Source organism: Arvicanthis niloticus, chromosome 6 (genome assembly GCF_011762505.2).
Source record: "Arvicanthis niloticus isolate mArvNil1 chromosome 6, mArvNil1.pat.X, whole genome shotgun sequence".
Taxonomy (NCBI): Eukaryota; Metazoa; Chordata; class Mammalia; order Rodentia; family Muridae; genus Arvicanthis; species Arvicanthis niloticus.
The window spans coordinates 38,447,902-38,518,928 of record NC_047663.1 but is presented as its reverse complement, the minus strand read 5'-3'; the positions used below and the strand labels follow the sequence as shown (position 1 = coordinate 38,518,928).

Genomic DNA, 71,027 nt, shown 5'->3' with positions numbered 1-71,027 from the left:
GGAAATGGAGTTACTGTCAAGTGTGAGCTGCCTAGTGTGGGTGCTAAGAATCAAACCTGGGTTCCCTGTAAGAGCGGCAGTGCTCTTAACCACTGAGCCATCTCTCCAGCCCTGAGCATAAATGACAAGTGTATTTGTTCAGTTCTCTAAAAACTAGTTAAAAAATGCCACAGCTTTCATCATATCCTCAATGGCCAGATTAACCAACCCAGAATCTGTGAAGTTTCTCAGTGTCTTATCTTGTTTGTCTTCTGTTTGTCTTTTGGCTTCTTCCCTGCTTTTCAGCATATGTTTTGGATAGGATAGATACTAAACCAACAGTGAGTTAGTCTTAATCATTTCTTATGACATATTGACTAGGTACCTGGGCTCCCTGGAGTTAAAAAGTTGGATCTATTATTTATTTTCTATTTATTTTTTAAAAATAAAACATTGTATATTTATGGTGTATGGTGAAATTCTGAAATATTTACAACAGACAGATGAACACACTTATCTCCACACATAGCCTTCACTTTATATTTATGTGGTATGAGCATCTGAAATCTCTCAGCAAATTTCCGGTGTCAGGCATGGTGTGACTAACTGCAGTCCCCATGCTATGTTTTAGATCTGCAAACTTGTTTGTTCACCCTGGATTGCTGCAGCCTTGTGTACCCTTTGGCCACTGACTCTGTCCATGCCCCCACCTCCCTGCCCTCACAATGGCAGATGGACCCCTTGCTTCTTAAGACTGCATGCATTCATGAGGCCATGCAACATCATTTCTCCCAAGTCTGCTTCTATTGCTGATTAGTGATTTCAGGCAACTTGCTTATTTCCTTCGGTCCTAAGTCACTTCCTCTGTAGATTGAGAAACTGCACAGACTCTGAGTTGGTTAATCTAGCCATTGAAGAGATGATGAAGCTGTGAAATCTTCTGACTAGTTTTTAGAGAGCTGACCAGCACATTTGTCATTTTGTGTATAGGGAGTTCACAAACCTGGCAGCTTTGGTGCGCTTCTGAGTCCTCGCCAGCTCGTCAACCCCCACACCTGTGCTGCGTGTTCCCATAAGCCTCTCGGATAGGCTCACATCCTTCCAGTCACATGCTACCCTGTCTCGTCCTGGCTTAGTCTTTTGTTTTCTTTTCCTTCTTTGATTGACTCTTTTCCTAAGCTGAGCTGGCTCCCAGCCCAGTCAATCTGACGTTATGAAGCCAGTTGTAGCCAAAGAAACCGAAACCCCACTTCACACGGATTCCAGTGCTTTAGTCAGACATGGGGTTTCCCCATGACTGTGTGGGTCAGCTTTTTCTCTTGGCCACTCCTATCATAGTGTCTGAAGTAGGGAAAATCCATAATCTCTAGGTATCTGGGCTCCCAGGAAAAGCCAGCAGTAAAGCCATTTCCTTCCATGGCTTTAGCTTTCTCCATATGCAAATTGGTATATGCTTCTTGATTGGATCCCTTTCCCCTTTCTTACATCTAGGACAGCAAGTAGCTGGCTCACACCATCTGCTCGCAGAGGGCCCTGTTGGACAAGGTGTTCCAGCAGTGACAGCATTGCAGTCATCACCCATGTCTCTGATACCTGCTTTCATAATAGTTCACAACCACATTCAGACCAGAGGCTTGCAGCCTGGCCTCCGCCAGCTCTTCTCACCTTCACCACACAGGACAGTGGCTCGGCACACCCACCCTCTTGCTTTCTGCAGCTGGAGACCGCATGTGGTGTGTTTGTGATGGGAACCTGTGCTTGGGTCACAAGGGAGCCCCCACAAGGTGGTATCAAGTGAGAGGCCTGGGGAAGCTCGTGACCTATAAGTGTTTGCTGACAGATAATTTTAGGCCCCTCTTCTATGAGAGGAATGCATTTTTGTTTTCTTCTTCACGTTGGTTTGAGGATTCCTTTTTGTTTTTATTTTTTTTTTGTTTGTTTGTTGTTTCATTTCATATCCCTCATGAAATTCTTTCTCCTTTATTCTCTAGGAAAGCTTATTGCCAGAGCGTGGCCCCTCAGTTCTGCAGTCCCTCCCACCTCCAGAAGGAAGTCTGATGGAGCAAGGAAGACCTGAATTTGAAATCAGTCAGCACTTGTTGTCTCTGAGCCTTTGGACAGATTGTCACATCTACTCCCTGGTTTCTCTCTTGGAAACTGGGCTGGGAACGCCCGGCTCTAGGATACCAGGATGAGCAAATGGAGGCAATCAGAAAATGGCCTATTTCTGGCTCTAAGTAGATACTTAGAAACCAGCCCCCAAGTATCCAAGCTCCCTTACTGTTCTCTCCTTCCCAATAAAGAGTTCACCTCCGGAGGCACAGAGTGAGAAGTGGCAAAGTGGACAGTGATATTCCATCAGCTCCCAGTGTCAGACCCTTGAGAGGTCATTCTACCTAGGAAGAAACCCATTCTGACTCAAACTAGCCCCGAGTACGCTGCCAACTACCCTTCTTCCTTCCTGGCTCCTCCACAGGACAGTGCACAGACAGGCTTAAAAAGGAAGTGATAAAAGTCTCTGGATTCTGTCCCTCTTGATCTGGCCCCAGAAAGTCCCTTGGTTCCTTACTACTTTCTTCCATTCTCAGAGATGGAGGTCCCCAGTCCCTTGTTTTCTATGCTGCTTCCCCTTCCTCCACTGCCCACCCCTCAGCAAAGCCTGCAGAGCCTTCTACCCTCAGAACCTCCCTAGGTCTGTAGTGTTAGGAATGCCAGAGTGGGTAGGGAAGTCCCCCTGGGGAATTTTGTTAGGTTGGCGTTTGGAAATTCTGCACTTCAGTCATTCTTCTTAAAGTCAGCTTTTGGATGTCAAGAGAGCAAGGGACCCAGATGTAGCAGGCATAGATTCTAGTCCAGTGGGGTGCTAAACCTAGCTGTGAGAAGCTGTGAGATTTTTGGCAAACCTCTTGTGAGTTTCAGTTCCTTCAACAAGGAAGTAGAGGTGTAATAGTACCGCCTTGAGGCCCCTTCCTTCTCATTTAAAAGGTAAAATAGTAGGTGATTTTAAGTACATTGAAGGGATTTGGAACTGGAAGCTCATCACCCCTAACCTCAGCTCATAGCACTGCTCCTGTGGGTAAGGCTGAAAGGGTCTTTCTCCCCTTTCATCTTCCTGGGGCCCAGGACTCACTCTACCACTTGGCTCATGAGCTCCTTCCTTCGGCCGTTGCATGTTCCTCCATTTACCCACTGTTCTACCCAGTCACTCAGCTCTTCCCAGCCTCTGCCTGTTCATCCTTCAGCTACCCATCCCCACACCTCCTGTCTGTTAACATGCATTGTTCATAAACGGACAAAGCACACTTGTTGACTCAGTATATGGTGTATTGGGGGTGATGCACAGTGGTTCTCAGAAAGGTCAGAACATAGGAGAAGCTGGCTTAGCACAGGGGCAGGGGGCAGGGTGCCGTTGTTTAACTGGACACACTCTGTTCTTGTAACACTAAGGACTTCCAAGTTTAGGAGAGGAGGTATGACCTACTGATTTTGTCATTTGCTTGTGGGGAGAAGGCATCTGATATGTAGGACCACTGAGAACAAATGCCCTGGGAGGTGGGGTGCTTCTAGGAAAGGGTGTCAGGGTGACACTGAGACCGCAGCATGGGGGCTGTGTAGAAAAACAAAACAGATAAACTAACCAATGCCACACCTACTCACCACCTTGTAGCCATCCACTTACATCCATCTGTTCATCTGTTTCCTCCGGCAAACAGTATGTCTTCACTGAGTGCCCATCATGTTCTAAAACACAAGCTAAGCACTGAGATAGAATAAGTTACTTTCTGTTGCTCTGATAGATACCACAACTGAAGTGAGTTGGGTAGGAGGTAGTTTATTTCATCTTGCATCTTACTTTTTACATGAAGGGAATTTAGGGCAGGAACCAAAACCAAGACCATGGAGGAATGCTACTTACTGGCCTGCTTTCCACATGGCTTCTTCAGGTTTTATTTGATTTGATTTTCTTAAGACAACTCAGGACAACTTACCCCTAGGCCTCCAGTGAGGAAGGTCTAAGAATCTTCTCATAAGGGATTCATCAACAGAGCTAAGACAAGAGGACACAGGGAAAGAAATGTACACACATGTATCTGTGCACTTGGAGGGCTGTCTAAAATGCACACTACTAGAGACAAAGCCACTTCTTTCTAGGTATGGGACAGTAAGAGATGAATGAGCATTTTGTACCACCAGAAGGTGGCTTATCATAGGGAAGCAAAGAAAGAAGCTAAGATTTGGCACACAGTGGACAAAGGATACCTTACTTTCCTCATCCAGAAAATGGGAAGAAAGAACCTCAGGATCTCTTCCTTTCCTGCCTATGGTACTGATGTGGAGGTAAAACGAGTTAATGTGGAGTCACTTTCCAAGTGCCAAAAGAAGAACTTGAGTTGCCATAGTTACCTGCATCCCTCAAGCAGCCTGAGTTGCTGACTTTTCCCACACAATCACTGCCCAACACCCACCAGTGACACTGGAGAGGATTTGCGAAGCATTCCTGATCCTTTGGTAGGTAGCACAGTACTATCCACCTCAGAAAAGTGGATGAGCGAGGCCCCAAGGGCCTCAGCTGGGCGGGGAATGGCAGCTGGGTAAGGATGTAGGGGTGGGGCTGGGTTTGGTTTCTCGTGAATTAGAATGTTCTCAGTGGTTTGAATTCTGAACCTTGTGGGTATCTCCAAGTATTTCAACTCATGTTAGGAAGAAGCTGGGTTCTTCAAGCTGTAGCCAAGTCAGCACAGGAGCTGACACTGACAGGTGAAGTAGCTGTGAATGAATTCACCAAGACAGGAAGAGGCAAAAGTAGAGTTTTTAGACACGGTGCAATAGACCCGGCAGCGGTACTGGCACAGAGGAATTCCAAGAGACTATTTTTATTTTAATTAAAAATTTCAGTCTCATAGTGTAGTCCTGGCTGCCCTGGGACTTGTTCTCTAAACAAAGCTAGTCTCAAACTCACAGAGATCCATTTGTCTCTGCTTCCTGAGTGTTGGGATTAAAGACATTCACATCCATCTCTATGCATGGCTGCTTTTATGATGGTGGGGATGGGGTTGGGGGTTGAGGTGGTTCTATGAGAGCAGTTAGGTAGTGTTACAGTGTCCAGGAATAATTGTAGCGGGAGCCTACCACAATTAATGGTTAACCACAGCCTTGTCCTATGTCTGAAATGGCTCAGCGTCACCAAATGACATTCACACTAGAGCAGCTCTCCACAGCAGTCTGTCTCAGGACAGCATGGAGGACACTGAGGTCAGGAGGGGAAGCATAGATTCTATAGAATTAACCTTGGACTTGCAGGATTCCAGACCAGGACCTTGAGTAAGGTAGCTTACCTCTCTGAACTCCAGTTCTCTCATCTGTGGAATGGGCAGCTAGATTGTTGAGATCAGACTATTGATGGCTCTGGATCATCACATACACACAGTATTGGGAAGGAAGGGAGAGAGGGAAAGAGAGAGAATCACCTATCAGAAAAATCCATCCGTGATGGGTTTCTGGACTAAGTGCAAGCCTGCATGGCTCTACAAAGTTAATCTCATTCAACTAACCGTCTCTTTTTTCCATAGGAAAAGCATTCCCCTGGCTGTATTCTTTGGTGGTGAGCTGTACTGTGCTACAACATCTGTAGATTTTGGCACAAGATGCTAAAAGTTTGGAAAGAGCATGTTGTATTGATAAGTGCTAGGAAGCCTACGTGTGGGGATCTATCTCGTAGCTGTATTCACACATCTACAACTTACTTTTTATAACATGGTTTGTGTTAAGGAAGAGTGTAGGGAATTTAATCGTCTATCATGAAGGACAGATGAAATCTGGCACTCACCTATGGTGGTATGACAGATCCCTTATACATCTGTCGAGGGGAAGATAGCTCAATGGTAAAGCACCTGCCATGTAGATCTGAGGGCTTGAGCTCAGTTCCAAGAACTGTGTGTGATGGCATGTGCTTGTGCATGTGCTGGGGAGCCAAACATGGGTAGATTCCTAGGGCTTACTGACCACTCAGCCTGGCCTAGTCGGCAAGCTCCAGGCTGATGAAAAGACCTCAGAAACAAGGTGAACAGTATCTGGGGAAAGACATCTAGGTTGATTTTTTAGCCTCTACAGACATTTGAGCACACATGTACTCCCTCACACCTCACCCCACACACAAGTGAGAAGTCAGAAGGGAGGGAGAGAGAGGCAAAGAGAATCACCTATCATTGTAAATGCATGGACTCCCTTTTGTAGCTGCCTAAAAATCTACTAAAGGTTACCTTCCTGACAGGAAGGTAAAGGACGGAGCATGGATCATAGGTAGGAGATCCCCTTCCCTTACATGTCATTTTGTACCTTTTAGAATTTATATCATTTGAAACTTGTGTGCAAACCTGTAAATCCAGCACTCAGGCTGGGTGGGAGGATCATGAGTTGAAGGCCAGCTTGAGCCACACACTGAAAAATCTGTCTCCAAAAACCTTAATAAAAAAGAAAACACCCTGGGCTGGAGAGATGGCTCAGCGGTTAAGAGCACTGACTGCTCTTCCAGAGGTCCTGAGTTCGATTCCCAGCAACCACATGGTGGTTCACAACCATCTGTTAATAGGATCTGATGCCCTCTTCTGGCACAAAGGTGTTCATGCAGATAGAGTACTCATAAATAAATAAATAAATAAATAAATAAATAAATAATTAAATAAATAAATCTTAAAAAAAGAGAACACTCTCTCTGTGTTTCAAGCTCCCTAAACAAGCAAGCAAGCAAACAAACAAACACCCTTCATCCCATGTGAGTGTTTGAATGTTGGATCAGTTTTAAGAAGTTAAAGAAATTGCTTTCACACAAAGCTTCACTCAGGCCTCAGAGCTCACTGAATCCCCTGAACTGTGTGACCTGGGTGCTCTCAGTAAAGGCTCTCTGAGGTGTCCTGACTGAATCACGGTTCCTCCCTGCTCCAGCTCTCTCACTTCAGCCTTCACTGCATCAGAGAAGTGGGCTTTTAGATCCATACTTAGAATATAACAACCTAGCTCTGGGCCTTCCGCTCAAAGAGCAAGACTCAGTGAGGGAGAGTTTTGCACAGGGAAGACAGTCCCCAGGGTTGCACGAACCTTGGTTCTGATTCTGGCCTCTTTCTGAAGCTTCAAAAACTCAAGGAAGTGCCAAGTTCCTGCTAGACAGTCCCTCATCTGTAAAAGGGAACGCTTCTTCCTTGGAGCCTGGGAAGAGAAATGGTCGTTTGATATGATGCCTGGCACATAGTAGGTGTTTAATAAACAAAGGCACTTGTGTTCTGTAGCATCTGTAATGCCAGAGGGGGAATTCCCATGGAGTTTCAGTCCCAAACCCAAAGAGAGACCCTGCTGTTCTCAGCCGAGATTCTCTGAAGTGGTGTGGCACTCAGTGGCTCCTTCTCAACTCAGCCCCTTGCCCCAGACCTCACCTACTCTCCCCTGTACCAGGTAACACATTGTATGAGCGTTTCTCTTACAATCCTCACAGTTAATAGTAGGAGGTATTATCTTCCCCATGTCACAAGGGAGATAGCCAGGCTTAGAGAAATGACATGGCACAGCAACCCAGTATTAGTTTCTGTTTCCAGACTGCCCTACTGTAAACTGGGCAGGGACAGGGCTGCTTGGGACAGAAAATGGCAGGAAGAACCAAAAGCTAGAAGAGGGGAAGAAGGCACAGAGAGACCTGGCTCACTAAGGATTATCACAGGAATGTTTCTGACATTGCAAGGTGTCCAGAGACAAGACTCAGCCAGACCTGGGAGTCTGGGAACTTGGCTGGCTGGAGGGGAAAGGCCTCCTTTCTCTGAGGCTGACAGAAACTATAGAACAGTGAGACACAGAAGAGTCAGGTGAGCATCTGGTCAGTCCTGTCCCAGCAGCCTCAGTAGGAAGAGCAGCAGGCCAGGGGAAGCCACAGTGAGAACACCTCAGCTGGCACCTGCAGTCCTTGTGGGCCTCTCCATGGTCACAGGGTAACAACAACAATGACAACAAATGACAATTAGGCAAGAAAGCACAATCTCAGAGATCCACAGGAAAAGATACACATTATAAGAACTACAAGGGCTGGGGCTAAAGAGCTGACTCAGCAGTTCAGAGCACTTGTTGGTCTTGCAAAGGAACTGAGTTCGATTCCCAGCACCTACATTATGGCTGAACCATCAGTAACTCCAGGAGATTGATTCAGTGTCTTTTCCTGACCTCCACGAGCCTCAGGCACACACATGATGCATAGGCACACATTGAGGCAAAACACTCATACCCATGTAAAAAAGTAAATCTTAAAAAAGAAAGAAAAACACAAAGGCTCCAGAAGTGCATAGTCATAGCAAGAATCTAAGTGCACACTTACACAGACAGGAAATGAATATTTACTCCCAGAACTTAATTGGATGTATATTTCCCCTGGTATTTTGAGGGCCTGGTGGGACATCCATGTTGGCCTTTCTGCAGTGTGTCCAGGTATATGGGGCTCGTAGGATTGTCTGTGTCCACAGGTTCTTGTTGGACCATTCTACCCATGATAAACATGATTGTGAGTCTGTCTCCTGGCTTTCTGATAGTCTGGGTTTCCCTTGAGAAATTCCATGGCTCATCAGTCTTGGTGAGCCCTGCAGCCCTTCCTATCTGGACCTCCCTGTCAGTTGGAATATGCATGCAACACCTGTACCCACGGCAGATACCAGGATCTCATCTTGGTTTGAAGGGAGTCTGCTTTCTTTAATAATTCTGACAAAGTCATTGTATGTTTCCTCTTTGGTCCTTCCTAACAGGGTACTTAGTCTTTTAGGCTCAGCTGTGCTCTCTGCCTGCCTCATGGACCCAGAGTGTCCTTGAGTAACAGAAGAGATAAGAATAGGGAAATATAATTTCCTATCAGAGAATAAAATGGAAGAAGTCTGACTTCTAGTACGTCCTTTCCCACAGTCATTCCCACAAACAATGTGTCTGTGTTTATCTGCCTATGGGCTGGGTGACCTGAGCTAGTCCCTGACAGGGAGCATCCCACTACCCCACTGCTCCCTAAGACCGTCACCACTGAAAAGATGCTGTGTTCCAGAGCCTAACAGAGCCCTCAGAGCCTGTACATCAGCCTTTTTGTGCCTACACAGCACCCTCCTCCTAACAGGCAGGACCAGATTCCTCAAGGAAGACATACAGACACCGCCATCTTTACTTGGTCTTGTGCTATGAGTTCACGAGTGCAACTGTGTCATATACAGAAGACAGAACTTCACACTGCCGTGCCCCCTCCTTCAGCTCTTACATTCCTTCCACCTTCCTCTTCCATGAGGCTCTCAGAGCCTTGCCAGGGATTGATAGAGATGTTGCATTTAGGGCTGAGCACTCTCCAGCCATGTATTCTCAGCTGTTTGACCAATTACGAGTCTGCATTAACTATTCTTGTTCACTGCCATAAAAGCTTCTACGCCCAAGGTTGAGTTGTGCTAGTCTGAATGAAAACGGTCTGCATAGGCTCATAGTGGTACTAGGAGGTGTGGCCTTGTTGGAGTATGTCACTGGGGGGTGGGCTTTGAGGTTTCAGAGGCTCAATCCAGGCCCAGTGTCATTCTTTCTTCCTGATGCCTGACAATCCAGATGGAGAACTCTCAGCTACCTCTCCAGCACCATGTCTGCCTGCACACTGCCATGCTTTCCACCATGACAAAAATGGACTAAACCTCTGAACTGTAAGCCAACCCTAATTAACTCTTTTCCTTTATAAGAGTTGCTGTGGTCATGGTGTCTCTTCACAGCAACAAAACCATAAGATAGCTGCACTATTCTATAGGTATGAACATGTAGAAGATAGCTACACTATTCTATAGGTATGAACATGTAGAAGATAGCTGCACTATTCTATAGGTATAAACATGTAGAAGATAGCTACACTATTCTATAGGTATGACCATGTAGAAGATAGCTACACTATTCTATAGGTATGAACATGTAGAAGATAGCTGCACTATTCTATAGGTATAAACATTTAGAAGGCAGTTTGACAACAGGAGCATTCACCAAAACAACTGTCATAGAGTTCCTACTACAGTCATGATCTCACTAGCTGTAGGCTTTAGAAAAAAAAACTTTTAGATTTCTTTTTATTCTATGTATATCCGTGTTTTGCTTGCGTGTCTGTGTACCACAATCATGTATGATACCCAAGCAGGTCTGAAAGGTCAGAGCATCCCCCAGAATTGCATGGCTGTATGTTGTCATGTGGGTGCTAGGAATCAAACCTAGGTCCTCTTCAAAAACAAGTATTACTTAACCACTGACCATCTCTCCAGCCCTGCCATAGGAGTTTGACTGGGTTGACAGTCTTAGGCATGAATTCCCTTCTGTGGAGCAAGCCTCAGATCCAACCAGAAAGCTGTGGTTGCACCTATAGCACCATGCCACCATTGCACCAATGGGCACATCTTGCCTGGCATGGTCACTGTTGTAGCACTCAGTGTTCAGTGCTGGGTAAGACTGTTGTGGTCTTTCCCCCTGCAGTGGATAAAAATGCATTATACCCTAGCACTATGAATGGTAGCCAGCAGGAAGGAAGTTTCCAGGTTAGCTCCTTGTTGATTTCCTTATGTCCCACAACCAGACTTTATAGTGTTTTTGGCAATAGGGTCTTGCCATATAGTTAGCGTGGACAGCCAAGAGCATTCCCCGGATTGTCCTAATGTCCATAGGACCTCCCTGATCTCATTCCTGACACTGAGATTTTTACTTAATAACTTTCGTCTCCTGGAGAAAGCATTAGTGTTGCTTTTTCCCCTCTGAACCTCTCTTACAATCTACCATTCATCAGTGTTTTTTCTGTATGTTGCCTAATTTGAAAAAGTCCCTAAAGATGGACTTACTTCATGCAAAGGTTGGTGAAAGGGACAAAAACTCAGGTTAAGTTTTTCTTTCTAACTCAGCCTACCCCAGTAAGATTGAGTTTCTTTTTATGTCCCTGTGTAGGGTGAACATGGGGCAGGACACATTTCCCTCCACTACTCTACCCTACTTTTTCCAAAACACTAGCAGCCAATGTACTGGCACAGATCTCATTTCCCTGAATAGTTGGAGGGGACATTACTAACCAGAATGAAACAGCAGATGGATATCCTCGGTCTTTGGTGTCTTCTGGTGTGCCCATCACTTGGGATTTCTTTCTGACCATCACTCTCCTGTATTGCTCCTCTCTGGTCTTTTGCCCCATCTTCCTTGCTCGTAACTTCTTGCCCACATCACACACATGAGAGTTTCGTTTCTTCCCCACACCCAACACATGCATTAGGATTCCTTTTCTCCCACTTACTGTTTATTTAACAACAAACACGGATCTTCTCTTTGAGAGCTAGGATTGCTGAGGTTCCTCTTCATCTTACTCACAGCCTTCAGATGAGGCAGGTCAGTACCAGGTCAGAACCCGGGTCCGTAACAAGTGACTTTTCATAATAAGTTAAAATGCAGCCAGCCCTTTCTTCCCAGGGAGTTCCTCGAAAACCACAGAAGTGTACCAAGATCTAGTGCCACACTCCAGTCCCAGGGGATCTGACACCCACTTCTGACACCTCTACAGGCACTTGGCATGCACATGGTACACAGACATACATCCAGAAGAAAAGTTACAGGCGGTGGAGAGCCATGGAGGGCGGTGCTAGAGCAGAACTTGGATCCTCTGGGAAAGCAGTGTTTTCTCTTCAACACTGAGCCATCTCTCCACTTCTCCTCTAAGTCTGACTCTCTCCTTTGATATTTGTACTGTGTTTATCAAGTAAATATTCCATTGTTCCAGGCAGAGATTCTGTTCTTCTCCCTCTTACAAGAAACATTTTAGAGAATTATTTGTTTATTTACTTACATGCTCTTGTGTGTGTGTGTGTTTGTGTATGCTTGAGCACACGAGTGTGCACATGTCTATGCAGAGGCCAGGAAAGGGTGTTAAATGTCCTTCTGTGTCACTCTCCTCCATTCCCCTTACTTTTTCTTTGTTTTGTTTTGTTTTGTTTTGTTTTGTTTTGTTTTGTTTTGTTTTGTTGAGGCAGGGTTTCTCTATGTACCACTCTCTGTCCTGGAGCTTGCTATGGAAACCAGGTTAGCCTTGCACTCACAGAAATACTTCTACCTCTGCCTTCCAAGGGCTGAGGTTAAAAGAGTATGCCACCACACCCAGCTTCACCTACACTTTTGAGGCAGGTTTGAGGGTGACATCTAGGGATTGAGGAACAAGGCCAAGCCATTGTTCAGACAAATGGTAATTTGATAACACTTAGATAACCAATCTAATAGTTAATGAGACTAATTTGGAATCACCCGGAGATGGAGGAGTCACAGTCCTATGTATGTGGATTTCCAGGGTTATCTGAGCAAGACCCATTCTGAATGCAGCAGAGCCATCCATGAGATGAAAGGAGAAAAAAGAAAGTCCCCAGAGTAGTTCTGAATCTAGGATTTGTACTTCAGCTGGGCTAGAAGCCCCACAAACTGCCACCCCCACCCACAGTCTCTGCCTCTCTTGGAGCTGAGCTTATAGGTGTTTGTGGGATATATACAGCTTGTTACATGGGTGCTGGGATTCAAACTGGTCCTCATGATGGTGAAAAAGGTGATTTTAGCTACTGACCCATCTCTCCATCCCAAAGACATTCCTGACACTGACCTTTGGAATCCTGAGCCCCAGGCATTGACTTTCTGGTCTGCCTGGTGTCAAGTAGCTTTTGTCCTGAAATTCTTGGGGAACTACTTGTATTTAATTTCTAGTCGCTGTGACAGAAACAACTCAAGGCAGGAAAGTTTTATTTCTGTCTCATGGTTTGAGAGGTTTAGTTTGTGGTCCTATGGCCCCATATACCTGGGCAGAGTGTGGCAGCAGGGACATGTGACAGAGGAGCTGTTCACTTCATGGGAAACCAGAGAACAGAAAAAGGGAGTGCCCATGCCCTAAGGACACTTTCTCCCCTCAACCAATGGTCATCCCATGGGACAGTGCTGCTGCATTCAGAATATGTCCTCCTCCCTCAGTGGACTCTCTGGAAATGTGTGTGTGTGCGCGCGTGCATACACACACACACACACACACACACACACACACACACACACGGGAGGGCAAGAAGAAAAAGAAGAAGAAAAGAAGAAGAGGAGGAGGAGGAGGAGGAAGAGAAGAAGGAGGAAGAGGAGAAGGTGGAAATGTGCATGTTTAATCTCCCAGGTGATTCCAAATCCAATCTTGTCAACAATTAAGATTAACCATCATGGGCTGGGGAGATGGCTCAGCGATTAAGAGCACTGACTGCTCTTCCAGAGGTCCTGAGTTCAATTCTTAGCAACCACATAGTGGCTCACAACCATTTGTAATGAAATCTGATGCCCTCTTCTGGTGTGTCTGAAGGCAGCTACAGTGTACTTATATACATAAAATAAATCTTTACAAAAATAAGATTAACCATTATGCATGAGCAGTGGCTTGGCCTTGTCAATCCCTGGACATCGTCATCTGGCCACCAGATCAGTTTACCTTTGGTTATTGAAGCTGGGCTAGTCTAGTGTCAGTCTAACTCTAGGGAGAGAGAGAGGGAGAGAGAGAGAGAGAGAGAGAGAGAGAGAGAGAGAGAGAGAGAGAGAGAGAGAGAAACAGAGAGAAACAGAGAGAGAGAAACAGAGAGAGAAACAGAGAGACAGAGAGAGAAACAGAGAGAGACAGAGAGAGACAGAGACAGAGACAGAGACAGAGAGAGAGAATGAATTTGACTGTAACTACATGAGATTCCAAAGCAGAACCTCCCAAGGAAGCCTGTTTTGAATTTTTTTTTTTTTTTTTAAATTTTGAAACAGGATTGAATGTATCCCAGGCTGGTTTCACTTGAGGACATGATTCTGATTGGGTATGGAACACACTATTCCAAAATGTGGTACCTCAGCATATTTCAGCATACATTCGTGCATGCGTGCATACACACACACACACACACACACACACACACACACACAACACACCTGCAGAGTTGCAGCTTCAGGAAACTGAGGAAACCACAGTAGTCATAAAGTGAGTCTCTGACCTTTCCCCTGCCTTCTCCTCTGATGCAAAAGAATCCTGTGACTCACCAGGCAAACCCTCATTCTGGAGGAGCTTTGCACAGATCCAGAGGCAAAAAAGAACCAGCACACACAGCCTTAAGTCTGTGCTTGCCTAGTTTATGACTTATAACAGCATGGGCTTTTGTTCCTCACTGATACTGCTGCATGCTGTCCATGAAAACACAACTTTCCCTAGTTTTTTATTCTGAAGGCTCTGGATCATATAATAGTTATGATAGATATATTTACATACTTTTTGTCTTTTTCTAAAACATACCATCTTTGAAATACTTTATTACTATTTTATGTGTAGGTATCTTGCCTCCATGTATGTCTCTGGACCATGTAGGTGCTGGGAATTGAATCCTGGTCCTCTGGAAGAAATGCCAGTGTTCTTAACTGCTGAGCCATCTCTCCAGCCTCTGCTTTTGTTTTGTTAATTCATCTTGTGCTGTAGGACTCTAGGCTGCAAGCTTCCAGTTCATGAGGGTGCTGGTTATTTTAATGTCAACTTGACACAAGTTAGAGTTATCTGAGAAGGGGATCCTCAATTGAGAAAATGCCCCCATAAACTGGCCTGCAGACAAGTCTGTCGGAGAATTGTCTTGATTAATAATTGATGTGAGAGACCACCCCAGGCATGCTACCACTGGGCAGGTGGTCATGAATTGTTATAAGAAAACAGTTGAGGGGCTAGAGAGATAGGTCAGTGGTAAGAGCCCTGGCTGGTCTTCCAGAGAATCCAGGCTTAAATCCCAGGGCCTATCTCACAACCATCTGTTCACTCCAGTTCCCAGACACCAGGCAAGCACATAGTACACCGACATACATGCAGACAAAACACCCATACACAGAAAATGAATAATAAATAAAGAACATATTTTTAAAAAGAAAGAAATCAGGCTGAGCAAGCCATGAAGAACAAGCTAGTACCAGCATCCCTCCATGGCCTCTGCATCATATTCTGCCCCCGGGTCCTACCCTGACTTCTTTCAGTGACAGAGTGTGACCTGAGAATTGTAAGTTGAAATGCAGTTTTATGTTGGTGCTTCTCTGTTTAGGTTTTCTGATATAGAGATATGCCCCCTTTGTATAGAGTTTCTCTTGTCTAGATGTGAATTTCTCTTACAAAAGGATCCTTTCTTGTCCATCTGTGCCTGCTGTCCCCCAAAATAATAACATCAAGCTAATCCTTGTGCCAAAGAGGCATGTTTGGGACAGCATCCCCTGGGGTAGTATGTCCTGAAACCTGTTTATCTGTATTCAAACTTCATTCCCAAAACTTGTCATCTAGGGGCTATTATCAAGATTGGGGACAGTGAAACAGAACATAACCGATTTTTCCAGGCTCTTACAGAGTAGTAAATAGATCAGTGTCCCAATCTCAGCCACTGGCTAATACATCCACTATTTTCATTTGTGACTCAAGGCTCAGCCACGACTCTTGGTTTGGTCAATGATACTTTTGCAGGTGAGACCAAGCAGAGGCTAGTTAAGTACATGCACAGGCAAGACTGCATCTCTCCCGTCTTTACTAGCACCACAACAAGAAGAGACCTTGGCTAGCCCACTGGTCTTCATCATGTCAGCTCTTTTGGCCACAATCAGTAGAGCTCAGGGGTCGGGTCAAGTTTAGACGGTGCAACCTGCAGTCAGTGAAACGAATCCCTTTGTACACAGAGGGTTTGCAGTTGCTGGCCTTTATGTCCTGAGTGATGGCACTGGGATTTGAATTGTGGTTAGGGTGATACACGCTGTTGAGCTGTACATCACTGCCTTGTGGGAGATGTGTGCAAAGCAGCACGTAGCTGTCTGGCTTCCATCCTTGCCTATGCTGTGTTTTGTGACTTCTGCCTGTAACTCCACCTGAAGAATGGTGTGATCACTGATACTGGAGCCTGTGCTGGGGGATGGGGAGGGCAGAGCCTGATGGGGGGCAGGGAAGGAAGGCTGCTCAGCGTTGGGGGCGTCGGGGCAGGCTGCTCACCATTTGGTTTTCTAGATGAGCAATACATTAAAGCCCAATCCATGCTTTTTAATCCCTCAAGCAGGTCTGTGGTAGGCTTCAGAGGTACGGGTGATTTTTCACAGTTATTTGTTTGTGTATCACAGCATGTGGAGGTCAGAGGGCAGTTTTCAGAAGTTGATTCTCTCCTTCCACCAGGTGGGCTCTAGGGATTAAACTCAGGTTGTTAGGCCTGGGGGCAAGCATCTCAAGCCACTGGGCCATCTCATTGACTGGGTTTTTGTTTTAAAGTTCTTCCCTGGTGATGCCATTACCTCTGTTGCTTGAGGTTGGATCTCATTCCCTGTTGAGTCATTTGGATCATATCTTGGACACTATGAGTATTGCGGTGACTCTAGATTCTACCGTACTGCTCTGATGAGTTTTCTGTCTTTGTTTCCACCAGACCACAAGCTTAGGTTCAAACTGCAAACTGTCATGGATAGCAACTCGAAATGCTTTTAGTCTAACCAAAGTTTGTGTGGTTCAAGCCAGAAGCTCAGACCAAATTTGTACAAAGAATTTGGGATTTCCCCTCTGTTGGCTTTTCCCCTTTCTGTGGTTCCCCTCTATTCTCCAGTGGTGACTGTTGCTCCAGGTTCCTTTCTTTGGGTCATTGTCCAGAAATACCACATAGTTTCTACTAGGGTTTTAATGAATTATATCTATCTTCAATGGCAGCTTCAATTGATGTCACATTACTAGAGATTTTTAAGGTCAAAGCCTGGGTCCTAGCTACTCCAACAAGCTCCCAAGACACCCGCTAAAGAGGCAAGTCATTCAACTAAGCCAAGTTCATGGAGGCTCACAGAGACTGAAGCAGCAATTGCAGAGCCTGCATGGGTCTGCACTAGGTCCTCTACACATATGATATGGCTGTTAGCTGGGTGTTTTTGTAGGACTCCTAACGGTGGGAGTGGGGTGTCTCTGACACACTCATCTGCTCTTAGGACCTTTTCCTCCTACTGGATTGTTTCACTCAGTCTTTATATGAGTCTTTATATTGTGCCTAGTCTTACTGTGTCTTTTTATGTTTAGGGGATATTCCAGGAGGCCTGCTCTTTTCTAAAGAGAAATAGAAGAGGAGTGGATTTGGGGGAGAGGGGAGGTGGGGTTAGGGAGAAAGGGAGGAGTGGAGAGAAGAAAAACTGGTTGGGATGTATTGAAAACAAAACACACACGGGGGGGGGGGGTCATAGTGAAAAGCAGAGAAAAGAGGTTTACTTGGTGTGGCCACCCTGGGAAGATAAGGAGATCAGTAACAGTCCCTGCCAAGTGGTTTAGATTTGAGTAGTGGGCAGCAGGTGTTGGTAACCAAGCAGTCTGGTCAACGTGTGGTCTGGCCCATCATTGGTCATCATTGGCTCCGGTCTGACTAGCAAGGTGGCCTCATAAGTTGTCAGAACTGTATGAAATCTCCTCCTGGGAGAAATATTCCTCCTCTGATGGCACCAACCTTCAGATTTTTCTCCACGCTGGAACTTTCCAGGTTCTTCTGGTTCATTATTTCAGTCATCTGGCAGGCAAAGGGAGTGTATTCTAGTGCATTTCCTTGTTGCCTTGAATAAATCCCCCCCCCCCCCCCCCGAACAAAAGCAACTTGGGGAGGAAACGTTTTGTTTTAGTTGCTAGGCTGCAGTCCATCATCAAGGGAAGCCACAGCAGGAGCTTGAAGCAGAGACCAACGGAGGAACATTGCTTACTGGTTTGTTCTCTCTGGCTTGCTCAGCTAACCTTTTATAGACCACCTGCCTAGGGGTGGTGCTGCTCACAGTGACATGGGCTTTTGTGCATTAACTAGCAATCAAGACAATGCCCTATAGACATGTCCATAAACCAAACTGTTGGAGACAATTCCTTAACTTCCCAGGTGCCTCTAGTTTATGTCAAGTAGACAAAAACTAGTACTGAGGGATACAAGTATTTCCTTAGAAACTTTTATTTCTTTTCTTTTTTTGAAAAGATTTATTTTATGTATACAAATATTTATGTATATGAGTATTAATGTATATTAGTATGTATATGAGTATTTATTTCATGCATACCAGAAGAGGGCATCGGATCCCATTACAGATGACTGCGAGCCACCATATGGTTGCTGGGAATTGAACTTGGGGCCTCTGGAAGAACAGCCAGTTCTTAACTGCTGACCCATTTCTCCAGCCTGGTTATTTTTCTTTTTAATTGAGATGAGGTTCACTTTGTAGTTCCATCTTTAGATTATATTTGCTTGGGGCTGGGGAGATGGCTAAGTGGTTCAGAGCTCTTCCAGAGGACCAGGGTTTGATTCCCACTACCTACATGGCAGCTCATAGCTCATACATAGCTCATAACCATCTGTAACTCCAGTTCTAGGGAACACCCCTTTCTGGCCTCTGTAGCACACAAACATACATGCAAGCAATGTAAGAGCCATAATTAACCTATAAGCCCCACGTGCCCAAGGACAGATAATTTCCTGGAATGCTGGAGGTTATTGTTTATGGGAAATAGCAAACTACATGTTTTCATTCCCTGAACCAATCTGACTCAACTGCACCAGATGTGCTTGATCACATGTGGGCGGGAGACATGTGGACAGGGAAGTTAACAGGATGTATGTTTGCCCCTGATTGGATGCAGGCAGGAGGTACACAAGCAAGAAGCACATCAGGATATATGCTTGCCCCTGATTGGGCTTCATGGGAGATACTGTGGCCTTATGGGTTTGCCTTTTCAAGCCTTTGCAAAACATGACTTGTTGCCATTTTCTGGGAACCCAAGAATGGACCTGGCTAGAGTCCGTCATCTTGGCAAATATTTAATTAAAACTTGATTCAAATTTGGCTCAAAATGATGGCAATGGTCTTATTCTCGCCTGGTTGGGTTAATAGCAAAGCACTCATATGAATAAAATAAATATTTTTATTCTATTTTTAAAATGTTTTTATTTTTTGAGAATTCCATATGATATATTTTAATCATATTCTTTCCCCTCCCCCAACTCCTCTCAGATCTTCCCCCATCTCCCATGGGACAGGCCCTGGAGTGTGGTTGCCATACCCAGGGTTACTCCTCTGAAGAAGACTGACTTGCTCTCACCCAGCAGCTGTCACTCAGGAGAAGTTTCTTGGCTAGGGTGGGAGGGGCTTTGTGCCCACTTCCCTTCTCTGTGCAGGTCCTGTGAGTTCATATGTGCATCTGCTGTGTCTGTCGGGAAGATGCTGTTCCCTGAAACCATCTACCACCTCTGGTTCTTCCCATCTCTCTGCTCCCCTTTCCCATAGATCCCTGAGCCTTGCGGGGAGCGGGGCGATAAAGACATCCTATTTAAGGCTGAGCACTCTAAAGTCTTACTGTCTGAAGGGCGCTAGCAGGACCAAGCATGGCAAACATGCTGCCGACAGGTTTCACCTTTTACCCTTCTCCCCTCACGGCCCTACAGCTAGCCACCAAGGTCTGTTCCCATATTTGACCACTTCCTCCTCCTGTGGCTGGCCACTAAGGTCCAAAGCCATCAAAGTATCAAAGCTCAGCAATCAAAAGCCCACTTTGGCTCACCTAATTAACATGTTCAATCTAAACCTACTGTCTTAGTTAGGGTTTTACTGAGGTGAAGAGACTCCATAGCCAAGGCAACTCTTATAAAGAACATTTAATTAGGGCCGGCTCACTGGTTCTGAGGTTCCATTATCACCATGATACGAAGCATGGCAGCATCCAGGCAGGCATGGTGCTGGAGGAGCTGAGAATTCTACATCTTGTTCAGAAGGCAAACAGAAGACTGGCTCCCACGTGGCTAGGAGGAGGGTCTCCAAGCCCACCCCCACAGTGACACACTTTCTCCAACACCACCACACCTATTCTAACAAGGCCACACTACCAAATACTGCCACTCCCTAGGTCAAACATATCCAAACCACCACACCTACCAAGTCATCCTAACTTAGGGTTTCCCCTTTTCCTTTTATAAACTGACATTTGTCTATGGGCTACATCAGTCTTCTCTCTATCCAGAGACAGTCATTTGGCCCTCTGGGGCAAATACCCCTTCCCCCTCTCCCTTGTTCCTTTTCCCTTCTCCCTTATTCTCTAGCTTATGTCTGTCTCTTATTCATTGCTCTTTGTCCCTCTGGGGTAAATAAATCTCCTTTGTGCCGAGGACTTGGTCTTGGTGAGTCCTGTGCCAACTCCGATCCTTTCACTGTTTGCATGTTGTCTAGCTGAGGACCTCTGTTTTAATTACCATCTATTTTAAGAAGCTTCTCTGATGAGTTGAGTGATGCACTAATCTATGGTTATAGCAATATGTCATTAGGACTCATTTTATGTCTATGTTCCTTCAACAGAATAGTAATAATAGGTTTTCCCGTCTTGTCTCAGGTTCTGAGCATCACTAACAGCGTCAGGTATGGGCTCCATTCCATGGAATGGGCCTTAAATCCAGCTACCGCTGTTGCCCCAGTCAGCATATCTCACAGGCAGGTCGTTATTAGAGCTCACGGGGTCAGTAGCTGGGTAAGACTAATGATCACTTTTCTCCTCCGGTAGCATGGATAGCACCTTTCAGTCCTATGGATGCTAGCCAGAAGAGGGGAAGCTTCCGGATGAGGACCAATTTGACTTCTTCATGTTCTATGCAGTAAGTATGTGGTATCCTCAGCCATGGTGCCTCACTGTTGTAAAGGATAACCAAGTTTGTAATGTTTGAGGGAGTCTATGGGATTCCTATGGCAAACTACTCAAAAAGATGTAACTTCTTTCCGGCATTGGGGTTTTTAATTTGGTAGCATGTGATGCCTAGTTGGGATATTATCTCTCCTATTATATGGTATTTCCACTTAAAACTCCTTTTATATATGTATATATTTTAGGCAGATTTTACAGTAATGATTTCCATGTGGGCTTTTGAAAGGTCTTTAGTGTTAGTTTTCCCTCATTAAAATAAAAGCATGACAAAATAGGAAACAAGGCTTTAAATTGCTGTCATTAAAATTTTATTAAAAGTAGGTCAACAACACTCCCTCCCCCGCCCAACAGGTATTACTGCATGCCTGCTACTCACTCCGGTTTTCAACGTCCCCCCAAAGTCTGACTGCTTCTGAATTCCAAGTTATCTGTCATATTTTCAAACTGTTTCTCAGATCCATTGCTTTTCCCTGTGGAGTGATAGTTAGGCATTGTAGGTGATTCTGTCCCTGGGCCAGAAATCAAATCCAGGGAGACTGGTGAATCCAACCCTTAATAGGGTCCTACTAACATTACGCTTCTTGGAGGGTCTATCCTATCAGATGGTACAAAGCTGTCTCTTCCAAGCTCAATGTGCCTCACTGTTTCAGGGAAGCCCATGTGTATGGTCTCTCTGTGCATGCAAGGGTAAGCTCTATGAAAGCAAGATTTGATCTCTATCTCAGTCTAGACCAGAAACCTCAGTTTCACTATGAGGAGAGAAGGCAGGGAGAGGAGGGAAGATGCAGGTTCCTTAGAAACTGGACATACAGACACAGTTGCATTCTGTAAGAGGAGTTTGCCAGTCCTTTAAAAAGAAACCAATCTTGCCTAGTGGATGTCTCACCACAACTGGAGTAACTCCAAAGATGCTCAATTTCTTCTTAGAATCCAAGACAGGAAGCTGTCAGGAGCAGCTTTTATTATTATTCTCTAATAAAAATGAACATTAATACAGAAATGTTTGTAACGCCAATTCTGTGGACTTCTGATGTTTTGAAAACCAACTATCACACAGCCGAAATAGCTCAGTTGGGAGAATGTTAGACTGAAAACCAACTATCCATGTAAGGTAATCTGAACAGTTGTCTGTTAACTCCTCTCAGCTATTTCTAAATAAAATGTAGAAAACACCCTAACAATAAACTCAAAGCCATGAATTTGCTATAGGCCCTTAACTCACAGGCTAACCATCTCAAATCAGTTAAAAAAGTTAAAGAAGGACTGGGTCTAAGCCTTGTATTCCTAAATGTTTTACATAGGCACAATGCCTATGAGAGTAACAATATTAATCTCACTTTTATATCAATAAGAAGCTCGTACCAATGAAAACCTTAAATTTGAAATCAAAGTAAATTTTGTACCATTTAAGAAATTATAACTTCATCTTGATAACAATTATACATATTTCTACCAATAGGTTATGGCTATGAAATAAATCCTAGCTAATCCTCCCTCTTCCAAAAAAACCCACTACTTTCCCCTAGAAAGACAGCCCAATATTAACCACCTTAGTCCCCAAGCCCAGGGAATAGGGGCACTGACTCTTCATTAACTTCTTCAAGCTGATTACGGGCGTTGAAATATTAGAAAAGGGGCGGGAGGAAGAGTAAATTGATAAGCCTCTGACGCTGTGTCTTCACTGCATTGCCTCTTTCCATCTACAGACAAATTACTGTCCAGAAAATGACACACTTGCAGAATAGTCGACTGATTATATCTGCCTAGACAGAGTAATCAGCCCTTAATAATTCTGCATCACTAAGGTCTGTCAGATGATCCTGGGCCAGAAGGCTGAAGATCAGATGCTCCAACGTTTTGCAGTATAGGGACTGTCCAGGTCTTCAGTGGTATCTATAAATTGGCTAAGTTTTAGAAGCTATGCTTAGTGCTTCACATAATTTCAGTTAACTCAGTCATTCTGGATTTCTGATGGGGTTGAAAACTTAGAGTCGCATAGCCAATCCTGGCTATTTACTTTGAGGGAAAAGATTTGAGTGGATGGTTTTCAGCTGACATTCATTCTAAAGCCAAGAAAAAAGCCAGGTTCAGAACTAAGTGTTTTAGTTAGGAGAGAGGACAGAGGTTCTGGTTAGTCAACAAAATGATGGACTGGGTATTAGGACTATCTTGTACCTCACTGGTACAAATTGGTATAATTATGCTCTAACTGTATTTTGAGAGAAAAGTTTTATTTTAACAGGAAGGGTGATATGTAGGAGGAGCTAAGGTGGGAGGGGTACGGAGAGGAAGAGAAGGAGTAAGGAGAGGAGAAGAAGAAAAGGAGAAGCTAAGTGGTGAGAGAGAAAAAGAGAGAGAAAGGGGGGGACATGGAGGCAGATGTTCATGTGTCTCCACCAGTCAAAGAAAGTTTATATATCTAGGTTGGGTATTGGGTTACACTTCTGATTGAGCATTACCAAACTTATAAAGCCTTTGATTAACATTTTAAAAAATTGTATAAAAGCAAAAAGGAAAAGGGGGCATGGAATAGGGGTTTTCTAGGGAGGGGAAATGGGGAAAGGGAATGGCATCTGAAATGTAAATAAAATATCCAAAAAAAAAAAAACCCCAATCATTGTGGCTTTTAACCACTAGGTGGCACTGCTCACCTATATTTCCAGGATTAAGTCAGTCCAATTTCCCCGATTGTTAGTCCTAAAGTAGCTAGCTACAAATCCTTCCCATCCTCCAGGACACAACTTAAAATGCTTGTGGTAATGCAGGGTACGTCGAGACCCTGACCCCTGACTTTCAGCCCAAATGTCCCTATGATGAAGACTGCCATGTTCCACTCCCAAGCTTTGTGTAAATCTCATGAGATGTTTCATGAGGCCTGCCAGATACCAAGGGCCTTGACTAGGAGCAGTCAAAATGAAAACAACAACAACAACAACAACAACAACAACAACCCACTTTGTCCCAACTAAGGGAGTTGGGCAGCTGGGTGGGTTCAGCTACCTTGAGCTGTGCATTGAATGCAACTTCTCTTTTGTGTCTAAGAATGGGAACAAGAAAGAAAGAAAGAAAGAAAGAAAGAAAGAAAGAAAGAAAGAAAGAAAGAAAGAAAGAAAGAAAGAAAGAAAGAACAAAAGAAAGAAAGAAAGAAAGAAAGAAAGAAAGAAAGAAAGAAAGAAAGAAAGGTTATGCTTTATCCTTAGAAGAAATGGGAAAAATTGCCACTCAAATATCCTGTGCTCTGTGGTGCTCGAGAGAAACCCCATGTTTAGGGTTCAGAGGCAAAAACTCCTGTGGTAGTCAGGAAGGGTCAAGTTCTGAGTGTGTTCAGAGCACGGGGTGCGTGTTGTCCATGGCATGAATCCTTTCCAGCAACTTCTCCCTTGTCATAGCCAGTGTGGGAACCCCAAAGCATCCCTTGCCTCTACCTTCCCTTACCAGGGAGTCCTGCTGGCTAAGCTGTCTTTCTCTGGTAAGGGCGCCTGTGGGTTTGGAATCTGTCGTGAGGCACTTCACACGTGTGAACCAGTTCTATTCTTCATAAACCTGCTCCATTTTACAGCCATGCCCCCTGAAACCGAGAGAGGCCGAGCACTTCATGCATCAATATACAAACATGCTCTACACCGTCACATCTTGAAAATCCTCCCTGAGCACAGGGGTGGTCCTCGAGCCTGCAATGCTAACACTGTGAAGGCTGAGTGAGGCAGGAGGACCACTGGGCTGTGTAGCATCAGTCTATCTCACAAACCCAAACCAAAACCAGCATCCTCCCTTGGACCCACATGAGCTTCTGGCTCCTGCCTGAAGTTTTGCTTCACTTCGTAAAACCATCACAGTGTTGTTTCTAATGCTGGTCTGGCTTCCACAGTCCCATTCTCTTCCTCATCCCTTGGCTGGGCTTCTGTCAGCACTGCTGCTGAATTTTCACTCGCCAAGGTCACTGGTGAGCTTCAAGTCACTTCCAGTGACCATGTCTCTCTTCTTCCATACGTCATGGCGACCCCCAGGGGAGTCCAAGGTTCAGTACCTCCCAGCACCTCTCCCTTGGCTTCCAGATCACCACACTCTCCTGATACTCTCATCTCCCTGGCCATGCTATCCTTGTGCTGACCCCGCTGACCACCACAGCACGTTCAGATGTTTCTGGGTCTCGTACTCACGATACAGCCTTCTTCACTCACCCGGATGCTCCAAACTCTTATTCTAGCTTGACCTTTTTCTGGCCCAGCGGAATCACGTAGTTCACTCTCAAGATACTGGTGTGCTCATCAGGAAGCCATTTTGAAATTAACACTGTCTAAGTCAAGTTCCTAAGCCCACTCCCTAGTGGGCTTTCCCCTCATTTCTACAAATTACACCAACACCCACCTAGTTGCTTAAGCCCACGTCTTTCTCAGTGCTCGTTTCCAGTTGTGCCGCTCAACCATTTCCCTAATTTGCTCACACTCTTCTACGTCATCTGTTCCCACTCAGGTGGAAGCCACCATCATCTGTCGTCTGGCTTGCTACAGGGGTCTCCTAACTGGTCTCCAGGGTCCTCATCAGTCCATCTCTGCATGATGGTCAGCGCTGCTTTAGGCACGTATATCAGGTGACATATCTTTGGTATGGCTTTGATGCTGGCTTTCCATCATGCCGGAGATACTCTTTATTCTCACTCTTAAGCTCTACCATGCCTGCCTTTGCTCACCTCAGTACTCAAGCTGCTGCTTCCCATCATGCCCTACTCACCTCATCAAGTTACTATTCCTGTCCCAGGGCCTTTGCACTATCTCCAGTCTCTTCCAGGAAGGCTCCTCCTCCCTCTGGTTCTCTTACAGCTATTACCCTCAACTCATTTAGACCTGAGGTTAAAGGTCATCTCCTTAGGAAGGCCTTTGCTATGAAGTTACCCAATCACATCCCTGGCTTTTTGGACCTGTTTACGATTCATTTTCCCAGTTCTAGAACCCAGACACAATGTCTGTCAGTCTTCAAGGACTGACATCATAGTTCTCAGTTTCTGACTCCTGGCTCTGGGTGCTGGCTGTGTCTCAGGTGATGTGATGCTGGATGTGAGTTATCTCCCCAGTCTCCTTCCCTTGTGGTCCCAGGGAGCAGGGTGTCCTTGCTGGTCACTCCACAGCCTCCAGTTTCTCCCTTGGTCTTTTCACTCCCCCTTAGGTCCCAGAGGCTGATGGCGTCTTCTCTTACTCTACTCAGGGACCCTTCTTCTGAAGTCCCTGCCCTCGTCTATACCACATCCTGGAAGGGAAGTTTTCTTGTCTTCACGTGTGGTCACCAGTGTTGTGTTTTGTTTTGTTTTCTTTTTTTTGACAGGGTTTGTTTCACCCATGGGGTCTTGTTTAGGTTTTAAGAGAGAGGAAGTGTATTTGCTTGTAATGCTCACCCCAGACCTTGCATGGGTCATGGCATCTCGGCAATGCTTCAGCTCCACTTTTCAGCTGAGAGTTTAAGGCCATTGCTAATAAATATGTACTTCTTCTTCTTTTTTGGTTCCCCTGCATTTTTGCCCTTTGCTTCGTCAAAGCCTTTGAGTAGGAATTGGGGAACAGCTGAGTGGAGCCCAAGCCCCAGGCAGAGCCACCGCAGGGCAGGAGGTCTTGTGTCCCTTCAAGCTCAAGTGTCCCTTCCCTTAGTCAGATGAACCTGTCTGTCTAATACTCAGAAGAGACACAGGTTTGCAGCATAGAGTCAAGATTTCTTTTGTTTAAAACATTCTCTGAGGGGTTGAAGAGATGGTTCAGCAGTTAAGAACACTGGCTGCTCCTCCAGAGGACCTGAGTTCAATTCCCATCCTCCACAGGGTGGCTCAAAACTGTCTATAATGGGATCTGATGTCCTTTTTAGGTGTGTAGACATACATGCAGACAAAACACCCATATACATAAAACACAAAAATAAATAAATCTTAAAAAAATATGCTGTCAGAGTTGGAGGAGGATGGGGGAGGAGATCAAGCACACACACATAATATATATATATATATATATGTATATGTATATGTATATGTATATGTATATGTATATGTATATGTATATGTATATGTATATGTATATATATACACACATATATATGTGTGTATATATATATACACACATATATATATATCTCCACAGTTCTAGCATCAGGGATACTGTGGTGGTTTCAGTGAGATGTCCCCCATGAGTCTCAGGCATTTGGATACTTGTTCCCCAGTTCTTGGTGCTGTTTGGGGAAGATGTGACCTTAGTAGAGGAAGTTTGTCACTGGTGGTGGGCTCTGAGGTTTCACAAGCCACACACCATTCCCCGTTCTCTTTCCCTTCTTGTTTGTGGTTCTAGATGTGAGCTCTCTCTCTCTCGCTCTCTCTCTCTCTCTCTCTCTCTCTCTCTCTCTCTCTCTCTCTCACTCTCTCCCTTCCCCCTCCCTCTCCCTCTCTCTCTGCTGCTGCCCTGCTACCTCCATTAGACTGTCACATTAGACTGTCCATTAGACTGTCACATTAGACGTGCTGGAACCAAAAGCCCCCAAACTGAACTCTTCCTTCTGTAGTCACAACATGTTATATCACAGGGAAGCCAAAGGAAGGTTTTAGAAAGCATGAGTTATGCAAGTTGCAGGAGCTTGCCAACTGTAGACCCCATCCACAGCCATGACAGTCTGTGTGTGCCTCCACAGCTTTGTCACCAAGAAGAATGGAGAAGTCTGCGTCAACCCAGGTGATGTCCAAGAGTACATCAAGAATCACAACATACCCATGCTGCCTCCCAAGAATTTATCCCAGGCTACAGTTATCAGAAGAGTGGCCAGGCCCAGCTCCTCTTGATGATCAGGCTCCCGTGGAAGCATAAGTTTGGGGAGGAAGGAGGAAGCCTGTGAGAACATGGCCATGCAATGTCACAGCCGGGGCAGAAGAGCAGGCTGCTGGCCAAAATAAAGAGCAGTACTTTGAATTGTCTCAGTCCTGCAAGGAAATATCAAAGTCAGAGGAAGTAGACAGATTCTCCCCCTTTCTGTCTGTGTCTCTGTTTGTGTCTTGGTCTCTTTCTGTCTCTGTCTCCCTGTTTGTCTATGCCTGTCTGTCTCTCTGTCTGTCTCTCTGTCTGTCTCTGCCTCTCTGTTTCTCAAGATGACTGACTTCCCTAAAGGCCACCATTGCCTCTTCCCAACCATGACACACACACACACACACACACACACACACACACACACACACACACACTTCTTGCATAAGTGGCTACATATCGTCGTCGTAGCTCTGTTTATCAAAGCAAGGTTTACAAAGCTGGGGTCATCCTGAGAGTGTGTGGATACACTGCAGTGTGGGGTCATCCTGAGAGTATGTGGAGACACTGCAGTGTGGGGTCATCCTGAGAGTGTGTTGATACACTGCACACTGCACCTGCCCTCTGTTCCTCTGTGTGCTTACATAGGTGGAGCTGAGTCTATGCTTACGGCAATCTTAAAGGGGAAAGCAATGACTATGGCCACCTAGAGCAGTGTGTGCATGGACGGCCTTAGTACTTTTATGTCTCCCTTGTTATCAGGGGACCATCAGTGATGACAGAGACAAGGGGTAGTGGCCAATTCTGTTCTCCACAGGTCCTAATTCTCTCTTTTTCACAGTGCCACAAGGGTTCAAACTCCTTTCCTGTTTTCTTCAATCTTCGTTTAGTCTGAGGTGGGGAAAGAGGGTGGATGAAGAAGGAAGTCATAGATCCTCAAGCATCATGCCTGATCACTCTTTTGGGGCTCAGTTTGGTTGTCCAATACCTCTAGCAATCTATGCCAGCACTGAGAGAAAGAGGTATCTAGGTTCAGACCTCTCATTCCTAGGATAAGAGCCAGGGATAGCTCTTTGTCTCCTCACCCCCTGGCCTTGTATGCATTTACAATGATTTCTCTAATGCTTCCTTCAGTTCCCTCCCACATGATTCCTTCTGATCTGAAGATCCCCTAAGACAGTGGTTCTCAACCTGTGGGTCGAAACTCCTTTGGGGAGGGGTTGAATGACCCTTTCACAGGGGTCGCCTAAGACTATCAGAAAGCATAGATATTTGCATTATGATTTATAATAGTAGCAAAATTACAGTTATGAAGTAGCACCAAAAATAATGTATGGGGCTGGAGAGATGGCTCAGTGGTTAAGAGTACTGTCTGCTCATCCAGAGGTCCTGAGTTCAATTCCCAGCAACCACATGGTGGCTCACAACCATCTGTAACGAGATCTGATGCTCTCTTCTGGTGTGTCTGCAAACAACAACAGTGTACTCACATAGATAAAATAAATAAATCTTTAAAAAAATAATTTATGGCTGGAGGTCACCACAACATGAGAAACTGTATTAAAGGGTTGCAGTATTAGAAAGGTTGAGAACCACTTCTCTAAGGAGATGTGACTTGAATCACACCGCTTTAGAATCTCTGGTTTAGATCAAGCTCAGATATACTTACAAGGAGAAACTGAGGCAGTACCTGGGCATGAAGGGGCTCCAGGGCTAATGTAACCTGACAGTGCCTTTGCCATCAGTCTCCCTGCTCATTTGTGGCTTCCGGGTACACGTGGCTCACTCTGCTGGTTGTAGAAAGCTGATGCTATGCTGAGGGTGGAGAGGAGGGAGGCCAAGGAGACCTTCATCTTCTCAGTGGGACAGTGCAGCACCTGGGCAGAGCTGAGTGGAAACTGAGGCCCTCCAGTCCCCCATCCACCTCAACATAGACGATGGTAACCAACAGTTGTTTGCACCCTCTAAGTGTCTGTGGCCTCGGTGGGTGGTCACTCTGAGTGAGGTCATCTTCACTCTGATTGCTCAGCTCTCTGAACTCTGACAACTCCCGAACTGGTGATGGCGGAGAAGAAATAACAGCCCTCTGTGATGGCTGAAAGAGAAAGTGGTGGAGTTTAAGGCTGGTGCACAGTTGAGGGCCATAGGACTGAAGTCGTGTCAGACAGTGAATGGAGGGCTCTGTCACAAGGATGTTCTGATGTTCTGTCAGCTTCCTTGCATGCTCTTTCTCATTTAGTAGTGTGGGAGCATGACCACCCACTGAGGCTACAGACACTTAGAGGGGGCAAGCAGGTTGCCAAGGGCCCCAGAAATAGAAGGTGCATAGGCTGTGCAGAGAGCAGAGCTCTTGGCTCACTGTTACTGTCGTCTGCGTTGAGGTGGATGTGGGACTGGAAGGCCTCAGTTTCCCCTCAGTGATTGGCCTTTGGGGGAGGCTATAAAGTAGAGAAAGTGAAAACTGAGACAAGGGTGGGATCTAGTGGCCAGGTGTGTGTGTGTGTGTGTGTGTGTGTGTGTGTGTGTGTGTGTGTGTGTGTGTAAGTGCACATGTGTGTGCAGGTGCCCACAGAAGCCAGACGAGGGCATTCAGAGCTTTGGGACTCCCCTCCCAGCATGGATGCTGCCATCCCAAAACTTGAGTCCTCTAGAAGAGCAGGAAGCACTGTTAACTGTTCAGCCTTAGCTCCAGCTACTGGAGCTATTTTAGCTGCAGCTAGCTAATGTCTCCTGGGGGCTGCCAAGTGCCCGGTTATCCAGCTGCATTGGCTTTCACTATTTTCTACCTCTGTCTGTATTTTGGTGGATGGAGAACTGGGGAGCGGGGGGCAATTGTGCCCACAGAGAACAACATCTAACACCATGTGTCTGGCAACCAGCTTATGAGGGCCAGAGTTTGCCTTTTGCTCCTGTGTCCTGCTGATGATCTCCACAGCATCTTAGTTCTTTTCACTGTTTCAGGGTCCAGTTCCAAGTCAAAGCGGCATCCAGAGACGAGGTGGACGGTGCAGGCAGTTTTGCTGCGACTGGACTGTGAGGTTTAGAGGCAGAGGGAGGTGTTTCAGGCGGTGGACAGTGGGAAGCAGGGGTCGAATTGGGAATGTGCAGACCCTTAGAGGGCTTGTGTGAGAGCCTAACAAGGACCAATACACATTGCAAGTTAATGCAAACCAAGACCAAAACAAGACCAAATGCCTTGCAGGTTAAGGGTTCTGTTTGTAGTTAAGACAGTTCAGAACAAGCCTCTGTTTGTCCCATGTTAAGTCCTTGCAAGTTAAGGTTTGTTTGTACTTAAGAACAAGCTCCTGTTTCTAGGATCCAGTGTAAACTGCAAAGCATATTTTCGGATTCGGCGGACACTGAACTTGGGTGGGACCCCATTCACAGGATGTGTGTTCTTATCATCCTTCATTGCATTCTTTAACAACGTAACAGCTGACTCTCTCATCCCTGGGAACACTATTGTCTCTCCCATAAAAAGGGCCTCAAGAAGCTAACAGGGGCTTCTCTCTCAAATCCCAATTTAGGGTGAGACAGCCAGTTGACCAGTCCCAGTGCATGCCCAAAACACAGTTTGCTTAAACTGGGCAATTATACATTTTCAGGTTTAACATTTGCTGCCTCAAGAGGCACTTGGTCCCCAGTAGGCTCAGGGCAGTTGGTGGTAGAAGTAGTTATAGCTTTGTTATGACAGGGTTCACGTATGTTGGATTTTCCCCTTAACTTCTGTTTACTAGAGGTGAAAGGGTCTGAGGAAGCCTGGCTGTATCTTTAGTATTCTGGTCCCCTTGTGACATTTGCCTTAGTTCACAGACCCTTGTCTGTAAACGTTGGGACCAGAGAAGGGTGCTTGGTAGATACAACTTGCAAGAGATGTAGTAAGTTTGAATGAAAGGTGAAGAAATGAATTATCTTTCAGATGAGAGAGTCCTGAAGGGATGTGGTGGAGACTTTAGTGCTAGGGGCAAAGAGAACACCTTGCTCTTGTAGGCTATGAGAGCCGGAAAGTTTCCCATCATGTGACTTAGCCTATCCACTTGGAGTCCTGGAGGCTCTGTATAGGCCTGGGGTGGGGGCAGGGAAGGTTTGGAAGGTACTAGATAAGAGAGTAAAGTCACAATTCAAGGTTGCCTTGGTCTGTGCAGCAGGGCCTTGGGCTAGCCTGCAGCAGCAACAACATAGGTGGAAAGGGACATAGCAGGTGTTATCCCTTAGTTCCCTGTAGTCACGCTTTTGTAGGCTAGAGGATTGTAGGGGCTGGATCTGTTCAGAGCCTCAACTTGCTGTCTAACAGTGTTGTGGTCCCTACATTTAGCACACTGACTCCAAACACACTAACTCTTCTTCTAGCCTGGAAGGGAAGTCAGCCTGTTCTGGAGCACAGACCTCCTCTCCATTCCTGCCTCCCACCCACACACTCATACATCTCCCATCTATGTCTTGAGCACCAGCTATGGGCCAGAAACTCTTTCTATCAGGCCAGGCATGGTTGGCCTACAGAGTCAAAACAGAATAGAACAAATACAGTACAACTTTTGTGGGTACACGGACGGGAAGATTTGGATAAACATGGCGCTTGATGACATAGAATCTGGTCATCTGGTGATCTAGTGAGATGAGGTCTGGACTCCTCCAAGTCAGAGCTCACCCATCAGGCCCAGGAAACCCTTATTTAAATCTTGAAATAGAACCTCTAGTTTCCAGCCACATCACAAAGTGAAGAAATGCTATGGGGCTCAGGATAGGATTCCTTCTAGAATAGTTGCAGTATGTATTAGTCCGTTTTATCTTTACAAAGGCAGCCTGAGGCTCAGAAGCAAACCCTTTGCTTTGATAGCTTGTAAGTGAAACTGGGGTTCAAAGTCAGGCAGTTTGAAGTCCATGAGTTTTTAAAGAAACACAGGAGCCCCACCTAAGTTCTCAAAAAAAAAAGAGAGAGAAGGAGAGGAGGAGGAGGAAGAAGAAGAAAGAAGGAGGAGGAGGAGGAGGAGGAGGAGGAGGAGGAGGAGGAGGAGGAGGAGGAGGAGGAGGAGGAGAAGGAGAAGGAGAAGGAGAAGGAGAAGGAGAAGGAGAAGGAGAAGGAGAAGGAGAAGGAGAAGAAGAAGAAGAAGAAGAAGAAGAAGAAGAAGAAGAAGAAGAAGAAGAAGAAGAAGAAGAAGAAGAAGAAGAAGAAGAAGAAGAAAGAAGAAGAGGCAGCAGCTGTTCTGGCTGGCTTGGGTTCTCTGTCATGGTTCATTGACATGTCTTCAGTTATAGTTCTTTTGGAGTTTAGGGAATGGATACCGTTAGGATCTTTTCCTGCATTCTGACTTTGTCATAGAGAAGCTTTGTTTGGAACCTTAGAGAATTCCTAATAGGAATGGACAGCTGTTTTCAACGAATATTGATGGCCTAAAGGTTTGCGTTTGCAACCCATAGGGTGAAGTCCTCCCTGGGGTAGAATCTCTGTAACTGATGCATGATTTATGTTACAGTGTAGCTTGTGTGCTGTGTATTAAACTGGCCCTTTATTGAACAAAGCTGGGGACTCAGACAGGAATGGTGATTTGTTCATGTCCACACAATGATTTGAATGTAGGACAGCTTATATTTAGGTTAGCTAATTGGGAAACACCTCTAATTGTATGGGCATATTGTTATTGAGCATTACCAAACATATAAAGCCTTTGATTAATATTTAGCATTAGAGTCTCATTTTCTTACCAGGCCCACGTGGATGGCGGGATGGTCTGGGCAAAGCCCAGCCTTGAGGAGACAGCATGGAAGATTGGCAGAGCCATATCCCACTCTGGTGTCTCATTGGTGGCAGGGAATAGAGTTGAAGAAACTTCAGACAGCTGAGTAGACGCCTTCTCTAAGCAGGATTATAGTGAGTGAAACATGGACCATGACTACTGTGCCACCAGCTGTATTAGTCAGGGTTCTGTAGAGTCACAGAACTTCCTTCTTCCATTGTCCTTATGTAGACCTCCATCAGAAGGTATGGCCCTGATTAAAGGTGTGTACAACCATGCCTGGATTTGAAACTTATGTTTCTGAGGCTGGCATTGAACTCAGAGATCTGCTTTCATTAGTCTCATGGGATTAAAGGTGTATACTACCTTGTTTGGCCTATGCTTTGCATGGCCACTATGCCTCAAGATCTGGATCAAAAGTGTGTGTCATCCCATGTCAAGAACTAGGTCAGAAGCCTGTGTCATTCAGCCTCAAGATCTGGATCACAGGTGTGCCCTCCATTTCTGGATTGTACTTCATTTCAGATGTTGTCAAGTTGACAATCAGGACTAGCCATCATGATCAACTCGACACAAATCATGTCTCATGTTCAAATGAAACAATAACCAGGTCATAAATACACCTAACATACAATTGCAAACACATTGTGAATTTAGAATAGGTCCCATTTCCTTGGGAAACATCCTTTTAGAATTTCAACTTAAACACCAATTGATAGTCTCTTAATTGATGTTAAGGAAATTGGAAGAAAGCACAAATATCTATACAAATATATTCTTAATAAAATAAGACAGAAGTGCTTATAATCCTTGTTTCTGCAACTGGGCACTGGAATTAGTAGCGCTGCCTGGTCTGGAAGCTGGTGAAACCATCAGTGCCACAGAGTAAGTCCTTTCTTTTTGTACTTGCCTGTAACCCTGGTACTGGGCTTAAAGCTCCAGAAGGGAGTATAAACATGCCAGACAGGGAGTTGAATGTCTTGGCCTGCATCCCAGGGGGCAAGGGAGAGAGTTTGCCTTTGTCATCTTGTGCAGAAGGAGGAAATTCAAGGGTATACTCTAGCAAAATAAAATATGAACAGAAGGAAGAGAGAAGCTGTGGGCTGCCTATCACAGGGGAAGGAACGCAGGCGTGTAATAAGGAGGCATTCCAGTATGAGGGGTTTGGGTTTAGCAGTCCAGCACAATTCCTCTGACTTGAATAAAAAGTTAGGAGGTCTTGGAAGAACTCTCCCTAGAATGAAGTAGAATGGAGCCAGTGGTATGACTGGAAACATGGAATAATGTTAAAACAAATTCCAGGATTCTCTGTTGGTTAGTGGAAAAAATTGTGTGGGGGAACCAAAATCTATATGAGATTTTTGATGGATCAAGTAGGCATCAATCTACAGCAGTGTGATTTAAGCAAATGAGGACTAAAAAAAAATCTGTTTTCTGAAATCATAAAGAGCTTTATCCCAGATTTGCAGGGATGTTCAACATACATAAATCAATAAATATGACCCACTATATAAAATGACTCAATTAGAGAAACCACAAAGTGATTTCAGAAAATACCTGTGACAAAGTCCAATAGCGCTTCATTATTAAAGCCCTGAAAACAATAGAAATACAAGGAGAGCATCTCAATGTAATAAAGGAAATACACAACGAGCCTGTAGCCAGTGTCATGCTAACTGGAGATAACTAGAAGCATTTCTGCTAAAATCAGGAAAGAGACATGGACACTTTCTCTCTATACTTCTTTTCAGTTTAGTGCTTAAAGTTTTGGCTACAGCAGTAAGGCAAGAGAAGGAGACAAAATGAATTCAAACAGGAAAGGAAGAAGTCAAACTATATTCACTGGCAAATGATATCATTCTTTCTATATATAAAAGAACCCAAAGACTACACTAGAAAACTCGTAGAGCTGATAAACACTTTCAGCAAAGTGGCAGGACACAACCTGCACATACAAAAACCACTAGTCTTCCTACAAGCAAATGGCAAACATACTGAGAAAGAAATCAGGGGGAAAATCCCATTCACAATAGCCACAAAAAGTATCTTGGACTAAACCTAGCTAATAAAGCAAAAAAACAAAAAACAAACAAACAAACAAACAAACAAAAACAAAAAAACCCAAAAAACAAAAAACCTTATACAATGAAAACTTTAAAACATCGAAGAAAGAAATTGAAGACCTCAGAAGATGGAAAGACCACCCATGCTCATGATCTGGTTTAATATTGTGACAATAGGCAGGCTATCAAAAACCATCTACAGATTCATTGCAATCCCCATTAAAATTTCAATTCAATTCTTCACAGATTTTGAAAATAACAATCTTAAAATTCATATGGAAACACAAAAGATCTTAGATAACCCAAACACCCCTGAACAATAGAGACACCATTGAAGGGATTATCATTTACAGAGCCACAGTAATAAAAATAGCATGAGACAGGTGTAAAAACAAGCTGATCAAATTGAGTTCTCGAATAGAATCAAGGATCCCACCAAACAGGGAGAACCTCCAACGATAAGTAGATCAGTTTAATGGTTCCCTCTGTAGTGGGTAAAATACATCTTTGATATGAAGTCTACAATGGAATATGCTGTGGTTTTGGAAATTTAAAAATCGTACCATGTTGTCTTTTGTTTTGAAGAAAATATTCAAGGTCACATGACTCCCCTTGTTTCTTTTCCACTGCAGATTCAAGAAGAGCAGGTGAGATGCTTTCTCCCTAACAGACCAATTTTAGCCCATGGTCCTATGAAACTGAAGAAAAAGAGGCAGACAAACCTGTGGCTGCATGGATGCACTTTATTAGTGGCTTACTGATGGAGGGGCGGTGGGAAGATCAACTGGGTCTTCACAAAGATAGGCATATTAATGGGCTAAGGCAGAGTCAATTTCATCCTAGTAGAATGTACCCAGCTTGCCATAAGCGACTATCGGAACCAGACACATTCCAAAGCCCACAGACCATTCTCACAGTTTATCCACTTATAATCTGCTGGGAAACTAAGTAGAACTTGAGTAATTCTGAGGCAATCAGGATGGTTACAGCCCGAGATGGTCATGTCAAGCCGAATTTATAAGAAATACTGTAAATACTACTAACCAAAGGCCAGAATAGGGCATCAGTTTTCCCTGGAATTGGAATTGCAGATAGTTTGAGCTGCCATCTGAGTGGGAATTGAACCCAGGTCCTCCGGAAGAGCAGCAGATGCCCTTAACCACTGAGCCATCTCTCCAGCCTGTGTGTAGTCACTGAGGTCAGCTTCAGACCTTCCAGGCACCTCTGAGTTTTCAGATCACTGGGGTTGGCATGGACAAGTTTCCCCTCTGTGACAAGGCTAGATATACTGCTTTAAAGTGGAACAGAAAAATAAGTGTTTATATGCCTATAAAAATAAATGCCTAGAGCCTCTTAGGTGGTCATTGGGGAGGAGCAAAGAAAGTGGCTGGCAGGTCACATCCTTCTCTTCAAGCAAATGTCATTGTTTATAGGTCTGTGGTTATGAGCTTTGCTCCAGGATTTTCATACACCTCTGAACTCTCCGATTACTGGGGTTGCCACAGAACTGGGTCCCCTTCTTGCTGACAAAGCTGAAGAAAAAGGAGAAGAAAGATTACAAACAGAGTTCTCTAGTAAAGAGGGAAGGGAAGCCCCATCTTTGGAACCCTCTGATTTTCCACTCAAAGATTTGTTCTTTCCAGGAGGTAGCTCAGCACCATCATCTCCTCTCTGGGGCCCCCTCTCTAGGCCTGTGAGGTTCTCAAAGGACTCATGGAGCAACTCAGTCAGATTTCTGCCTGCTGTCTCCTCTACACACTGTCTACTCCTCTCCCTCACCTGCTGAGATCCAAGGATGGGTCTTTTCTGGAAGTCTATCCACCAGGTTATGTAAGATCCTGGAGGCTCCCTCTCCCCATAACACACAATGAGTGAGTTTGACACTTACATGATGCCTGGCTTGATGCACCCACCACTGGTTGGAAAATAATATATAAATCTTGAACACTGGATCCGTGAGTTATAGGATAAGCAACAGTCTGGAGAATCTTGAAGGCCTGTAAGAAGACAAGGGGACACTCACATGCCAGATAGTTTCTCTTAAGAGTGCTGGGGAGGGTGGTGGCCCCATGGGAGGTGAGAAGGCCCCCAGGACTCAGGGGAGGCTTTCCCTCACCCTTGAGTGGGCCTGAGGTGGACCACAATAGGGTTGGGAGCATGTCCATAGAAGGAAAGCCATGCACAGTCACCTATAGGCGACTTCTGCCCCAAGTGGGCAGACTCAGTGCACAGAGAAGGCACATCTCGGGTACTATTGGCCCATCCTGGTTTTCCTGGAGAATTCTGGACAGCATCCTCAACCACCCTCATGGCCTTGTTCTGTTCTGTCGTCAGGGAGTGTGATTGATGCTCCAGTGTTGATCTGCGACTATCTGGTGCTTCTCAGTACAAGCTGCAAGGAAATATTTACCCAGGCTAAACATTTGAACTTCAAGTCCTTGTTCTGCCTTCAGGACTTCTTTTGTCTCTGTTGCTGGAAGAAACAGAGGACAAAGGTCAGTCTCATTGTCTCAACATCGCTACTCACCATGCCCACCCCGAGACAGACTCTGCTGCAACCATCACACACTTGGAGTCTAAGGTCTGCCCTAGAGACCTATTTCTCCCCTTTGGTGGCATGAGATTTTCCTGGGATCTAAAAAAAAAAAAAAAAAAAAAAAAAAAAAAAAAAAATCTCTGTTGACTCTGAAGCACAAACTCCTTTGGTGACACAAAGACCCTTAAAGTAAAATGAGGCTCCTAATAGTCTAAGTTTATATAAATGTATGTCTGATTAAAGGACACACTGAAGAAAACCATCAGGATGTTCAGTGACATCCAGCAATGCATCACTTTTTTAAAATCCATTATAATCCTGCATCCCCAAATATATCTAAGCCCAAAAGATAGTTGCTAAAGGATTGGGAACTTGCACTAAGACAAGACCACTAACCCCTTACATCCTGTCTTCAATAGTTGCATATGATTTGTGTGTAGTAGGGTGTGTGGCTACTTTTTAACACACTTGATGTGATGAGGGTGGCTTCCAAAGTAAATCTTAAATAGCATTAACTTTTTTTTTGTTTGTTTGTTTTTCAAGACAGGGTTTCTCTGTATAGCTCAGGCTGTCCTGGAACTCACTCTGTAGACCAGGCTGGCCTCGAACTCAGAAATCCACCTGCCTCTGCCTCACAAGTGCTAGGATTAAAGGCGTGTGCCACCACTGCCCGGCTCATTAACTTTTCTTAAACACATCATTAGCAATCTGCCTCTTAATTTTACCCCTTACTACTTGTGTAGTCTTAAGTTATTGAAAGCTTCTCTGTTTCAGTTCTCTGGTTTGTAAAGTGAGCACGTCAATAATACATACAAGGTCGGGTAAAATTGCTTGTCTTCTAACTTCTTCTTTTTTCCTACAAGAATGATGAATTTCCATCTGTCCGAGCCCTCAGGAATGCCAGAGGAGGAATCAACATCTGTATGGTTGAGCAGCAGCTAACTCTACTAACTATATTTTGTTGTTTGCATCTTATGGTATTCTGACATACTTAAAATCCTGACCACAGGGAGGGGTTAACTGTTTCTTAACAAAGCCTTCAAACCAACTGAGCCCAGCTGCCCAAAGGCAGCGCCCTGCCTTTGTCACTCTCAAACACTATGCTGGTATTTCCCTTGCCCTAACTCTTCTCAAAGCTAGATTCTTAAAGACCATCCATATATATAAAGTCTGCTAGACTTCTTCAGTCTAGGAAGGAAGTTTTACTGAACCCTGCACTGTGCCCTGCCTCTTTTCCAGTATCTCCAATAAAGAATCTGACACAAGTTTCTCTGTTTCATGACTTATGCCTCCTGACCCAACACCAGAAATCCCCTTGGCTCTGTGGGGCATGGTATATTTTTCCTCCTTAGAAAAGTTGAGGAATACATTCTTTTATTCACAGGACCTCTCTGTGTTGAGCCCTGGTCACCTCCATAAATTAAAATATCATAGCTTCAAATGAGACAGTGACCTTGGATGAGCCATTGTCCTGACTGGTCCCAATGCCTTAAAAAAGGATGGTTTTGTACTGGCAACAATTCTAGCATCACAGAGCCTTATCTTTATTTCTACAAATTTATGATTTAATTATACTTATTTTGATCTAACTAAAATGTTAGCTAGGATTAGCCAAGAGAAGTTATCAAATAATTTTAGCTATGAAAAAAGAAAATTAATTGCTTCTCCAAATGGAAGCAAGCCATCTATGTATCAGGAGCCAGACCAGTGCTTCTCACCCTTCCTAATGCTATGACCTTTTAATACAGTTCCTCATGTCCTGGTGACCCCCAACCATAAAATTACTTCATTGCTACTTTACAACTGTAATTTTGCTACTGTTATGGATCATAATGTAAATATCTGTGTTTCCTGTTGGTCTTAGGCAAGCCCTGTGAAAAGGTCATTCGACTCCCAAAAGAATGGCGACCAGTGGTAGAGAACCACTGATCAGGAGGCTGTAGACAGAGGCAGGTTTGTACTAAGTGAATTCCATTGCTCTGTCTGGGGTGGAGACTATTAAATGCTGCCTTTTTGGAGCTTCCCCCCGAAACTTGCAGTTACCACAGGACTCACCGTGTATGGTCTCGGCCTGGATTCTAAGAGCAGCTGTAAGAATGAGGAAGGAGAGGGCAGCAGGAAAAGGCTTCATCCTCCTGGTGGGCAGACCCAACTGGCCTTCAGACTGACTGCTGTTCTTGGCCCTGTCTTGCTATTTATAAATGTAAGAGGATCAGGAAGTCCCCGGTTACAGCTCATAATGCCCTTCTTTGACTACATAACACCCAACATGCTAGTTCTAAGAGAGGGAGCAGTGTACAGTGGGAAGTGGAGGGCAAAGGTGACTTGGGGCTTTCCAAACTTCCAATCGATTCAGAGAGAGTAAACATTTCCAGAGGGATTTCTCTTTCTGTAAAATTCATTCACTCCTTTAGCTCTGACCACAGGGTGGGAGTGGGGAATCCTCCTAGACCCCAATGAGGTGTTACCTTGGAGGACACTGGCTTATGTCCATTTCCAGTTGACCAATAGATACAGATTATAAAAGTAAACTTATATGTCTTACCAGAGATATATAAAATTGTTGTCAACTCCTTCTTTAATTATTTTTCTTTAATTTTAAAAAATTAACTTTATATTCATGTTTTGCCTGCATGTGTACCACATACATGCAGTGCTGTAGAGGTCAGACAAAGGTGTCAAATTCCCTGGTACTAGAGTTACAGATGGTTGTGAGCCATCATGTGGATGCTGAGAACTGAACCCAGCAAGTGCTCTTAACCACTGAGCCAGCTCTCCAGCCCCTTTTAGATATTTTTAATATACTTTAACCTCAGAGGAAAAAAATCTCTTTAGAACATCTGTCAGAAGCAACATCTAAGGATGGATGAGGTGGTGGTCACTTCTCATTTCAGCACTTGGGAGACAAAGGCAGGTGTGTGTGTCTCTGTTAGTTTGAGGACAGCCTGGTCTACACACTGAGTTATCTAATCTCCATGAGTTCCCGAATCTTTGCTGCTTATTTGTGGTTTTATTCTGATGTGGTCAAATAGAATAGGAAGAGAGGGCTAGAGAAACAGCTCACTGGTTTAGAGCACTTGTTGCTTTTGCAGAGGACCTAGGTTCAGCCTTTGTGGGTTTCATTAGCCTGTTTCTATCATGAGAAGATCTCCTGTCTCCTTGAATTATGAAGGAGTCCTTTGCTGGCAATTCTGGTCTGGGCTGGAGGTTGAGGGTTTCCAAAACTTGAAGAACACTTCTGTTATTCTGATGAACATCTCCTGACATGTGACTTAGTGGTTCTCTTTTGATGCTTTCTACACATTTTCTTTGTTTTGAATATTTAGTAGTATAATTTTAATTATAATATGGCAAGAGGAAGTTCTTTTCAGGTCTTGTCTATTTGGTGTTCTAAATGCCTTCTCTATCTGATCAGATGTTTCTTTGCCTAATTTAGGAAAAAAATTTTTGGCTACAATTTCATTGGAAATGCTTTCTGTGCATTTGGAAAGGAATTCTTCACTCTTTTACATCTGTGATTCTTAGATTTTATCTTCTCCCCGTGTCCCGAATAGCCCGAAAGTCCAACTTATACCTTTGTCCTTGACACAGTCGACTCCCTGTACCTTATCTTCAAGCTCATATTTGCTGTCCTTATCTTGACTGATTCTACTGTCAAGGCTTTTTGCAGAACTTTCAGTTTGACTTAATTATATTTTGGATTTCTAGTAGTTTGCTATGGTTCTCCCCTCCCCCAGTGGTTCTATACCCTATTGACTTCCTCTTTCATATCATTTATCAAGTTCCTTATTTAATTTATGTGTTTATGTTTTCTTAGGGATGCTCTTTTCATGCATGGAGATGGGAGAGGAGGACCAGTCAAGCTATAGACTCTTGTATTTCCTGTGGTTTATGCTGGTGTTGAGTCTGTATTGGACAGGAGTGTGGCATCCATCTGCAAGGTCTTCTCTTTTGCAGTTGCCATTCCTCGCATGAGAGAGAGGTTCTGTAGGCCTGATAGGTTTCCGTTTAAGGTCTGGGCAGATTCTCTCATCCTCATGAGACTTGCCAGATTGCAGTGCTCGGGTGCTTTATGCTTTATCTGGAGGGTGATTCCCCAAGTGTGTTGGGAATGCAGGAGGAAACCACAGCACTGAGTTGGTTTAAGCAGAGGACCTATTTCCATACTTTCAAGAACTCTTGAGTATGAATCACTCTGTTAGGGGAATGCCACCATGGGTATTGTGTTGGTTAGTTTAACTGCCAACTTAATATAACCTAGAATCACTGGGAAAGAGAGGAATTATTAAATTAAATGAGGAGTTATCTAGATCAGGTTGGTCTGTGGGCATGTGTGTGTGTGGGGATTATCTTGATTGTTAATTAAAGTGGGAAGACTCATCTGGAGAGTGATGGTACCATTTCAGGGGCTGCACCCTGGACTATGTAAGAGTAGAGGAAGCTAGCTGAGTAACTAAGCAAGCAAGGAATGAACATGCATGTATTTGCTTCTCTCTGTTTTTGACTGTGGATGTGCAAACTGCTGCCAGTGACTTCCCTGCTATGATGGACTGTAACTTGGATTGTAAGCTAAAATAAACCAGTTCTTCTCCCGTGCTGCTTTTTTGTTAGTATATAGGTTCTTGCACACACTTGGAACTTCAGAGTTCTTGGGCCCCGTGGAAGTGATCAATAGCTGGTTCTAGGATTTGATCCATTTGCCTGATTTAGGCTCAAAACTATCAAATCCAGGATTATTTTCAGTTGAGGGATCTATCTGTTTCTGGTCACAGCGGGCAGAGCTCTCTCTCAGCCTGAGCCAACCTCTTGGAACTTGAACCTTGAGCTTGTCCACAGTCACCCCTCCAGCTTTCCACAACTCATCAATTTCCCTCACCTAGAGGTTGTGGCAAGCCAAATTATGGCTCCCCAACTGATAGAAGTTCTCCTGTCTCAGGCCCCCAGCACAGCTCAGTTTTGAATAATATACTTTATCTCAAGATGGCACTTGGCTGTGTTGGACTTATAGATCCAAAACCAGGGGACACGCTCCCCTAGAAACACTCACGGATGGGATTCGCTGCAATAACATGAGGTTTATTGATGATAAGATGATAAGATGTCAACCAGTATACTCTGGCTCCCCTACTTGCAGGTAAGAGGAACCCTGAGCTGGATCTAAAAGCAGCTTTTATACCATTTTTACAGAGTTCACAAGGACAGTTAATTGCTTCTTAAACAGTAACCATAAAGAATTTCAAACTGCTGTTCCCAGGCCCGGTTTCTAAGTAACTCAAATTTGCACCTTATCTTTTACAACAAAAAGGGTCAGCTTAAGTGGCTTTTGTTTTCCCAGGTGTACTGTGATAAGGGCTCATCTCTTTGATAAACTCCTATCTTGGGCCCTTCTTCCTGAAATGTTTGTTTGAGCCTTTGGAATGTGCTCCTCCCGAGATGTACCTCAGGGGCAGCTAATATCTGACTCAAATTTAAGGATCTTTTAATTTTAAATTCAAGCTGAGACCTGAAATTACATTCTTACAGCTGCTGCCCTCCCACTCATGTATGTAAACAAATGATATTTCTTTCACTGACCCAAGTAAATGAGGAATTATTGTCTCAGCAAACCTATATCTGGGTTTGAGCATTCTGAGAGGAGCAGGCTTGCCTAATGGCTAGAAGCTGTTTCCTTCCTCCTACTGGTGAAAAAGTCTCAGGCTGCATTCACCAGTTAATTCTCAACATTGGGTGTTTTATTTTCTGCTCCTCACCAACCAGGTTGTGTTTCCAAGTCCTGTTTCCTCCCCCCAGGAAGTCCAGACACTGCTGCACACCAAACTGGAAGGAAGAAGCAGAACCTGGAACACTTGGGGTCTGCAGGATCCTAGCCCAAGTGGGAGTGCTGGGAGTGGGTTGGGGGGATGGTCTCCAAGGATTTTAGTCTTATAGCTCTCTTTAGACAGTACTCAATGAAACAGCTCTCAGAGATGATCTTCAGTGAAACAGCTTGTGCACATATACTTTATTCAGGGTGGACCAGGGCTATTTATGAATCTTGGAGAGTGGGAAGGAAATTTCAGGGTAAATACAAATCATTGGCTGGAACTTAAAGAACTGGGAATGCTTTATTTGCATGGAGAGGCATTCCTGGAATCCCGTGCAGGTTCTTAAGGGGATGGGTTGGGGAGAAAATTGAACTTGTTGGTTTGACAAGGACTAAGTGCCTTTCCTCAGGTATGGAGTCTGGGGGTCTGGCTCCCCAAATAAGGTCAGGCAGAGAAAAGGAAGCACTGATGGAAAAGGGAATTCTCTATTTTGCACCAGGCTCAGAGGAGCTGCTTAGGCATGGTAGACTGCACCCTTAAATAGCAGGGTTTCTCAATATCTTCCTCTGTAATAGTTATAATGGAGAGGTGTTATAGTAGTCCTCAGCCTCTATGTTGGGAACAGTTAGGTATTGAACCAGAACCCTATTGGCAGTGATTTTTGCAATGCTACTTATCTGCCATTTTAAAAATTGGGCTAGGCAGGGTGCCAGGATGAGCAGGGCTCCCATGGCCAGAACAGGACCAAGGAGGGGAAGAAGCTGTTGGACCCAAAGATCCAAAATCAGGGGATGTGCTCCCACAGAAACACTCGAAGACAGGGAATTTGCTGCAAAAACATGACGTTTAATGATAATAACCAGTGCACTGAGGCTCTCTTGCACACAGGCAAGAGGAACCCTGAGCCAAACTGGGAGCAGTTTTTATATAGAGTTCTCGAGGACAACCACAAAGGCTGACCTGGAAGGTCCGGTTTCTAGGTGACTCAGATTCGCACATTATTTTTATGACAATGAGTGTCTTCCATTTGCCCAGGTTTACCACATTAAGGGCCTGGCTTCCTGACCACCTCCCATCCTGGGCCCCTCTTCTGGAATGTGCCTCTGTGCTCTGGGCCTTCCTCACCTGCAGGTGGGTTCCCTCCCTGTGGTCTGAGGAATGTTAATCAGCTTCTCCCTTCTTCCTCTGAATGTTAATCCAGCAAGTGTCCTGGACTAAGGAATGTGCCCCTCCCGGGATGTGTCCTGGGACAGTGGGATTCTTTCAATTTCAAGTTGGAACTGAGACCTGAAATCCTACAAAGCCAAGTCACAAAATGTGAGACAGGCTGACTCTATGACAGTCTTCAAATTGGCAGCTCAGGAGACTAGGCCTAACTTTCTGTATCCAAGAACTGGGCAAGTCTAGACAAGTCCAGGCCCCAAAAGCTGACCTGGCTTGAGGAAAGGACAATGGGTCAGCAGCAGTTTTCAGACTTCCCCAGAAATGGTTCTGGAATGTCCCTAGAGGTAGAGCCACCTACTCTTCCCTGGAATTCCCCTAATGTTCTTTAAATTGAGTCTGCAAGCTCACTTGGGTGTCTCTATCTTGGAATGGGAGACCCCAGCATGCTGTGAGAGACCTAAGTGGAGGCTCAGAAACATAAGCTTAAGCAAAAAACCAGGTCCCAGGGTGAAACGCATCCAGCCAGTTGCAGCTGCTGGAAGTCACCGGTCCTGCTGTATTCTTTTCTGCATTCAAGAGATACCATTTCCTAGCAACCCTCCCACCCAAATGACCCTTGGGAGTTTTGTAGCACTGTTCCTGGAAATACCACAAATTGCTTATGATCAGATATTCTCCAGATGGCCTGGCCTGAGCTGTCTGTGGTCTTGGCACCTAAAACCAATCATTTTTAAAAGTCAACTTTCCCATAAATCTCTTACCCAATCATGTAATGCCAAGGTTGAACAACCCTTGCTTGTATATTTTTTCCTTTAAAAAATATACCCCCCTAGACCTGGGTGTGCTCTCCTATCCTGTTGCATCAGGAAGGTTTGTAGCTTGAATAAAGGCTCTCATGTGCCTGCATCAGAGTTGGTCTCTTTGGGGTTTTTGCAATCTGGGTACAACAGCTGGACTTCTTCAGAATAAAACACTCTTTGCTTTTACATACTAGTTGAGTCCAGGGTATCATTATTTGGTGAATCATGGACCGTTATAGAGGTTTGAGTACCATGGGGTTGGGGTGTCGGGTGTATAGCATGCTCAGAAATTCCAACAGAGATCTTTGAGACTTTGTATGTTTTGATCAACCAGCCCAGATTTGTTAACACAGAAACAGCATTCCTCCCCCAACCTGATGCAAGCCCCTTCCTGTTTAACAGTCATTGTAGAGTGAAAAATTATAAAGGCCATTTTATGAAATATGTGTACATTTTTTGCCTTAGACCTGAGCAGGAAAAGTGCAGATTCCAGAATGAGGAACTGAAAATAAGATTTCAGGCCTTCACTTCCCCAGAGCACATTCCGGGTGGAGGACATTATTCCCTGAATCAAGCCTCAGGCAGTAGGCTCGCCTATGCGTAGAAAAGGCCCAAGGCAGGAAGACACATTCCTGACTACAGATAAAGATGCTGCCACCTAGGTGGGGCTATAGCCGGAAGAAGTGAAGATAGTTAATCTGAAATAGTTGGTAAATGACAGGGTGGGACACAGTGACATGGCTATTAACCTTTCAGGGTGGGTTTCTCTGGAATGTTTTGCTATTCTTATGTTATGTATCCTTGGCAACCCCTCACCCCCTCCCCCCTCCCCTGGTTTGTGGTTTTGCTCTTTAAAAGACCCCTTACCCATCACTCTGGGCCAAACTTTGCTCTTCAGAGAGAGAGAGCTTGTGGTTTGACCGCCGGCCAATTTCCCTAATAAAGCCTCTGCTGATTGCATCCAGGTATGGTTTCTTGTGATTTTTGGGTGGTCGTGATCGCCTGAGACTTGAGGAAGGGTCTCCCGAGTATGAGGGTCTTCATCATCAAGTCCAGAGCTCTCCAGTTTTGGAGAGCAACCCACTCTAGGGAGCTTATCTATTATTGGAGGGACTGTCCATAGTGGAAGCCATCACCTGGTCAAGCTTGTCCTGAAAGTCACTGGCCAGATGGTGTTTGGATGAGGGCTGCTCCAATTGCTTTTGTGGAATCTATCAAGACTGTGAAACTCAGCCTGCTCTTCTGATGAGCAGGGGATGAATAACTCTCTCTCTTTTCTTTCAGTCTCCTTCTGAAGACCCCCAGACTCGGGAGACCCTTCCTCAAGTCTCATGAAATCACGACCACCCAAAAATCACAAGAAACCATACCTGGATGCAATCAGCAGAGGTTTATTGGAGAGTTGGCTAGCCAAGGTCAAAACTGCTCATCCACGCAGGAACAGAATTTTGACAAAAGGCCAGCAAGCTGAGGTTTTTTTTTTGTTTTTTTTTGTTTTTGTTTTTTTTTGTTTGTTTGTTTTGTTTTTTGCATGGGGTGGGGAAAGGAAGGAATTTTTGCGCGGTTGGTTGCATTTTCGTTCGGTTACACATGATTGGCTGCATTTTCGAGCAGTTACACATGATTGGTTGTTTTACAAATTTTGAACTTCAGCAGGCTGTAACGCTGGGAAAACCTCAAGGGGGGAGGTAACCAAGAACAGTGGAACATTTCAGAGGAATCCACCCTAAATGATTTAGAGCCACGTGAAAATCACTCTGCACACTCATTCTTCTCAAAAATGTAGTTTTACCATGTCACTGTGCCCTACCCTGTCATTACCAACTATTTCAGGTTAACTATTTCTCACTTGCCATAGCCCCACCCTGAGGCTTGAGGAATGTTAATCCAGCAAGTGTCCTCTGATTCAGGGAAAATGCCCTCCACCCGGAATGTGTCTCGGGGCAGTGAAAGCCTGAAATCTTACATCCAGTTCCACTCTGGAACTTGCATTCTTTTGCTCAGGTTTGGGGTAAAGAAAAAGCCTATATATATTTCATAAAATGGTCTTTATAATTTTTCACTCTACACTTCCAGCTGCAAGGTGAGTTCTTCAGGCTTATAGAAATAAACCTGGGGAATAACTGTTATTGTCAGAAGCCTTGAAAAGGGGATTTAATGCAGGAATCAGTAGCACGTATTGGCTTGGTGATAGTGATGTAGAACTTGCCAGGTAAAGGGGGTGGGAAAGGTCAAAGAGGAAGGTTTTGTAACTTCTGTGTGTGTAAGGACCCATGGTAGTTCACAAAGCTAGATGTTAATGGGAACAGGTGCCAACAGGGGCCAGAAGAGGGAAGCACAGAAGACACCTTGAGGGGAGTTGGGTTGGGTGGTGAGGGGAAGGAGATTGGCTGTATATTTGATGTACTGTAGCCAGGAAAGGGTAGTTTGAACTTCCTTCCTAGTTTGATTTTCCCGTTGAAGAATGCTAACATGGGTAAATATTGATTTGGAGGCAGGGACAAGCTGGCAGGAGATGTGTAGGTCAGCTATGGGGCACTTAGCAAATCCGTTAGGGTAGAGCTTACCCACAATTCCCATTCACTGTTGTTCATCCTAGGGACCGTCTCCGGGAAGCTGAAAAATGAGTTTTAAAGTTGGTGAGTGAGGTGCAATCACAACTGGAGCATTCAATTTGGCATTCCCAAAGTCTGAAATCTCCACATCTGGAGGCCTCCTGGAGGCAGTCACCTGGGCTGCAGCAAGGAAAGCAGAGGGAAGGGCGGGGGTGGGGTGGGTGGGGGGGGTGGGGGGGTCATTTATTCACCTGCTTAAGGTAACTGAGAAAGGAAATACCATGTTAATTATGTATCTGGAACAGGCAGTAACAGCTTGTCTGGGAAAAATAAACTGGCTTAAGCAGATGGTCTTATTTTATTAATTAAAGAGTTAATAACAGTTGTTGATGCAGTCTGTTTGACCTGTGAGGGGTGCATCTTAGATGATTCTCTGAAGTTTAAAAGAATTTTTAAAGGAAATAAACACATGTCTTTGTGTCATAGTAGAGGCCTGGAGAACAATTCTGGGTTAAAAGCATGAACAGCCTTCTAGTTATTTCTGCTATTAGGGAAAAACAAGCATTTAAACAAAGTTCAGATAAAGAAGCAGAATTCTAAGTTTTGGGCAGGCTGCGCTGTCCCAAGCTATGCCTTTTCAAACGGTGGCAGTAAAACTCTATCATTTCTGCAATTTAGGTCTTCCAGGTCTGCGCTGGCTTTCATAAGCAGGCCTCCCAGAGGGTGCAACTTGGCAACAGGCAGATCTGGAGAGTCTTTTCTGCTTAGATGCCTGGCCTGTGGGAGGTGCCTGCTTCACAACCCCCAGCTGCCTGCTCTGGCTACCCAGGCAGTCTCCCTAGTTGTACATTGCCCCATGGCTGTATGCCACCATAGCCCAGCAGGAGACATCAGGATGTTTGCAACTCTAGAAAGTACAAAAAGGGAGAGGGAGCTAGGCATAGGTGTCTGGTGGCACCCTGCTGGGGGGTGCTGGAAGTCATGAGCTTGAGGGATAGGCGACTCTGTCTCAAGTCCAAAGCCAGTAGAGTGCTTTGGCAGTAGCACCTTGCAGGCTTGGGCTATGGGAAAAACCTGTTTAAAATGGTGATCTGACTTTGTGAGGATCTAGCCCAGGTGAGGTGGTTATCAACTGAGAATGTCCAGGGCTCCAAACTCCTGGTGGGGTCACAAGCAGGAGAGAAGGCAGAGCCAGCTGAGGGATCAACAAGCACTCTCTCTTCTCTTGCCTGGAGAGAGGAGGCCAGGGGGTTATGAGGCTCTTCCTCCATTTCCTTGGTGGGTTCTTGGAGGTTGTAGCTATGTGGATCAAAGGAAAGAGAAAGAGGGGGCTCTAGCTCCACTTTGGCAGAGGAGTGGGGAAAGCCATGAGTTGGTGTGGCTATTCTCCTACGGTTATAAAGGCATCCTATGGGGTGTTGTTTTGATGAAACAGGGGAAAAGGAGTGGGGGAGGCCACCACCTGGCATGGCTGTTCATCCACTACTTCTTCAGAGTTCCGGGGTTGCTGAGCAGAAGAAGGGGAAGTAGATGAGGTTGAGAGTTCACATGTTTTGTGTGTGTGTGTGGTTTTTTTTTAAATAGGGGACCTTAATAGGGCTTGTATTTTTCCAATCAGGAGGGGTGTTTGTGTTTTATGTGATGTAGTGTACTCCATGATAGAAACACCTTGCCCAATGGGAATGTTTCTGCAGCACTTTGGGCACCAGGGGATTCCACAGAGGTCCAAAAATGTTTAGCTTTCCCAAAGATTTTTTTTTGTTTTTTGTTTTTTGTTTTTGTTTTTTTACCATATGATACTATATTTTTTCCTTTCTTTCTTTACTTCTTTCTTTCTTTCTTCTTTCTTTTTCCCCCTTTCTTTCCTTTCTTCTTTCTTTCTTTCTTTCTTTCTTTCTTTCTTTCTTTCTTTCTTGGTTTTTTGAGACAGGGTTTCTCTGTGTAGTTCTGGCTGTCCTGGAACTAACTCTGTAGACCAGCCTGGCCTCAAACTCAGAAATCCTCCTGTCTCTGCCTCCCAAGTGCTGGGATTAAAGGCATGTGCCACCACTGCCTGGCTGTTTATTTTTTATTGGATATTTTATTTACATTTCAGATGCCATCCCTTTTCCCCATTTCACCTCCCTAGAAAACCCCTATCCCATCCCCCCTTCTCCTTTTTGCTTTTATACAGTTTTTCTTTAATGTTAATCAAAGGCTTTATAAGTGGTACTGCTCAATAACAAGATGCCCATACAATCAGAAGTGTAACCCAATACCCAACCTAGATATATCAACTATCTTTGACTGGAGGAGACACTCGAACATCCACCTCCATGTTCCCCCCAGGACCCCCTTGCTCGTCACCTAGCTCCTCCTCTCCTTTTCCTCCTCCTCTCCTTACTCCTCCCACCTTAGCTCCTCCTACATATCACCCTTCCTGTTAAAATAAAACTTTTCTCTCAAAATACAATTAGAGCATAACTATACTAATTTGTGTCAGTAAGGTAAGATAAAGTAAGATAATTTGTGTCAGTAAGGTAAGATAAAGTAAGATAAGATAAGATAAGATAAGATAAGATAAGATAAGATAAGATTTGTGTCAGTAAGGTAAGATAAAGTAAGATAGATCTAATACCCAGTCCATCATTTTGTTGACTAACCAGAACCTCTGTCATCTCTCCTAACTAAAAGACTTACTTCTGAACCTGGCTTTTTTCTTGGCTTTAGAATGAAAGTCAGCTGAAAACCATCCTTTCAAATCTTTTCTCTCAAAATAAATAGCCCGGACTGGCTGTGACTATAAGTCTTCAACCCCGTCAGAAATCCAGAATGACTGAGTTAACTGAAATTATGGGAAGCACAAAGCATAGCTTCTAAAACTTAGCCAATTTATAGAGACCGCTGAACACCTGAATAGTCCCTATACTAAAAAACGTTGGAGCATCTGATCTTCAGCCTTCTGGCCCAGGATCATCTGACAGACCTAGTGATTCAGAATTATTAAGGGCTGATTACTCTGTATTGGCAGATATAATCAGTCAACTACTTTGCAAGTGTGTCCTTTTCTGGACAGTAATTTGTCTGTAGATGAAAAGAGGCAATTCTTGCCTAGTGGCTGTCTCACCACAACTGAAGTAACTCCAAAGATGCTCAATTTCTTAGAATCCAAGACAGGGAAGCTGTCAGGAGCAGACAGGTCTCTGTTAAAAATGAACATTAATACAAAAGTGTTTGTAATGTCAATTCTGTGGACTTCTGACATTTTGAAAACCAACTATCCATGTAAGGCATGTTGTCTGTTTTGAAAACCAACTATCCATGTAAGGCATGTCTGGACTGTTGTCTGTTAACTCCTCTCAGCTATTTCTAGATAAAATATAGAAAACACCCTAGCAATAAACTCAGAGCCATGAATTAGGCCCTTAACTCACAGGCTAACCATCTCAAATCAGAAAACTTAAAGAAGGACTGGGTCTAAACCTTGTATTCCTATGTGTGTTATATAGGCACAATGCCTATGAGAGTAACAATATTAATCTCACTTTCATATCAATAAGAAGCTCATACCAGTTGGGCAGTGGTGGCACACACCTTTAATCCCAGCACTTGGGAGGCAGAGGCAGGCGAATTTCTGAATTGGAGGCCAGCCTGGTCTACAGAGTGAGTTCCAGGATAGCCAGGGCCACATGGAGAAACCCTGTCTCAAAAAACAAAAAACAAAAAACAAAAAACAAACAAACAAACAAAAGCTCATACCAATAAAAACCTTAAATTTGAAATCAAAGTAAATTTTGTACCATTTAAGAAATTATAACTTCATCTTAATAACAATTATACATATTTCTACCAATAGGTTATGGCTATCTAATAAATCCTAGCTAATCCTCCCTCTTCCAACAAGACCATTACTTTTCCCTAGAAAGACAGCCCAATATTAACCACTTCAGTACCCAAGCTCAGGGAATAGGCACGCTGACTCTTCATTAACTTCTTCAAGCTGATTACAGGCATTTGAGATATTAGAAGAGGGGCAGGGGGAAGAGTAAATTGATAAGCCTCTGACACTGTGTCTTCACTGAATCCAGCTGGAATTTCAGGAGGTTGGAGCAGGTCTGCTCAGCTTGCTTGATGAGTAGATACACCAAGGCTGTGTATTCTGCAATATACAATTTTCAAAACAAATTTTAGTATTAAGATAATTTTTTGTTTAAATTCTGGAATTTAGTCTTCTAGCGGCCTGCCTCTGTCATGTCTAATCCATATAATTCTGGGAGTTTCTATGAGGGTGTGCTCCCACCATCCTCCCATTCCTGCCTCCCTGCTTTTGAATTCCCCAACACTAAGGAATCAAAACTTTCAGGCATCAAGGTCATCCACTTCCACTGATGCCTAACCCCTTACCCCATCCCCCCTCCTCCAATTACCTTGAGGGTGTGTTCCCACTATCCTCCCATTCCCACCTCCCTGCTGTTGAAATTTTCCAACACTAGAGAATCCAAACTTTCAGGGACCAAGACCATCCACTTCCACTGATGCCTGGCAAGGCCACTCTCAACTACCTATACAAGTGGAGCCATGAGTCCCTCCCTTTGTGTTCTCGGGCTGGAGATTTTAGAATGGCTACTCCAGCTTGTTTCTTAGGACTATTTGCTTGAAAAATTGTTTCCCAGACTTTTACTCCAAGGTAGAGTCTGTCTTTGTTCCTGAGGTGGGTTTCCTGTATGCAGCAAAATGCTGGGTCCTCTTTACATATCTAGTCCCTTAGCCTATGTCTTTTAATTTGGGAATTGAGTTCATTGATGCTAAGAGATATTAAGGAACAGTGATTGTTGCTTCCTGTTATTTTTGTTATTAGAATTATCTTTGTATGGCTATCTTCTTTTGGATTTGTTGGAAGAGGATTACTTTCTTGCTCTTTCTAGGGTATAATTTCCCTCCTTGTATTGGAGCTTTCCTTCTATTATCCTTTGTAATGCTGGGTTTATGGAAAGATATTGTGTAAATTTGGTTTTGTCGTGGAATATCTTGGTTTCTCCATCTATGGTAATTGAGAGTTTTGCTGGGTATAGTAGCCTGGGCTGGCATTTGAGTTCTCTTAGTGTCTATATGACATCTGTCCAGCATCTTCTAGCATTTATCGTCTCTGGTGAGAAGTCTGGTGTAATTCTGATAGGTCTGCCTTTATATGTTACTTGGCCTTTTCCCTTTACTGCATTTAATATTCTTTCTTTGTTTTGTGCACTTGGTGTTTTATTATGTGATGGGATGTATTTCTTTTCTGGTCTAGTCTATTTGGCATTCTATAGGCTTCTTGTATGTTTATGGGCATCTTGTTCTTTAGGTTAGGGAAGTTTTCTTCTATAATTTTGTTGAAGATATTTATTGGCCCTTTAAGTTGGGAATCTTCACTCTCATCTATACCTATTATCCTTAGGTTTGGTCTTCTTGTTGTGTCCTGGATTTCCTGGATGTTTTGTGTTAAGAACTTTTTGTATTTTGTGTTTTCTTTGATAGTTGTGTCAATATTTTCAATGGTATCTTCTGCACCTGAGATTCTCTCTTCTATCTTTTGTATTCTGTTGGTGATGCTTGCATCTATGACTCTTGATTTCTCTCCTAGATTTTATATCTCCAGGGTAGTCTCCCTTTGTGATTTCTTTATTGTTTCTACTTCCATTTTTATGTCCTGGATGGTTTTGTTCAATTCCTTCACCTGTTTGGTTGTGTTCTCTTGTAATTCTTTAAGGGATTTTTTGTGTTTCCTCTTTAAGGACATCTACGTGTTTACATGTGTTCTCCTCAAATTCTTTGAGAGTGTTATTTCCGCCCTTCTTAAAGTCCTCTATCATCATCATTAGAAGTGATTTTTAAATCTGAATCTTGCTTTTCTAGTGATATGGGGAATTCAGGACTTTCTTGTGTGGGAGAGCTAGGTTCTAATGATGCCAAGTATCCTGGGTTGCTGATGCTTATGTTCTTGTGCTTGCCTTTTACCATCTGGATCTTCTTAGTGCTACCTGCACTGTCTCTGATTGGAGCCTGTGTTTTCTATTATCTTGGTTGTATTAGAACTGTGAGGCGTGGGTGTTACTACTGGGGTTAGTGGTGGGCCCAAGTGCTCAGTGCTCAGGTGCAGACAGGAAGGAACTAGTGCTCCAGGCCAGGAGTGATTTCCTGGGTCCTAGTGGGTCCCAGTTACTCCCTGTTTGGGGCCAGTGTTGCTTTCTCCTTACCTAGGATTAGAGCTCCTAAGAGGCCTGCTCCCTCTGGTTTCTGTATGAATGGGGACAGAGCTGCTGGCCCGGGATCTGCTCAGTGCTCAGGCCCAGACTGGAAGGAACCAGTTTTCCCAAAGATTTTTAAAAGTTCCACTGGCCACCCTAAATGGTATTTACTCGCCACTGTGTTACTTTTTTAAATTTTTGTTTCAAGAAAAAATTAGACAGAGGCTCTTTGCCAACTCTGATATGGGCTGTTGGGTTTCACATTGAGGTTTAGGGACCTTATGCCAGCACCAGAGAATGCTCTGGCTAGAAGGCGTCAAATGTCCTTTTTTATGTATATGAATCCACATAATGGCTCCGATGGAGAACAAAGTAGAAAAGAGAGTTGCCTGTCTTCAGAGTATGGAGGCTTAAGCCTTTGGACTGATGACAAAGAACAGGGGATGGTGCTCAGAGCCTGGAGGGGCACTAATGCTTGCCTACTCATATGGGAGATCCTATTAAATCTGGGTGGGCACCAGCTGTGGTTGGGTACCAGCTATGGTTGGGTTCTGCGTTCTGCTTCTTCCCTCAGGGTACCCAGGCTCTGGCTATACAGCAGGCTGGAAGGATGAAGAGGAATCCAAAAGGGGTGGGGTTTGCAGGATCCTGGCCCTGTAGGGGGTAGAGGGTGGATGGTGGAGAAGGCCTTTTCTGAGGATTTTAGTGTTACGGCTCTTTTAGACAGTACTCAATGAAACAGCTCTTAAGAGAGCTTAAGAGGACCTTCAGTGAAACAGCTTGTGCACATACACTATACATGAACCTTGGCTTGTACGAAGGAGTTTTCAGGGTAAATGTAAATTATTGGATGAATTTTGAAGTATTGGGAATGCCTCATTTGCATGGAGAGGCACTTCAGGAATCCCAGGTACTGGCTGGGCAGGTTCTTATGGGAAAGAGGAAGTTGAACTTGTAGATTTGCCAACAACTACCTGAACTTCCTCAGGGAGAGGGTGTGAGAGTCAGGTTCCCCAGATAAGGTTGGGCAGAGAAGGAGACACCCTGCTGGAAGAGGGAGTACTCCATTTTTTACTAAGCTCAGAAGAATATATTGGGATTACACCGAGTTCTCAACTTTTTAAAAAATTATATCATGATGTCTTTTTGTTTAGAATATTCAAAGTTATATGATCCCATTTTCCCTCTTGTATTCAAGGTGAGTGAGTGAGTGAGTGACTGACTGACTGACTGAGATACTTTCACCCTAATAGCCCAGTTTCAGATTGGCCCTATAGTTCTATGAATCTGAAGAGACAGACAGACCAGTAACTACATGGAGAGGATTTTATTGGGGGCGCTTACTGCTCTATGATGGCAGGAAGAACAGCTGGGTCCCCACAAAGTTGGACATATGTATGGCCTAGGACAAAATTGATTTCATCTCAGCTGAATATACCTGGATTAAGCTCTTATCAGAACCAGACACATCCCAAAGCTCCAAAGACTACTCTAATACTTTATCCATTTAAAAATCTGCTGAGAAACTTTGCAAGAAAACCCAACAGTTACTCAAAGACAATCATGATGGTTACAACTCAAGATGGCTCTAATTGTGTCAAGCTGAGTCCATATGAATACTGTTGACTACATGTGCTGTTTTAAACCTGAACAGAAGGATAAATGCTTTAAATATCTATAAAAACCAATGATTAGAGCCTCCTAAGATGGTCACTGGGGAAGACAGAAGAAGGCAGATGCAATACATGCCCTCCTTCTCAAGCAATGAGCCAGCTCCCAGATCTTGTTGGGTCTTGCTTCAGGGTTCTTAGGCACCTCTGAACTCTCTGATCACTGGGGTTGCCACAGACCCGGTTCTTCTTCTTGGTGACAAAGCTGAAGAAAAAGGAGAAGAAAGATTACAAACAGAGTTCTCTAGTAAAGAGGGAAGGGAAGCCCCATCCTTGGAACCCTCTGATTTTCCACTCAAAGGTCTGTTCTTTCCAGGAGGTAGCTCAGTACCATCATCCCCTCTCTGGGGCCCCCTCTCTAGGCCTGTGAGGTTCTCAAAGGACTCATGGAGCAACTCAGTCAGATTTCTGCCTGCTGTCTCCTCTACACACTGTCTACTCCTCTCCCTCACCTGCTGAGATCCAAGGATGGGTCTTTTCTGGAAGTCTATCCACCAGGTCATGTAAGATCCTGGAGGCTCCCTCTCCCCATAACACACATGAGTGAGTTTGGCACTTACATGATGCCTGGCTTGACGCACCCACCACTGGTTGGAAAATAATATATAAATTTTGAACATGGGATGTGTGAGGCATAGGAAAAGCAGCAGTCTGATGAGTCTTGAAAGCCTGTAGGAAGACAAATGGCCAGGTCATTATTCTCAAGAGTGCTGTAGAGGAGGGCCATCTCATGGAGATTGAAAAGGATCAGAACTCAAGGGACGTTTCTGCTCTTAGCAGGCAGACTCAGGGCACCCAGTTATATGCAGAGAAGGCATCACTGGGGTGAGTCCCCATACCACATTCCACTCTTTCCAGAGATGCTCAGCACCTTCAGGGTCCTTCCATTCTGTTCTGCCATGGGGAAGGTGAAGCTATAATGCCATACACACCCAGGCTTTTCAACATGTCATATCTGGTCATTTACCTTGATGAATTATTGGAGGGTTATAGCGATGATCTTGATCTTCTTTTGCTATTTCTGGAAGACACAGACAAGGTGGGGAGACAAATTCATGGTCGCAGCATTATAGTCACTCCCCATTTATCACGTATTCCACCCCCAGTTTTTGGTGAACAAAACAAAATCTTGCTGCCCAGGGTGGTCTTGAACTCTCAATTCTATAGCACCAAACCTGGAGTGCTACAAATACTGAGTGCACCACCATGCCCGACTCCTCCTCTTCCATCTGAAGGCAGCAGGCTCTATTGTTGGATCTCCATTAACCCATTTGGGTCAAAGGTCTGCCCTAGGCTAGTGTGTCTTGTTACTATGAGATTTTTTTCCCCACCCTGTGATCCTTGAAAATATTTCAGAAATAGAAACATTTTGTAGATTCTAAAGTACTAAAAACGAGCTGCAAACCTAACACAGGTAAGTTAACTGAAAGTACAGTTTGTGATAGGCCAGTTGTGTCTACATATCTGCCATCTATGGGACTCTAGAAACAAATTTTCTAGCAACCCATTTGGTGGTATGATGTCCTTTGTAGTGTAGTGAAGGTTTGTTTTTGTTTTTTTTTAAACTATGTTTGTCCCATTAGTATAAAGGTATTGTTGTAGGAATGTTACTATGTTTCCTAGATTGTATCTGGCATAAGACACAGGGGCAAGCTCGTGTGTGTGTGTGTGTGTGTGTGTGTGTGTGTGTGTGTGTGTGTGTACAAGTGAAAATCAGAAGACAGCTTAATTTTGTGTAAGTAGTTTTCTTTTTCTACCTTTACATAGGTTCTGGGGATCTAACTCAGGTGTCTAAGATGGCAAAGCAGAAATCTCTACCACTGAACCATCTTGCCAGTCTCCTTTAAGTAATTTATAAGTGTCCAGTTTAATAGTATCAAGTACATATTCGAACTACTATGTAGCTACCACCTCATCCACTAATAACCTCTCTCAGCTGCAAAACTGAAATCCAGAATCCATTAGATGTTACCTTTCCTCTTCCTCCCCTGTCAGCTCAGTGAGCTCCATTTTACTCCCTGGGTTTGATTTTTTTTTTTTTTTAAAGACAAGGCGTTATTGTGTTGCTCAAACTGACCTCAAACTCCTGATTCTGCCACCTCAGCTTGCCAGCAGCTGGAGTTACAGGCGTGCACCTCCATGCCTCTTTTGTCTTTACAAATTGACTCCTTTAAGTGGCACTTGTGAGTAGAACCAGTCAGTACCTGCCCCTCGTGATTGGCATATTCCCCTAGTGATACCAGTGCCTCGGTGTCTTCCTTTTTGTTGCACACACCACCAGAGTGCTTTCCTTCTCAACAGTGAGTAATATTCCACTCTAGAAGTGTGCCTGTCACACTGTACTTACACACTCATCTACTGATGGATATGTAGTGTCTTTTCCTTTTGTGTGGTGCCAGTGAAAAAAAACTGCATGAAAATCTTTCCATGTATCTATTTTGAATTTTCCGAGGCCAAGACTCAGAAGTGAAATTTGAAATTGGTGTGTGCCATGTTAACTTATCAAAACTCTATTTATGCATTGCAAAATTCACATAGCGCCAAAGATTCTGGATAAAGTACTGTCAACTTGCCTTGTGATAATTAGGCAAATGTAACTCAAACAACCTTCCCTCCTTGTTTCTCCCTCCCTTTTCTTTCCCTCCCCCCTTTTACTCTCCCCCTCCCTCCTTCTTTCTCCTTTCCTCCCCCCTCCCCTATTTCCCCTTTTTCCAACTTGTAGTTAGGTTATCACAGCTGAAAAGATAGCTTTAAAAGCTGTTTTTTTAGTGGTCAGAGAGATGGCTCAATAATTAAAGCACTTTTTGCTTTTACAGAGGACCAGAGTTCAGTTCTCAGCATCCATGTCAGATGGCTTATACTGCCTGTAACTCCAGCTCCAGGGGATCCAACACCTTCTTCTGCTCTCCAAAGGCATCTGCACACAGGTGTGCATGCACACACTCAGACACGTGCATGCATAAAAATAAAATAAATCTAACTAAAATATTGGCATTCACTTCTTATACCAAAGCAAAAATGAATGATTTTGACAGCAAGGATTAAGCTGTCAACTTATCTAATAATTGTTTTCCATTGTTCTTAGCTGATTTCTTTTAAAGAGTTGGTCTACCATCTTTGGAGCTTCCACATCCACAGAGCCAAGCAAGGAAACATACCCTGAAATGAAACTGGAACGCTAGAGACTTTTTGTCATGGTTCCCTGGACACAATATAGTGTGTATTCACTAACATTTGTTTTAAGTCATACAAATATCTAGAGTTTTTTTTTTTTTTTAACGCACAGATGAAGATGTGTGTGGGTTATAGACATGAAATCTGTAGATTTTGATATCCAGATGGGTCTAGGGTCCCAGGACACCAAGAGATGGTATAACTAGTATGGCTTACATTAAGGAGGCATGTGGATTCATTATAATATGGTTTCTGTGTTCTAGGTAGAGCTTGCAAAACTCAGAAAAGATCCCAAATGACCATGTCTGTCTATACTCCATTCCAGGCTGGCCCTACCCTAATTCCATCACTCACTAGCCTTAATCTTGAGGCTATGACTTCTGATTCAGTTTTCTAATTTATAAAATGACAGCAATCATGATAATAGAGGAAAATATACAAAATCACTGATGGCTTACTGTTTTCTTGTGCAAAAAAAAAGGCAACTTCCCATTGTTTAATATGACACCTATCCCACAGGGCTGTTAGGAGGTATCAGAGTGCTAACAGCCATGAGATAAACAGAACAGTAGCTGTCCAGCACATAAGAAGCATCAACTAATGCATCTGTCAAATAAAAGAATAGCGTGGTTAAACAGTCTTGGGTTGAATTGATTACCTGCCTGTCCCACAATGTTGTTAGAGGTGGTGTCGGGCGCTTTAACCATCATGCTTCTTGCAAGACTCCTACCCTCCCACTTAGAATTTTACTCCCGTTCTTTTGATTTAACACTTAGTCCTGTGTCAGCTAAAGAAACTTATCAAGCATAATTATTTCCTCTGTGTCGAGTTTCCTCCAGGGCCTAAAGGCTACAGACAGAGACAAGTCTGTATATAACCTGATGTTGTTTTTAAGAAAATTCTACCACCATGTCAAGGATAGAGTATTCCAGGAGGGCAGTAGTCTACTTCCTTAGCTCCCCTTCAGTTCTGCAGTTCTCGCAGACTTGTTCCCTGGGTTGAGAGGGCTCAGTGAACTCACCTTGTAAGAGGCCAGCCTGGGACCCAAGGACGGCCACAAGGATAAAGAATGAAATGGCAGTCTTGGAGTTTCTCATCCTCCTGGAGGACAGGCCCAGCTGGTCTGAGAATTTCTGCTCACTCCTCCCTGACTCTGTGTCCTGCCCTGGTATTTATCAGCTAGGAGGTTCAGGAAGTGCCAGGGTAGAGGTCAGAATGCTGTTTCTGGCTACATAACACACAACAGGCTAGTTCTAAAAGAGGGAACAAGATTGAAAATGCAACAGGAAGTGGAGGGCCAAGAATGCAACAGGAAGTGAGGGCAAAGGTCATAGAAAACCAGGGACGATGAAAGGGGTGTTAGAGAGACAGGAGCCCCCCACTCAGAGGACTTCTTGGTGATTAAGGCCTGTGCTAGACCACATAGCTAATAAGTGGTGTAATTAGGGTAGGAGCTAGCCTGAAAGAGGGTATGAAAAGACATGGTCATTTGCAATATTTTCTGATTTTTGCAAGCTCCACCCAGAACATGTGAAACCTGTTATAAGCTAAGAGTCAAGAATTCCAGCATAATTAACAAAGAAGAGTTGCCTATAGAGACAACATTCCTTTTATACAGAGATATTTTTAAAAGAATGTTAATATAACAATGGATTATGCTGCTTATATGCTTATCAAATGGCAATAAACTATGTTCAATAGTACTTGACATTTAGTTATGGCCCAATTCCCTTCTCAGATGTGAACATGTAATTTTCTGAGAATCTTACAAATAAGGCTATAAATTTCATTATAGTGAAAATGTATCTCAACTTCCTTGTGGGATCCTCATGACCAAGGGTGATACCATAAGAGCTGCAATCCTCCTTAATGAACATCAGGAGCCACCCTCTGAGCTCATCTATGAAAAAAAGAGAAAATGAAGTTCTTGGTGGCCCCTTGGGACTTCAGAGGCTATCAAAGTTATATATGTGGCTGCTGTAACTTAATCGTAACTTTTCTGTGATTCTCTTGGGAAGTCCATGCCTATACCTGAGTTTGTAATGTTTCCTTATTCACACTCATATAAGTTTATGTTAAAAAAAAAAAATCTCTTTCTAGTAAAATCCAACACTAGGGCTGGAGAGATGGCTCAGTGGTTAAGAGCACCGACTGCTCTTCCAGAGGTCCCAAGTTCAATTCCCAGCAACCACATGGTGGCTCACAGCCATCTGTAATGGGATCTGATGTACTCTTATGGTGTGTCTGAAGAGAGCTACAGCGTACGTGTATGAATAATAATAAATAAATAAATCTTAAAAGTTCTAATTCTAGGGTTAGAGCGGCAGCTTAATTGTTGAGGGCACAAACTGCTGCTGCAGAGGACCCCAGTTTGGTTCTCAGCAACCACAATGGGCAGCTAGCAACTACCTGTAACTCCAGTGCAGAAGGATCTGACTAATGTTTCTGGCCCCCGTGGGTACATGCACATGTGTGCGGGTGCATAACCACCACACACAGACACACAAATATATACATAATTAATAGTAACAAATAAATATATTGTTTTCAAACCCTCCCATGCTGCTTCAGGTCTGCCCTGAAAATTTTGTTATACAGTCAAGCACCCTGCTTCATCTGTGCTAAGGTCTCTGGAAAGAACTTCCCAGGCTGGTACACAGCAGCATGGAGCTGTGCCCAGTTCATGCCCTACTTACTACTGCTCTTGATGCCCTTTCTGGTGACCACAGATGGACCAGCTCCAAAGCAGTATTGGTGAATTTCCTTGACTACCACTTAGTTGCTCTCCTCTACCCTTTGGCTTATGGGTTGCTCCCATTTCTCTCTGTTTCTGCTCAGAGATTCACAGTGTTTGATGAGTGACCTTGGCCTTGAATAGAGGACTCTCCTTGGAGCTGTTCATACCCCTCTCCTGGGTCAGATGGAACAAACATGGTAGTCCAGAAGGTTAACATCATAAGGAGTGGTCCACGATGGTCTTACATGGTCTTCACCTCTGGGAGGCCTGCCTGAGACCGTATTGGTGTGAACAGACTCTGGTATAACACCCCGAGTCTCGAACCTTGTTTTGAATCCAGTGTGTTCTGGATCTGAAACGCACCAGGGAAGGCTGTTTCTGTGTGTGACAAGCTCCAATCCCTCACTTAAGTTTAAAATCTTCCTATTGGTCTTTCCTTCTTTGTCTGCTTTCTTCTAGACTTGTCCCCTCAGGTGCAGGAAACTCTGTGCACTCTTCACCAGTGCTGGATTGCCAGCTTGCTTTTACAGCCAAAGCTTTCTTCTGCTGGAGATGTAGATTCCGTTTTAACTTCAGAATCTCACCAGAGGATATTCTGAGGCGTCTGGAGCTTGCTCATGTGTCAATAAGCAAATTTAGACTCCATGTTTCTCATCCCAGGAGAAGGTTAAAACCCCACACCTTGGGTGTCTCTAAACTTGCAACAGACACAGTTATGTATTCCGACAAGGTCTCCAGGAAAACCTGGGAAGAAATTATTCACCTGAGCTGTAGTCTGTTAATTAACTGTGAGACAGGGCACTAGGGCTTGGTCCAGGTTGGAAACCCAGTGAAACATCCCTTTCTTTTACATGTGTAAATGCACACAAGGAACATTGCTTAGTCTCAGTATAAGTTAAAAAGTGGAGGAACATGGCTCAAAATAACATTTTAGGAAATTTTATCTTTGAAGGCATTATCTCTCCCTCTGGCTCAGCATTCAGAATAGGAAAAAAACTTAAGTTCTGCACAAGTTTTGTATTTTAGCCCTCACCACTGTCTACATGAGCCCTGCACGATACACTTTGTACCTTTTGTTATTGAGGGTTGCTGCTTTGGAGGTACAAAGTTGAGACTAGGGATTGTTTAGTGTCATGGAGGAAATACTTCAAATCAACATCCTAACGTAACTACAGCCTAACAGATGACACACATGAATGAAAGCTATGGAATCTTTGGTCAACTTTTTATGGACAGCTATCCTGTGTATTGTCTGCTTGTACATAGCACTAAATTGTCTTAGAAGTTAAAATGATTGTTCATGTAAACTGAAATGTTCAATTAGCCCAAATTCTTTGTATCTCATAGTATGACCAGGTTAGTGAACACGAGTCCTGCCCTTGGCAGCCTCAGCAGCTTAAGCTCACCTACTGTTCTCCATTCACCAGCTACAGAGATGAGTAATGATGAAAACCAGAAAGAGGGAACTAACAGAGAGGTCCAATGTCCCCAGGTTCATCTGGGATTGACATGAACTTTAGGTTTAAGTAGGAAGGGCTTAAAACAATAGACAAAAAGTTATTTGAAACTGGACAGTCTCAGTCAAGGTGTGGTCTTGTTGATTTTCCTCTGTTCTGGTCCTACAAGTGTGGTTAAAATAACTTCTTATTGCTTGGAGGGACAGCTGGCTTTCAGAGGATTATTGCTTCTGTTCCAGGGTGTGGCCCCACCTTCATGGATGATTACTCTTATCTGGAGTTGGGTCTGTTAGATGCTATCCTTCCTGGAATCCAAGGCTTTGGACAATAGCTTCTCTTTGTGCTTTCAGTTTTCCTCGAGTGGTTAATATGCTTACCTATGAGATACCTGGAAGAAAAGGAAGGCTTTGTCCTGCCATGGGCTGCATTCTGGTCCCAAATGAAAACCTGGTGCCTTTTGACATAAGTAGTTCCTAAGTACCTCTGGCAGCAACACTGACGTTCCTAACAAATTCATTAACTTAAATCTGATAGAAGAAAAAAAAATCAAGTGTCTTTAAACGGAAGGTTATAGTTTAGAAATTCGTGTTTGGTAAAGAAGCTTAAAAGAAAAGGAAGTGCTTTAGATAAGAAAAGGAGTTTAGGTGGTAACTTCGACCTAAATAGAAGGATTGTTTCAAAATGAAATGACAAGAAGTGTGCACAAAACCGGAAAGCAGAAGCGCATGCAGAAGTAAGTTTAAGTGAGTTGTAATGGAAGAATGTTTAATAATAATAATAATAAACCTTCAAAAGTCACATTCAGGGTCACATTTTGTCAGTTGCTCTGCAGTCAGACAATGGGATCCCAAATCATCTTTTAAATTTGTTCTTTGAAGCTTTCGACCACAGAGAAAAAATTATTTGCAGCTCAGAATGCCCAGGGAAGCAATTATAGCCATGGAAACACGGCCAGTTGGTGTCTATAGCCCTGGGGAATAGCATTTTCCCAGGCAGATAAGAACCTGCCCCCTCAGAGAAACACCAGGACAAGAGGATTCCAGCGGGCCCATGCTTGCTACAGCTCCTAGCCTGGGCACTGGAAGAGATCTGTTCTTGGGAAGGAACTAAGAAGAGTGCTTTGCCTCCTCTGCAGGCAATTGTGGTAAGGAGGTCCTCCTCCCAGAGAGAGGATGAGCCTTCTGAAAATGCCCCAAGGGAATTCCTCTTTAAGTCACTGCAGACAACCATTGAAGAGCCACGGGTGACTCCTGATTAAAAAAATATTATTTCTGGAGTTGGAGAGGCAGCTCAGTAGTGGGCCTCAATTTGGTTCTCCACAACCACCTGTAACTCTGGTTTCGAAAGTTGGACACCCCCCTCAGGAGTCTGGGTCACTTTCACTCATCTCTCCTCCCACATATAATTTTTTTAAAAATTTTTTAAAAATGTGAATTTTCTTTTCAATGCTGGGCCTTTGTTATATTCCTCCACCAATGAGTCAGGACTCCCAGGCAAATTGTAACATTGCACAGTAACCAATGCCAGTGAAGATGCACCAGAGCTGAGGTGTTATTACTGTCAGTTCCAACCTTGGGATTTCCCCTAAAACATGACTCCTGAGAGTCCCACATAGGGCCAGCAAGGTGACTTAACAGATTTAGGCCCAAGTACTCACCCAGGTGTAACTTGAAGATCATGTGTGAAAGAAGAAAACCAACTCTACAGAGTTGTTCTCTGATCTCCACATATGTGTCATGGAGTGCACAATGCATACACACACACACACACACACACACACACACACACACACACATCATCATCATCATCATCATCATCATCATCATCATCATCATCATCATCACAATTCTGTATGGAAGCTAGGATGCTTAGAAACTGTAACAACTGCACAATGCTTTGGGGCCACACTTGGGTTCTGAAGCCTCCTACCCAGAACCATTAAACACAGAAGCAGAGGAAACAGGCCACTCAGTGAGGAGATGAGACCAACTTACTAAAAATGGCTCATGGGCTCCCTCAGGAGAACAAGAACCTCTTGCTCTTGACAATCATTGAGAGACTTCCTGTCTCACGGCCCCTCAAGAGAGAGTTATTTACTGTCCTGTTCACCTGTGCCTTTGGGGAAAATCCCTCAAATTCCACAGTCCAAAAAAGCCATAAGTGCCATTGCTTTTTTTCTCTGTAGTAAGCCAAGAGTTTAAGCCAAACTCCCACCTTTTCATAACCTGGAAAGAAAGACAGAGCATCCCAAGGAAAAGGTTGGCAAGCACATTTCACTCATGTGCTTCCCTGTCAAGGATATAGCTGTCTTCTGATGTTGGCTGGCGCCTTTTCAGGCTGGGTACTGACCTATCCCACCCAAGCCAAGAAGGGCTCAAAAGGCCAGCAAGGCTTTATTCTCTGAAATCAAACCCATTCTCAGTCTCCACAGCTTCAAAAGTATCTTGGAGATAACTCTGCTTATGCCTAAAAACTGTTCAAGGAAACTTAAAAATTCTTTTCAAAGAAGAGAACAAGACATCTTAGCCTCTTAAATACAAAGATAAGCTCCATTCATAATTGCAGACTTCGCTCCATTCATAACTGCAGGCTTACTGGATGTTGGTGGACTCACTTCATTGTTTTTCCTCTTAGGTCACTGGCTCTCAACCTTCCTAATGCTGCAACCCTTTAATACAGTTCCTCATGTTGTGGTGACCCCAACCATAAAATTATTTTTGTTGCTACTGAGGGACCTAATCGAGAAACATGAGCTTAAGCAGAGGACCAGGACCCAGGGAGGAACATATCTGGCCAGCTGCAGCTGCTGGGAGTCATCAGTCCTACTGCATTCTTTTCTGCACTTAGAAGATATTATTTCATAACCCCCTTTCCCTAGACCTTGGGGGTTACTCTCCTATCATGTTCAATCAGGAAGGTTTGTGGCCTAAGATTGAGCTTGAATAAAGACTCTCATGTACTTGCATCGGATAGAGTTGTGGTTCCTGGTGGTCTCTTTGGGGTTTTCGAAATATGGGTACAACACTACTTCATTACTGTAATTTTGCTATTGTTATGAATTATAATGTAAATATATATATGTGTTTTATGATGGTCTTAGGTAACCCCTGTGAAAGGGTCATCCAAGCCCCAAAGGGTGGGGACCCACAGGTTGAGAACAACTGTTTTAGGCACTCTTGGTGTATAATCAGAGATTATAGCCTTACATAATTTCCCTTTTTAATTAATCCCATCATGGGATTCCTGTAATGTATCTTTTATTCTCCTGTAAAATAATTGTCATCTTTGGAGGTTTACTGCTTCAGTCTGCTAACCTAGTCCTAGTCCTGGAAGGTTCTGACCTCCATACAATCTAATCTAGGCCTAGAGTGTTTTCATCTTTTGAGACTTACTGCTGAATAAGCTCACTCTTCTCTCGTTCTTTCTGAACTCTGGTTAGTTGACTCAACTCTGATGTTTTAACTCAAACTTGTCTCTAAACTGACTGATTCAATCTGGCTTCTCTCTCTGGGCCTCTCTGCTCTGCTTGGCCTAATACTATCTTGGACAATATGTTTTAATCTTTTAACTCCTTCTCATTCTTTGGCTCATTCCCTCTTTGCATCCTGTCTCTGTACAACAATTCCAGTAAAACTGCCTCCTCCCTTTCTCCCTTCACTGTCTCTTAAGTAGCTTCCCTTCCCTCTTTCTTCTTGAGAGAGTTGGGCATATCCAATTCTGTCAATTTTTTTTTTTTTTCCGATTCATCACTTTGTCTCTCAATTAGATGTCAGTTTCAAACATGGGTGCTTCCTTCTACAAACTAACTTCACATTTATTGTTTCATTAGGATTAAAGGTGTGTACTAAGTGCTGAACCACACCACAACAACAAACAGTTTTTTTTTTCCATAAAATAGCACAATCTCAGGGTTCACAGCGTAATCAAATATCCTGTAACAGATTTCTTCTTGTGTCTTTGTCTTTTACTACACTCTTAGTTTACAGCCACAGGTATGATTGTTTTTGCAGCCCAGAGTCTCATTCCTAAGCTTAGAAGTCCAGATGAGGAAGACAGCTGTGCTACAAGACTTGATGGCCTTGCAGTTCTAACAGCAGCCCAAGTGGAGTGTGTACCGTGATTAGAGTGCTGTGCATATGCCTCGGATAACGGGGGATGCGTCCTCAGTCCCCCAGGGTTTACATGCTCAAATTGCTCCTGTTATAGTCTGTCTTAAGTTTGAAATGGTCTACAGACTTCATAATACAAAGGCCCTGCTATTCTCAGTGCTAACTTTAGGGTCAGGTGTAACAATACAAACTGTTTATATGACCTGATACAACATCCTCTCTCCAGCTTCCCACAGAAAAACAATCCAGATCTGCAAGCCCAGGACCTTCTTGTACTCCCATCCACTATAGACCACAGTGGCCGAGAATTAAAAAATAAAGTGTGTGTGTGTGTGTGTGTGTGTGTGTGTGTTTGTGCACGTGTGAACATGTGGGAGCCTACAGAAGTCAGAAGAGAGCATTGTGCCCCTGGATCTGGAGTTATAGGTTGTTATGAGCCGTCTCATGTGAGTGCTGAGAACCTTCCTTTGGAAGAGCACCGAGCACTCTTAATTGCTAACCTATCTCTTTAGGCCTCTGGCTGAGACTTTTGAACCTTTGATAGGCAGGGTTCACAACAATGTTTAGCAGTGAAGAAATTAAGAGCATGGGCCTTTATTATTAACCCTTAATCTTAAAAGCTCAAATTCTCACAAGGGGAGACTGAGACAGGAAAAAAAAAAGAGCACCTCACTGTGGAGTCTGGTTGAGACTTTTGCCAGCAGAGAGGCAGGAATTTCAACATCATTAATCTTTGCTGTGAAGCCTGCCTACGTAAAAGCAATACTCCTTGTGTATAAATATTCCAAATAAAAATGTGTCTTAATCCCCTATGACCCACAGCTTTACCTTGTCAGCTGTAATCCTACCCCATGTGCCTCAGGAACTGAGCCATGATCTCCTTTAGTGGAAAGGGGGCTCCTTAGCAATGCTTCGATACATAACCTCAGAAGCTGCCACAGGCAGATCCCACTACTGTAGTCACAGAAGCCTGACCCCCTGGAGAAGTGCCTGCCCACGCTTGGGCGTGGTCCTATCCTTTCCCTACATGCCCATCTTCATTTACTTTCACAACCAGGCTTAAATCAATGTTAAAATTCCTTATTTTTTGCCATATTTTTTAATTGAAAAATATTCATACAATATTTTTTGGTCACGTTACCCCCTCCCTCCAATTCCTCCCAGTTCCTCTCCACCTCCCTGCCTACCCAACTTTATGTTCTTTTTCTCTCTTTCAAAAAAAAAAAAAAAAAACAGAAAAAGAAAAGAGAGAAAGAAACACAAAAACAAAAATCAAAATGAGCAAAATACCAATAAGACACATTGTCAAAACAAAGCAAAATGAAGCAAAAAGTTCATAAATCACCATTAACTTTGTAAAACCTCTTCTTTATAAACTCCAACTCTGCTTAATCTTGACTCTTCCCAGCATTCTTCCCTGTGAGAGTTGAGATGGGTAGCCCCTCCTGACTGAAATTACACCTGAAAACTCAGGCTGTGACTCTGGCTTTCACTCCCATGGTGTCTGAGAAGATGGCTTGACAGCCTGTTTGGAGTTCCTTGTCTATCTGACCAGGTACAGGCAGAGTAAATATTTTAAAGAGGCTCTCATTTCCAGAGGTTCATTTGGCCTCTAAACAGAGTGGTTCTTTTCACTTCTTTATGACTTGACCAACTCCAAGTTCCCAGTAGCTAGTATGATAGGAGCCCATTATAGGAAAACTTAATTTTCCGACCTGCCTGTGTGATTCTTCTCATGCTGTCTGTACCAATTATATTTGGTTTCTCCATTTGTCTATATTCCATATCCTATTCATAAAGAAATTTTGACGCAATCTTCAAAAACATATCTAAAGTCTATTTTTTCTTGAAAGAAAAGCCTGTTTCTTCTCTGATAACCAGAATGCCAGAGTGCATTGTTTGGTGTCACTTGCAGATTCCAATGAGTAGAGACAGGAATTTAATCTTTAAAACTGTGTTTTATGGGATCCGAGAGGAGACTCAGCTGCTAAGAGCACCTGCCGAGTTTGCTGAGGACTGGAATTAGTTCTCAGCACCAACATTAGGTGGTTCACAACTGCCTTTAACTCTGGTTCCAGAGGCTCTGACTTCCTCTTCTGTCCTCTATGGATACTGCATACATGGGCACAGAACCCACCTCCTCACCCCCCACCCATACATACACATAAATTTAAAAAATGTTTTAAAGACTTTGCCTTATTTAGAGAGCTGACAATGTGAGAAGACAGTGGATTAACAACCTAAAATAAATCTGGAGATATGTATTTCTTATTGCATCATAATGTCACGCTTCTCAGCACTATCTCTTCCTCTCCCTGGCATAAGTCACCCTTGTCTGTCACCAGGATTATTACAAAAATCCTCCAGCCTGTCTCCAGGTCCTCCCTTCCTTTATTATCAGCATTTCAGCCGTGACGATCCTGTTAAAGTCATAGATCAAATGAATCCTACTCAAAATCCTGTAATGGATTTAAAACACAAAACTAAACAAAACCCCCATCATCATGGAGGGCTGGACAGACTGCTCAGCAGTTAAGAACACTGACTGCTCTTTCAGAGGACTTGGGTTCAGTTTCCAGCACCCACATGGCAGCTCACAACTGTCTGTAACTCCTGTTCCAGGGGATCCGACACCTTCATACAGATATACATGCAGTCAAAACACCACTGTACATAAAAAAATAAAAATAAATAAATAATTATAAAACCCTATCATTGTTAAGCACGGTTCTTATGATAAGCTAATGTCTCTAGCAGTTCCTGTTTTGTCTGGTTTCATAGTCTGTTATTCTCCCCAGCCTTTACTGTGTCCTGGTCATACAGGCTGGCTCCAGTCTGTTCTCCCTGGATATATAGCTTGGTTTTCTCTCATATGTCCTCAGGCATTGCCTGTCTACCTGCTTGTCTCAGCATTATTTTACTAAGACATTACTTAGCAAAGCCATCTAAAATATCAGCTCCCCTAGCCAGCTAGCTATTTTCCCTATATATTCAGCATTACCTAACATACTACGTATTTTACTTCTGAAGCCTTTAATATCCACCTGTCCCACGTGGCTCACTGTGGTTCTCCTAGCTCTCTGTACTCTAGATTTCACTGAAAGCAAAGCACAATAACTATTAGGTGCACTTAATTTATGTGGGAAGTATTTCAGGGAGAAGGGTTGCAGGGCTGGACCAGTTAGGGGAATCTGTGTCAGGTTAGCCTTGAAGTTGTTATCCTCCCGTATATCAGCCACCCAAGCACTGAGGTTATCCTCATGGACCACCATGCCTGGCTGGATTTTTTAAAAAGTGGATTGTGAAGTTTCACCTGGGAGAGTGAAAGGAAAGGATTCATCACTTGGATTTTATTCATGTGATACTTTAAAAGAATAGCTCCAGGGACTGGGGAGATTGCCCCATGTGTAGAAGAGCATTCTGTCTTTTGGGAAGTCTGCTTAGATTCCCAGCATCTGTATTGGGTGGTTCATAACTGCCTGTGACTCCAGCTCCAGGGAATCTGATGCCCCTGGTCTCCATGGGTACCTACATTCA

The 71,027-nt window shown here is 43.9% G+C and overlaps 2 protein-coding genes and 1 long non-coding RNA gene across 6 annotated transcripts; 1 reads left to right on the top strand and 2 right to left on the bottom strand.

Annotated features, from left to right (window-relative positions):
• Positions 1-17,675: 17,675 nt before the first annotated feature.
• LOC143442723 (uncharacterized) lies at positions 17,676-58,935 on the top strand. 4 transcript variants are annotated; one of them, XR_013111136.1, is made up of 7 exons: positions 17,676-17,750; positions 20,576-20,666; positions 37,613-37,773; positions 38,678-39,767; positions 44,654-44,749; positions 46,867-47,054; positions 48,182-48,331. It is a non-coding gene; the product is annotated as an uncharacterized LOC143442723 (long non-coding RNA). The 4 variants fall into 4 exon arrangements; XR_013111137.1 differs by lacking the exons at positions 17,676-17,750; positions 20,576-20,666; positions 48,182-48,331 and adding an exon at positions 58,830-58,935 and having other exon boundaries at positions 37,270-37,773; XR_013111135.1 differs by lacking the exons at positions 17,676-17,750; positions 20,576-20,666 and having other exon boundaries at positions 37,270-37,773; positions 39,679-39,767.
• On the bottom strand, positions 36,004-40,091 carry LOC117711049 (C-C motif chemokine 9-like). The gene is made up of 4 exons (XM_034506440.2): positions 39,870-40,091; positions 37,689-37,751; positions 37,167-37,275; positions 36,004-36,810 (listed from the first exon to the last, which is right to left on the bottom strand). The coding sequence occupies exons 1-4, from the start codon at positions 39,943-39,945 to the stop codon at positions 36,720-36,722; spliced, it is 339 nt and encodes a 112-aa protein (XP_034362331.1). The 5' UTR covers positions 39,946-40,091; the 3' UTR covers positions 36,004-36,719.
• LOC117711158 (C-C motif chemokine 6-like) lies at positions 55,656-60,412 on the bottom strand. Its single transcript, XM_034506616.2, has 4 exons — positions 60,209-60,412; positions 56,981-57,034; positions 56,574-56,682; positions 55,656-56,218 (listed from the first exon to the last, which is right to left on the bottom strand). Exons 1-4 carry the CDS (start codon positions 60,282-60,284, stop codon positions 56,101-56,103), a joined length of 357 nt encoding a protein of 118 aa, XP_034362507.1. The 5' UTR covers positions 60,285-60,412; the 3' UTR covers positions 55,656-56,100.
• Between the last annotated feature and the right edge of the window lie 10,615 nt (positions 60,413-71,027).

Coding starts and splice junctions, on each gene's coding strand:
- LOC117711158 (XM_034506616.2), bottom strand. CDS start 60,284: ATGAGAAACTCCAAGACTGCCATTTCATTCTTTATCCTTGTGGCCGTC. Junction 56,683..56,980: donor CCCTCCAATAATTCATCAAG/GTAAATGACCAG, acceptor GTCTTCCTACAG/GCTTTCAAGACTCATCAGAC. Junction 56,219..56,573: donor TGCGTCAAGCCAGGCATCAT/GTAAGTGCCAAA, acceptor CTTTTTCTTCAG/CTTTGTCACCAAGAAGAAGA.
- LOC117711049 (XM_034506440.2), bottom strand. CDS start 39,945: ATGAAGCCTTTTCCTGCTGCCCTCTCCTTCCTCATTCTTACAGCTGCT. Junction 37,752..39,869: donor CCAGGCCGAGACCATACACG/GTGAGTCCTGTG, acceptor TGTTTCTTCCAG/CAACAGAGACAAAAGAAGTC. Junction 37,276..37,688: donor AGTTCAAATGTTTAGCCTGG/GTAAATATTTCC, acceptor GTCTTCTTACAG/GCCTTCAAGATTCTCCAGAC.